At 57.1% G+C, this 63665-nt stretch overlaps 3 protein-coding genes across 3 annotated transcripts in view; 1 reads left to right on the plus strand and 2 right to left on the minus strand.

Moving 5' to 3' along the window:
• Positions 1 to 533: 533 nt before the first annotated feature.
• Positions 534 to 1817, plus strand: GADD45B (growth arrest and DNA damage inducible beta). The gene is made up of 4 exons (XM_088526829.1): positions 534 to 596; positions 683 to 784; positions 1189 to 1402; positions 1493 to 1817. The coding sequence occupies exons 1-4, from the start codon at positions 559 to 561 to the stop codon at positions 1604 to 1606; spliced, it is 468 nt and encodes a 155-aa protein (XP_088382955.1). The 5' UTR covers positions 534 to 558; the 3' UTR covers positions 1607 to 1817.
• Positions 1818 to 10125: 8308 nt separating this feature from the next.
• GNG7 (G protein subunit gamma 7) lies at positions 10126 to 46431 on the minus strand. The gene is made up of 3 exons (XM_088526826.1): positions 46353 to 46431; positions 11959 to 12077; positions 10126 to 10296 (listed from the first exon to the last, which is right to left on the minus strand). The coding sequence occupies exons 2-3, from the start codon at positions 12037 to 12039 to the stop codon at positions 10171 to 10173; spliced, it is 207 nt and encodes a 68-aa protein (XP_088382952.1). The 5' UTR covers positions 12040 to 12077; positions 46353 to 46431; the 3' UTR covers positions 10126 to 10170.
• Positions 46432 to 62002: 15571 nt separating this feature from the next.
• DIRAS1 (DIRAS family GTPase 1) overlaps positions 62003 to 63665 on the minus strand; it is a 2524-nt gene continuing 861 nt past the window's right edge. Inside the window, exon 2 of the mRNA XM_088526827.1 lies at positions 62003 to 62805. Within this exon, the coding sequence (XP_088382953.1) occupies positions 62186 to 62782 (597 nt within the window). The 5' untranslated portion in view covers positions 62783 to 62805 and the 3' untranslated portion in view covers positions 62003 to 62185. The remainder of the gene's footprint in view (positions 62806 to 63665) is intronic.

The following is a 63665-nucleotide window of genomic DNA, read 5'->3' on the forward strand; positions in this document are numbered from 1 at the left end:
AATGCAACCCCCCAAACACAGACCCACCCCCCCCTTCCCATTGCAACCCCCCATGCACAGACCCCCCCTTCCCATTGCAACCCCCCATGCACGGACTGACCCCCCCCCCCGACATTGCACACACCGATCCCCCCTCCCCGCCCCCCCGGCGCCGTTTTGGGCCCGTCCCGGGGCGGGGGGTGGTTTCTGGGCGGGGGTTTCCGCGTGTTCCCGGCTCGGGACACTCCAAAAATACCCGCGTGGCCCCCCCGCCGGAGCACCCCTCCCCACGTGGGGCCCGCGCACGGCAGCCAATCGCCGCGCCCGTCGCCTTTCCCTTTGTGGACAGCCAGCCAATGAGCGCGTAGCGGGCGCCGCGCCCCGCCCCCTGGAGGCCATAAAAGGCGGTGGCGGCGACGCGGCGATCAGAGCAGCGCGCGGCACCGGGATCGGCACCAGCACCGGGATCCCCCTCTGGATTATCGCCCGCGGACTGCGCTTATTTTTGCATTTTTTCCTCCTCTTTGCATCGGATCCTTGCCTGCCTCGGGCGCCCGCCCTGTGGATTACAACTGCACCATGACCCTGGAGGAGCTGGTGCCTTGCGACAGCAGCAAGTAAGTGCGGGGGACAGCGGCGAGGCCCGGCCCGGTGCCGCCGGTGCCGCCGCCGCCGCTCACGGGCCCCCCTCGTCCCCCCGCAGGATGCAGGCGGTGAGCGAGGCCGTGGAGCGGGTGCTGGTGGCTGCGCAGCGGCAGCACCGACTCACCGTGGGCGTCTACGAGTCGGCCAAGCTCATGAACGTGTGAGTGTCCGAGCGGGGATGCGGCGGGCACGGGGGTGCAGGGGGATCCCGCACGGCTGCGGCGCACGGGGCTGAGCCGGGATGCAGCAGCCGGTGCAGCAGAGGGGACCAGCGCAGAGCTAGGGGGCTTTGGGGGAAGAATGGCTAAGAGCAGGGCTAGTGCAAGGGCCAGCCGGGATGGCCGGAGCACAGGGGATGCCAGGGATCAATCCCAGTGCGTGGGCGAGGCGGGGGGGTCTCTCCATGTTGAAGGACCCTGCAGAGTCCCCCCGAAGTCCCTCACCCACATGCTGGGAGCAGTGACACGGGGTGATGCAACCTGCTCCCCACCCTCGCACGTGTCACGGGGCATCTGGTACCTGCATCCGCTCCGGTCCCCCTAACGCCACCGCTGCCGCCTGCAGGGACCCCGACAGCGTGGTGCTCTGCTTGCTGGCCACGGACGAGGAGGACGAGGGCGACATCGCCCTGCAGATCCACTTCACGCTCATCCAGGCCTTCTGCTGCGACAATGACATCCACATCCTGCGCGTGTCGGGGATGCAGCGGCTGGCGGCCCTGCTGGGGGAGCCGCCGGCGGGCGCCGAGCCCCGCGACCTGCACTGCCTGCTGGTCACGGTGAGTGGGACGTGGGACGGGGCCGCCACGTCCCCCGCGTCCCTCCCCCTGCATCCATCCCGTGCTCACCTCCTGCTTTTCCCCCTGCAGAACCCGCACACGGACACCTGGAAGAGCCAGGGCCTGGCCGAGGTGGCCAGTTACTGCGCCGAGAGCCGCGACCGCAACCAGTGGGTGCCGTGCGTGGCCCTGCAGCAGCGCTGAGCCCCCCGGCCGCCGCTTTCCGACCTGCCCAAAACGGCGGGGAGAGAAAAAAAATGCAAAAAACCCCCCAGCAATCCGCGCAAGAGGGAAGGAGGTGCAGCCAGATCGTCAAACGCACACAAACCACCCACCGATTTTATTTTTCTTTTTAACCGGAGAGGCGCCGGGAGCCGCTGGCCGCGAGCCGAGACGGCGGCGGGACGAGCCGGGCGGGAGAGGCAGGAGCCGGAGCCGCTCCGCATCCCATGGAATACGATGGACCCGCGGTGCAGCCCGGGGCCGGCACGGCCGCGCGCGGGGAGCACGCGTGGACAGAGACGGTTTTGTTTTATTTTGGCATCCGGGACTCGATGGGAGCGAGCGCTGCAAAGGGACAGGATTTGCAAATGAACTTTCCCCCCCCCCCCCCCACCAAGGGATTAATAAACGTTTTACACATTCAGAGACTCATAACAACAGAATCCTTCTTTGCACTCAAGCCACTCGGAGACCCTGATCTAAAGCTATTACAGAGATGATCTATTCTTGTACTGATTTGAAAGAAAAAAAATATTATTTACAATAAAATTTCTAAACTAACCAGTGGCTGCTTTAGTCTCCCACGGCCGGGTGGGAGCGGGAAGGGGCTCGAATAGCGCAAGCGGCCCCGGGACGCTGCAGCAGGGCCGGTTTCAGGGTGGGGAGGGAAGGGCCGGTACCAGGTGGCTCCGGCACCACAGATCCAGCTCTGGTACCGGTTGATGCTGTCCCCGGGGCTCTGCGGGCAGGTTGCAGCCTGGAGGGCAGCGCTCCAGAACATCCCTGTGCCTGTTGGTGCAGAATCAGGGTCTGGAGATTTCCACCCCCAAGGACCATGCACAGCCTCCCCAAAACAGATTTTTTTTTTTCCCCCAAAAAAAGAAATGCCTCTTTGGCTGCACCTTTGCTCTACTTCAATGGGCAGGGGCCTCTTGGGCTGGCTGGGGTGGCTCCAGGGGACCTGTCACCCAGGTGCCAACTCCTGGGAAAGAGGGAAACAGGCACCAGCTCCAGCTATGACCTGTTGCACCCCCGGCCCATCTCCCTGGACCCCCATCCCTGCTGCTCCCCAACAGCAGCACCGCAGGCTCCGAGGGTCCCGGCCCCCCAACAGCAGCACCCAGACCCTCCAGCAGCCCCAGGTCCCCCCTCCCCTGGCAGCGCTGCTGGGACCTGCAAAGGGGCTGCCCCAAACCCAGTGACACCAGCAGAGCCCGGGGGGAGCTATGAGCTACCCCCCCATATGGGGCCGTGCAATGAGCTTGTTGGGGCTCAGCAGGCTGCACGAGGCCCCGCTGCCACCCCCAGCCCGTGGGCTGAGCCGGGGGCTCCCGGAAACCCCCTGCGGTGGCTGCACAGGAACCCCCCGCCCCCGGGACCCTCCTTGACTCACCGGGGAGCCGCAGAGCCCAGCGCAGACCCAGCTCCTCCCTGCTGCAGCCTGGGGAAGAAGAGGCCTCCTGGAAAACCCACCCCGTCCCAGGCATCGCCTGCACCTGGGGGCTGTCCCCAAAGAGCGGTGGCACCTGTGCTCTTAAAGCGCCACCCCAATCCTTGCAACTGGGTGCTCGACTGCAGTGGCGCTGCCACCTCCCTGAGCCACCGGTCACTGGCCCCGAGTGTTTGCTGTGCACCCCCATGCACCCCCCTGCACATTTGCAGCCCCTTACCACACACCGAGGTGCGCGTGGGCAGGAGCCGGGACTCTCCTGTGGGCGATCCCACCCGGCTGGGACACGGATGTGTGTGTGATCCCAGCCCTTCTCCACACTGGGACCAGGGAGCTCCCGGCCTCGTCCCTCGGACGCTGGGGCAATGCCCGGCCTGGCACCGGATTTCCGGCAGGCGCTGCCAGGACGTGGGAAAGGGCCCGGAGCCGCCCCGGGAGCCAACGCAGCCCAGCCCCAGTGCTGCTCCCAGGGGACCAGAGTCCCAGGGGAACCGATTCCAGGGTGGTGGGTGGGGGGAGAGGGTGCGATCCCACGGGAGCCGGCAGGGTGAAGCTGCCGGGACACGCAGGGACACATCCCGGCATCGCCCGCCGCTGCGTGCCTGACCCGGGAACGGCAGGAGCCTCCGGGAGGCAGGAACGCGGGGCCGGGACCACCATGCAACAAGGTGGCCGGTCTCAGCACAGAGCCAGGGGCTGCGGGGCGTGGGACGAGGGAATGCCCGGACGCCTGGGCCCGGCAGAGGCCGGCGGTGAGTCAGGAGCCCGTGGCCTCCTCACCTGACCGGCTCCGCCGCCCTCCCCGTGCCTCAGTTTCTCCATTTGCACCATGTCGAATCATCCCCCCATGGGGACCGATGGGTCACTGGGGCCTCAGGTCCCTCCCAGCGGGATGGATGGATGGATGGATGGATGGATGGATGCGCTGCTCCGCACGCCGGCTCCCCAGCTCCCCTTATCAGCAGCGCCAGCACCTGTCCCACCCGCACCGGCCAGGGCCGATAGTGGCCACCGTGGGGCCCAGGGACGCAGCGGGGCGGGCTGAGCCTCCTCGAAACTCGTTTCACTGGTGAGTCACCGGCTCACAAGGACCTTGGCGATTCCCTCGTCCATCTGTCCGTCCGACCCGGGGCCGGGGGCATCGCGGCTGCAGCGGGGGCCGTTCCTGCCGCCCACGCGCGCGGTGGCCGCGCGGGGCCCCGTGTGACGAGCGCGTCAGGCCGGGCTGAGTCACGGCGGCGGCGGCCCCGGGGGCTCCTCGCGCGGCGGATGCACCGAGTGCGCCGGGGCTCAGCCCCCAGCGCCGCCCCGGGACCCCCCACGCGGCGGCCCTTTGTTCTCCCCGCTCCATTGTTCCCCGCCGTGGGAAGCGGCCCCGGGCCCGCGGCGGGAGGGGGGGGGCTGCACGGGGACCCCCCCGGCTCCGCGTGACTCAGCAGCGCCCGGGGACTGGGGGGGGGTCCCGGTCCAGACGCGCGGGCGGCCGAGGGGGGCGGTTCGGTCCGCGCTGACTCAGCGGCGCCGCCCGACACGGCCCGGGAGACGGGAGGATCCCGGTGCGCGGGGGGGCCCCGGTCCCGGCTCCTCCGCCCTTTGCGGCCGCCGCCTCCTGCCCCTTCCCGCCCCGGTCCCCCGGGCTCTCCCGGCTGGAGCGCGGGGCTCGGCCGCGGCTCCCGGCCGCGTCCCGGGGCTGCCGGAGGCGCGGACCCCGCGCGCGCACACGCGGGTGCAGCTGCGAGCACGCGCGTGCACGTGTCTGTGCACACGCGCGTGCACGTGTCTGTGCACACGCGCGCGTGCGCCCGCCCCTGCGCCCCGGGGAGCCCGGGGTTGCGCGTGCAAACACGGGGACACGCGGCGCCACGCGCGTGCGCGTGTCACATGTGCGTGTGTGTCCCCCGTGTGCGGGTCACCTGCGTGTGCCAGGGGAGCGGGGCCCGGCACGGCCCTCCCTGCGGGTGCTGCGGAGTTGGCACCACACGGGCCGGGCCGGGCCGGGCCGGGCCGGGCGAGCGGTGGCGCCGGTGGCTGCTCCGTCCCCCCCCAGCCTTGGTGGCGCCCCCGGGACGGGGGAGGCTGCGGTCGGGAGCGGGACGGGGCCCGCGGGGCTCCCGGCGCCGGGGGCGGAAGCCGGAAGGGGCCCCGTGGCGTCACGGCCGCGTTTCCAGCGCGTCGCGGCGTCCCCGGCCGCAGTGACGCCGGGAAGGGCCGGGATCCCCCGTGACGGCGGGCGGGACATCCACGGGGGGCGCCCGGAACGGCCCCCGTGCTGGGGTGGCCCCGAGGAGCCCCGTCCCCGCGGGGGGAGCGGGGCCGGTCCTGGGACAGCGGGGCCGCGGCTGGGGGCAGCCAGGCCCTGCACACGCGTGTGTGAAGGTCCCGCACGCGCCATGCACACGCGTGTGCGATGTTCCTGCCGACCCTGTGCACACGCGTGTGATGCTGCTGCCCACTCTGTGCGCACACGTGCGCCTGTGCCCACCCCGTGCACGTGCGTGTGATGCTGCCAACCCCATACACACGTGTGATGCTGCCCACCCTATGCACACTTGTGCGATGCTGCCCGTCCCATGCACACACGCGTGTGCAATGTTGCCTGTCCCATGCACCCATGTGTGATGCGGGCTGCCCTGTGCACATGCGTGTGTGATACTGCCCACCCCGTGCACACATGTGCAGTGCTGCCTGTCCCGTGCACAGTGTATGATGCTGCTCACCCATGTGCACACGTGTGTGCAATGCCGCTCGTCCTGTGCACACACACATGTGCGATGCTGCTCATCCGTGCACGCGTGTGTGATGCTGCCCACCTGTGCACATATGTGTGATGCTGCCCGTCCCGTGCACACACGTGTGTGTGATGCTGCCTGTCTCATGCACACATACACACACGTGTGATGCTGCCCATCCGTGCACACACGTGTGTGATGCTGCCCACCCATGCCGACACGTGTGCGATGCTGCCCATCCCATGCACACGTGTGATGCTGCCCACCCATGCACACACGTGTGTGTGATGCTGCCCATCCCATGCACACGCGTGTGTGAGATGCTGCCCACCCGTGCACATGCATGTCTGCAATGCTGCCCACCCGTGCACACACATGTGCAATGCTGCCCACCCATGCACACGTTTGTGTGATGCTGCCCATCCCATGCACACACACGTGTGCAATGCTGCCCACCCGTGCACACACGTGTATGATGCTGCCCACCCGTGCACACACATGTGCAATGCTGCCCACCCGTGCACACACGTGTGTGATGCTGCCCATCCCATGCACACACACGTGTGCAATGCTGCCCACCCGTGCACATGCGTGTATGATGCTGCCCACCCGTGCACACACATGTGCAATGCTGCCCACCCGTGCACACACGTGCGATGCTGCCCATCCCATGCACACACACGTGTGTGATGCTGCCCACCCGTGCACACACACGTGTATGATGCTGCCCACCCGTGCACACACACGTGTGTGATGCTGCCCACCCGTGCACACACATGTGCAATGCTGCCCACCCGTGCACACACGTGCGATGCTGCCCATCCCATGCACACGTTTGTGATACTGCCCACCCATGCACACACATGTGCGATGCTGCCCACCCATGCACACACACGTGTATGATGCTGCCCACCCATGCACACACACGTGTATGATGCTGCCCACCCGTGCACATGCATGTCTGCAATGCTGCCCACCCGTGCACACGCGTGCGCCGTCGCCGCCGCAGCGCCGGGCAGTTGTGGCCGCGGAGGCGGCGCCGCCGAGGGCAGGTTAATTATAGCAGCAGCGCGGCTATAAATAGCAGCGCGGCGCAGGGCGGTTATTTTTAGCGCTCCTGCAGCGCCGTCCCCGGCTCCTCGGTGGCCCCGACGCCGCCCGGGCCGGGCCCTGCGCCCGGCGCCAGCGCAATCCGGCCAGGGGGGCCGCGGGCTCCAGCGCCGGCGCTGCCGACGCTCCGGGATCCGCTCCGGGATCCGGCGCTGCCGCTGAGCAGGAGGAAGGTCCCGGCGGCTCCGGCTCGGCCCGATGTCCCCATCCCGTGTTGGGATGCAGGGGCTGCGCCGGGAGCCGCCGTCCCCTCCGGGTGCGGACGTGTCCCCAGCGCTGTCCCGCTCCCCCCGCCCGCTCGGCCAGACGCTGAGCAATCCCAAGCATTCCCGGCACGCGGAGGAAGCGGATCCAGGACCCGCGCGGGATGCGCATTCCGGCCGGCCCGGCGGCGGGAGCTGCTCCAAGCCCTTCCCAGAGCCGCGGGCTGGGACGCATCCGCCTTCCAGGAACGCGGCCGGCGCTGCCAGGCCCGGATCCGTGCAGGGCACGGGGTGGCCGGGAAGCGGCTCCCGCAGGGCCCCGATCCCGGTGCTTCCCAGGAAGTGGCTCCTGCAGGGCCCCAATCCCGGTGCTTCCCAGGAAGCGGCTCCCGCAGGGCCCCGATCCCGGTGCTTCCCAGGAAGTGGCTCCTGCAGGGCCCCAATCCCGGTGCTTCCCGGGAAGCGGCTCCCGCAGGGCCCTGTTCCCGGTGCTTCCCAGGAAGCGGCTCCCACAGGGCCCTGCTCCTGGAGCTTCCCAGGAAGCGGCTCCCGCAGGGCCCTGATCCCGGTGCTTCCCAGGAAGTGGCTCCTGCAGGGCCCCGATCCCGGTGCTTCCCGGGAAGTGGCTCCCGCAGGGTCCCGCTCCCGGCGTTTCCCGGGAATCCGGGCGCTCCCGCGGCGCGCCGCGAGCACAGGACGGCCGGCACGCGTGGCAAAATGGGAAGTGAGCCGTTTATTGCGTTGGCGAGTCACTTCTGAACAACAACTCCACGAATATCCAACACCGCGCGAGGGGCCGGGCGCTCCCGGGCCCCGGCCGCGTTTGGCAACGACACCGGTTTGGCAAATGACGCTGAGCAGAGCGGAGCGGAGGGAGGAGCGGGCGGCCGCGCTCCGGACGCGCTACGTTATCCCCACGCTGGTCCATCCGGGCGACTTTCCAAGCGCTCGCGGCAGAGGAGCCTCTTGTCCCCATCCTTGTCCCTGTCCCGGCCCGGATGCGGCGGCCGTTATCCCAGGAGCCGCCGGGGAGATGCCGGGCGGGACAGCCCGGAGCAATCCCGCTGCTCCGCTCCCTTCCCGGCCTTTCTATTCTTGGCGGCAGCTTTACCGCATGCTAAAAACACCCTGTAATGTGTTTCCGTCCCCAAAAAGGCCCTTGCGGGGCCACGAGCGCCTCCTCACCCCTCTGCCACCCGGAGCACTTGGAAAGTCTGGAAAAGTGTCTTTTTTTTTTCCTTTTTTTCTTTCATTTTGGCAAATGCACTACCAAAGTACAAGCAACTACCATAATTTGCACTTATATCGATGCTATACAAAAAACACCTACAGAATGATCACTGATGTACTCAGATGAGGCAAAGTGAAAATCAAAATCGAAACAGGCTGAGGATTTTCCCACCTAACGAGTCAGCGACGGCAGCGACCCCCGAGCCGAGCGGCGGCCGGGGCCGACGTCCCCCGTGTCCCCGTCCCTGGTGCAGGCGCCGGGGGGACGCGGCCGGGGGACGCGCGGGCTCCCCGGCTGTAGCACCATGCTCGGCTCCCTAACACAGAGGAAGAATCAGCAATTTGGAGTAGAAAAATAAGGCTGGAACCGTACGAGAGCGAGGAGGGCGGCCGGGCGCCGCGGGGAAGGGCCGGGAAGCGCCGGGATGGGGCCCGGGATGCGCCAGGATGGCACCGGAGCCGGGACGGAGCCCGCGGGGGCTCCTCGGCTTGGACCGCGGGGAAGCGGCCGCCGCTCGGGATAGTGTTAAAAACGGGGGGTCCCAACTCGGTTTAAAAAGGCAAGTGACCATTGAGCACTTAAAAAAGAGCGGCCGGGGCTTCCCGCTCCGGCCGCCGGCTCCGTGCCCACCGCCCTCCCTCCGAGCGGACGGAGCAGGGATGTCCCGGCGGCTCCGGTGTCCCCGCGGGAGCCAGAGCCGGAGCGCTGGGAAGCGCCGCTGCCGCCGGCTCCCGCCCCTTCTCCTCCTCCCAAGCAGGATTTGGACTAGGACTTGGCCAAACGCGTCTACAAGGGACACGCGGCGACGCCGGCAGCGCCGGGATCGGGGTGTCCGGAGCCGCCGTCGGAGCCGGGAGAGATCCCAGGGCTCTGCCCAAAGCGCCGGGCGCTTCCCTGAGCACCAAGTCCCCCTCCGGCTGCCCAGGGCCGGAGCTAACGGGATTCCCTCCAGCCCTCCCTGCGGAGCCCTTCCCTGGCCGCTCTCCGGGAGGGCGGGAATGTCGGGATGAGCCTCGGGATGTGGCCAGGGTTAGTGTTCTGCACTGGGAGACCCCCACGGGTTGGACCAAACGATTCCTCTCTGGATCCTGCACTCCAGAACCCCCGTCCCGTCCCACCGGAGCCACGGAGCATCCTCGGGCCGCTCCCGGAGCCGCTCCGCTCGGGAAGAACAGCGGGAACAACGTGGAGAGCTAAACCCGCCCCGAGGATCTAATCCCGGGGGACATTTCCCATGGCCTGGGCCCAGTTCCTCCTCCCGGGATTCTCCCGCAGGGATTCTCGTGGCTGCTGCATTTCCCTCCCCGGCTGCGACGCCACCTCCTCGCTCCTCCAACTCTCCATTTAGGCATTTGCAATCGTCATTTTTTTTCTTTTTTTAAGTGGCCTTTTGGTTCTTGTTACTATTTTACTACAAAATCGCTACCCACCCGGAACCTTCTCCCTTGCTCTCTCTCAAGGGCAAGGGCGATCGGCCCCAATTCTGGAAGTGACCGGGACCGTATCCGGACCGGGAACAAGTCGGACCCGCTCTGCTCCAAATCCCTTGGCCCAGGCCCGGTGTTGACAAACACAACTAAAAAACCCTCTTCCTCGACCAGCCCGACACCAACTGAGAACGTCACTGTTAAAAACACCCCCCCAACCCAGTAATTTTGTTTGTTTTTCAATCTTCCCCCCTCTGAGCCCGGCGCCTGCTCAGGCGCGGGCCCCCTCTGCAATTTTGGAGATTTCGGGTCTATCCGAACGCGGCGTTTTTACCCCTCGGCGCAGGTCTGGGTGTCGGGAGGCCCCGCGCGAGGCCGCGCGCCGGGCGAGGGCGGCTATAGGATGGTGCAGGGCTTTTTGTCCTTGAAGGGGTTCTCCGAGGCGGGCACTCCGACCAGCAGCGGGTCGTTCCTGGCATGTTGCTCGCAGTAATTCATCAGCTCCGAGGAGGCTTTGGAGACCTAAACGGGCCGGGAAAGAACAAGGTTAACGAGATGCCCTAGGTTAATGTTATCTGCCCTATGAGGAGAGGCTGAGGGAGCTGGGCCTGTTCAGCTGGAGAAGAGAAGGCTGAGAGGGGACCTGAGCAGTGTCTAGAAGTACCTCAAGGGAGGCAGTGAGGAGGATGGGGCCGGCCTCTTTTCTGTGGTGGCTACCGACAGAACTAGAGGTAATGGCCACAAACTGAAGCACCAAAAGTTCCACAGGAACTTAAGGAAAAATTTCTTGCCAGTGAGGGTGCCAGAGCCCCGGAACAGGCTGCCCAGAGAGGTTGTGGAGTCTCCTTCTCTGGAGATCTTCAAACCCGCTTGGACGCAGCCCTGTGCCACGTGCTCTAGGTGACCCTGCATGTGCAGGGGGTTGGACTAGATGATCTCTAGAGGTCCCTTCCAACCCTAAGCATTCTATGATTCTATGATTCTATGATTCTATGATTCTATGAGCCCGAGGCGCCTACATGGCACCCAAGGGAGAGGCTTCTGGAGAACATCCCCTGCGAGGAAGCGGGAGGAAAACAGAGCGCTCGGCTTTGCGCAACAGAAACATCATGGGGATGGTCGAAAATAAAAAGGGGAAATGAATATGGGAAAAAAGCGAAGATCTGACATAAGTAAAGTGATGAGCATGGGAAAAACTCTCGGCAGAGAGCAAGAGACTGAAAAAAACAGATATTCTTGTTCTCGTTTTTAAAGGCTTTGGGATGAAAAGGAAAGAACAAAAATGCTTTCTTGGAAACAATCGCCCTCTGATGTTAAAAGTGGACTTTTGAAACCATTAGAAACTATTACTTAAGGCTCTGCTTATTTTAGTTCAAAGGGCTATTCCGGGAACCGCGATGCCGAGCAAGGCGGCGAGCGGAGCGCGGGGCGGGTGGTAGGGAATGAAGCGGCAGCCCCCGCGTTCCCAGGAAACGGCTCCTTGGACACAGGGAGATGGGAAGCGCCCGGGATGCCCGGACCCTCCTGGCGCTCCGGACTGCAAAAAATGATGTGCCAAAAAAGACCTTGGGACCAAACCACCATTCGCTGCAGCTTTGGGCAAATCACTTAACCAGGGCTTCAAGAGCACGGGATTTTTGTGCCCTTTTCTTTCCTGCTGGGATTGCAGCCGGGTCGGAGCATCCCGGTTTTATCGTGCCCGCTGCCTCATGTCATTGGGGACACGGCAGAGGGGACACTAATTCCTGGGAGAGCTGGTAATGGCTCTGCCGGGGGAAGACCTGTAATTTACTCTGTTTTCCCTAAAACGGCCCCTCTGGCGGGTGCATCACTGGAGTCTGGAAACTGGTGGCCCTAAAAACAGCTACAAAACCTCAGACTGGTTTAAAAAAACCAAAGACATTCAAAGCAGCAGCTCCTCCTGCACAACAAAACCCGAGCTGAGGAAGGACTGGCACTGCAGAAGTAGCAGGGACTGAAAGAAAACCGGATAATATTCAACTGCAGAATAACAGGGGGATTTAATACTTATTTAATCCGTGTTCCTGTGCACGGAGCGCAGCCAGAGCCTGGCCCTGGTGGCCTCGGTGTCCTCATGTGTCCCACGTGCCCAGCCGGGGCCCTGGAAGCTGCTCGGGCCCCTGGATCGTGCAGGGGAGCCCCAAAATCCTTTCCCGCGCTCACCTTGATGCGCTCGATGCCGGCCTCGATGCGGAGCTGCTCCACCAGCTTGCGGGCCTGGGCGATGTTGTTAGTCGTCGACATTGTCTGCCATCGGTTCTAGGCCCCAGCACCGGAGAATCCTGCGGAACAGGAGCGCGGGGAGGTTGGAACGTCGCGCACGTGAGCACCGCGAGGGCTTCCGCGCGCTCCGCGGTGCCACCGGCTTCGCTTCCCGCTTCTGCGGGTTCCCCTTTCCCTTCATAACATCCCGGGGCCACTTCCAGGCTCTTTCTTTTAAAAGCAGATGAAGACGAAGCCCCGCTCGCCGGCGAGGGGGAGCCCAAGGCCGCGGGGCGCCGCTTCCAGCGGCTTTCCAGGATTTTCCAGTTGCTGCAACGCGACGCGTGCGGCCGGCACGGGCAGCCCCGCGGGGAGGCTGCGCCCGGGCCCAGCGGCTCCCGAACTCATTGGCCTATCCCAGGAAAAGCATCGGAACAGAGTCCGACAGCAAGGACGAGGCTGGGGAATATTGGATGCATCCTGCACGCTGCATCCTGAGGCTGGGGAATATCGGGATGCATCCTGCATCCTGTAACTTAGGAGAACACACAAGTGCCCGCTCCTGCACCGCGCTTCAGCACTAGGTAAAAGCATTTAAAGGACCACGACGAGTGTTACAAATAAGATTTCTTGTGTTCACAGAAAGCAGCTTTTTTCCGTGCCCGCACGCTCCCGCCGCGCTGCTCTGCCCTTGCAGCCCTCGGCATCCGCTCTGCACAACCCCGAAGTCAAAACAGGATCCAGTGTCCTGTGAGATCCCTCCTCTCCTGCAAAGCTTTCCTTGTTCCTAACTTCTCATGCCCCGTGGAGGCTGTGAACGCGATGCCCTCGGCTGCTGGGAAAAAAGAAATTCCAGTTCTGGAGTCAGAGGGGGAAAAAGAAATTCCAGTTCTGGAGTCGGGGGGAAAAGGAAATCCCAGCTCTGGAGGCAGAGCCATGGAGCAAGAGGGCCAGGGTCGATGGCCCTGGTGTCCCCCGGCTCTCCGAGTCCCTGGCCCTGCAGCCGCCCTTCACATTCCCACCGGGACGTCCTGCCTGCTTGGGAATATTGCGACAGAGCCGGCGGCACGAGGGCGAAACCGGCCCCCGCGCCGGGAGCGCGGGCCTGTCCCGGCACGACCGCGCTCCGCACTCGTCGCTCCCGCTGGGAACGGGCCCGGGCTCCTTCCCGCAGCCGCCCGCGCTCGCTCCCGGCCCGCAGCAGGAAACGTTACGGCAGGGAACAAAAATGCGCCGAGGCCTCCGAGCCCGAATTCCTGCCATAGCTGCCATAGCTGGCGGCCGCCGCTCCTCGCGGGCTGAGCAAACAGGCGGCCGCCGTGGCTGTAGCCGGGCCCGCGCTGGCGGCTGTTCCCGACACAACCGGCTCCGAGACGGGTGTTTGCAGATGTCACCGCGCTCGGGCTGCCGGGGAAAGGCACGCGAGGAATGCGGCTCGGGATGCCGGCCGGCCGCGGGGGAGCCTCCGCACCGCGTCCCCAAGGAGCTGCAGGAATTCCCTGGCTGGAGAAGGAGCTGCAGGTGGTGGGGACGGGAAAGGAGCGTCCCCCCGGAGCCACCCCTGGCAGAGCTGCAATCGCTGCAGCGGAGCGCATGCGCCAGGTACATGAAGTGCATGCACCCCGTGCATGAAGAGCATGCGCTGGATGCAAAAACTGCACGCACCAGGTGCATGAAGAGCATGTGCTGGATGCATGAAGTGCATGCACCAGGTGCATGAAGAGCATGCGCTGGATGCACGAAGCGCATGCACCCCGTGCATGAAGTGCATGCAGCCAGTGCACCAAGCGCATGCACCAAGTGCATGTGCCTGGGTGCATGAAGCGCATGCACCCGGTGCACGAAGGGCATGCACCAGGTGCATGAAGAGCATGCACCCAATGCACACACCAGGTGCACGAAGAGCATGCACTGGGTGCACGAAGTGCATGCACCAGGTGCATGAAGAGCATGCGCTGGATGCACAAAGTGCATGCACCAGGTGCATGAAGAGCATGCACCCAATGCACACACCAGGTGCATGAAGCGCATGCACCTGGTGCACGAAGAGCATGCACCAGGTGCATGAAGAGCATGCGCTGGATGCACGAAGTGCACGCACCAGTGCATGAAGAGCATGCACCCCGTGCACGCACCAGGTGCATGAGGAGCATACGCTGGATGCACGAAGTGCATGCACCAGTGCATGAAGACCATGCACCCAGTGCACGAAGCGCATGCACCAGTGCATGAAGAGCATGCACCCGCCTCACAAAGTGCATGCACCAGGTGCATGAAGAGCATGCGCTGGATGCACGAAGCGCATGCACCAGTGCATGAAGCACGTGCACCCTGTGCACGAAGCAAGCACACTCAGTGCACGCGCGCCGCACGCTCGCCACCACAATGGAGCACGGGCTCAGCATCCTCCTGCGCGCCGGGAGGGCCGGAGCGTGTCCCGATACGTGTCCTTGGACACCTGGCACTTCTGCCTGTCAAACCTGAGCCTGGCTCCATGCAACGCTGCTCCCACGGGCGCTCCGGACCCCGCGGCCGCCCTCCTTTTGGAGATGACCTCACGCTTTTCTGGAACAGAAAGCGGCTGTTGCGGCGCTGGCGGCTGCTCCTTGTCTGGGCAGAACAAAGCCGGCTCCATTTTCCTTTTACACTTCCTGCAGCAGCAGCTTAACAGCTCAATGAGCTATTGAAATTTTCCCCGAGTGCAGCATTTTTTTTCTTTTTTTAACGACCTCCCACTTTCTCTGGCGTGAGAGTCCCCAGGGTGGCCGCGGCGGGGACGGGCGCAGAGGCCCCTGGCCGCTTCCCAACACCCTTTTCCGCAGCGGCTGGAGCTCCAGGAGCCCGTGCGCTCCCGTAGGTCCATCCGAGACGCGGCCGGAGCGCTGAGCGTCCCCGGATAAATCTCAGCTATTCCCAGCATGTTGCAGGCGGCCAGTGCATTTTAAGATCTAGGAATCATGGAATCATTATGGAAAAGACCTCCAGGATCATCCTTCGTTTCCCCCTTGCAAGCGGATCCAGGTGGATCCCACTGGGTTTTCCCAGTGTGAGATGTCAGCATCCCGCGGTCTCTCTTTAGCTTTCGGTCCAACTAGTTTGGCATCTTTCAGCAAAGCAGGAAAGGTCTCAAAACAGGGACATTCTAGATAAAAGGGATGCCAAAGCGCATCGACAATCTGTATGAAGCTGCTGGAGAGAGCAATCAGAGCAGCGATGCTTCTATGTACAAGAAGCTCCAAATAAAAGCAAGAAGAACAGAATTTACTCTGATTTATGTGCTGATTTGGGGATTGCAAAGGTTCCTTGAGGCAGTTTCTCTGCCTGCCAACAGCAAGCTGGGCACATTCACGTTGCTCAAGCTACGTGGTGGGACCCACAGCTCTCCCTGGGCACCCGTGGCACCTTCAGGAGCAATATTGATATTTTCAGAACATGTTGATCTGCCCTTGCAGCTCCTGCAAGGAAACCACACAGCTCAGCCTACAGCAGCAGAAACACAGTGACCCCAGAGTACCAAAACCTCCTCTTTTGGAGAAAAAGTGGCAAGAAGGATGAATCTTTTCCAATTTTGCTGTTAAATTGCCTTTTTTTTTTCCCTCATGTGCAACGGGAAATTCAGAAATGAACGGGGATAAGCGTTTGGATCCAGAAATCACCCTGCATGTGGAAGCAATTCAAACACAGCTCCTGTTTGCATTCACGGCCCGAGAAGAGGCGCTGATTCCAGCGGGGAATCCCGTCCCGGCTCGAGCACCACGGAGCCCGTGCGGATCCGTGAGGCCTCGGGAACAGCCCCATATCCAACCAAGGGCATAAAGACCAGGCAGGAAGCTGGGCTGCAGCAGCACAAGGGAGAATTCAGTTATAGAGGGAGATAAAAGAAGGGGAAGTTTAGGCTGAGTATCACAAAGCTTCCTGAGAAACTTCCATAGCTCCGCAGATCTAAGCTGGGAAATGCCCAAGGCATCGGCACTCAAGGCATCCGAAACAGGCAGGGGAAGTTTGAACAACGCGGTGGAGGTTTCATACCCTTCTTTTCTAGCCTGCAAAGGGTATTTCGAGCACATGGGAACGTCGCGTTAATTTATTGGCCTTGTGTGCAAGGGTTATCGTTTTACGAGGACAGGAGATCTCAGAGCGTCGCTCCCGATAAAGCGGAGGGAGTCTCAGCTGTTTCCACATTCCCGTCCCGGCTCCGCGTCTCCTGCGCTGGGAGTCTGGGAAAGATCCCGAGTTTTCCACAAAGAAGCAAAGGCCCAAAAAGGGGGGGCCCTCCAGCTAAAGCATTCCCAGGCACCGGCCTCTCCGCCAAATCCCAAACCTGGCACCGCTGTTGGCATCGCGCGGATGCGATTCTTCTCCAAGACGCAGGCAGGGAAACAGGGAGATTGCCTGGATTTGCACATGGATAAACCGGAGCCGAGCAGACACGAGCGAGGGTGAGCGGTACCGCCGGGCAGATCCTGCAGGAAACCCCCTGGCTGCTTTGCAGGGAAGAATATTTAGGAATTTCAGATTTATTTTGCTTCTCCCCAAAATAGGACCACGTGTTTAGGAAGAAAGTCAGCCACGTGGATTTGAGGAAGATGACAAAAGAGCCTTAACACGACCAAAATAAGAAGTCCAAGCAAATGCTGCGAGGAATACACTTTATTAGTGCATTATGCTTATTATAGCTTCTATGGACAAAGGATCCTGGCCTTTTGCAGAGCCTTGGAGAATAATTATAGCAAAAAGGCCGGGTGACTGTGTTTATTGGAACCTCACAGAGCCCTGTATGAAGGGGATGGCAAGGCCAAGGAGTTTGGTTTCAAGCACGTTAAGGTTTTCATTGTGGAAAGAGCGTTTGGTGGGAATTACATCAGAACCACAAGCTACAATGTCCTCATTGTACGGCGGGCAGAGCCTGCACGCTCAGGGCTCCTCGAGAAGATAGGGAACGGGCAAATAACCCAAGAAACGCAGCCGCCAGGAGCCTTCCCAGCACCGTGTGCCCCTAGGCTGCCTTAAAAAATGTTATGGAAAAAGAAACAGGGCTTGTTGATTACCCTGACTGTGGCTATTATATACGTATGCATTCAAACGGCATTGCAAAGTGGCTAAAAATAGTTCTCCAGCCCCTGTTAAGGCAAATTGTCGGTAATTTACCCTTGTTTCATTGTTTGCGGCAGTCTGGAGCCGACCATCCCGCTCCGGGCGGGATCGGGATCGGCTGCGGAACCGGCCCGGAACCACGAGCGCTGCAGGAGGAGGCCGTGGACATGTACATATATGTGTGCACACACGTATATACATACACGTATATAAAGGTGCAAACAGCCCCTTCCTGCTCCTGTGGGCAAATCCGCAGGCCCTGCTGGGGAATTGGAGCGGCCTCAAGGCTCCTCATTGCCCTTGTGCCACCGGGACTGTCACCTGAGGCCACCGGGCGCGCGGGGACAAGCTCTGCCAACGGGGCCAGCGTCACTCTTACCGGGTGACCTCAGGGCTGTAACTCCGGGCTGATTTATTTCCACACGAACTCGCGCCTCCGTGGAGAGCAGCTCAGGGTGACGTCTCCCCCTTCAGCCCATTTTCTGCAACGTCAAAAACCCAAAATTTCTGCAAATTAAAAGCAGCCCATCCGTGGTGGTGGCAGCCGGCACCCCCAGCCCGCAGGAGGGGACAGGCAACCAAGACGACAACAGCCAAGAAGAGCATTTTAAAGTCCCAACATTATCAAAAACGGAGCGTTCTCTGGTCTGACAGTGCTGGTCCGGTGACCAACAGGGACTAAAAGGGTGGCCCTAAGGGCCGGATGACGTTTGCAAAATCCTGGCCTGTAGAAAGTTTTGTTTTTTTTTGCTTTCAGCCTGCCCTGTTTCAAAAATCAGGTGATATTTGCTGCCTCTGCTTAGGAAAACTGCTCATCTGAGGTGAAAAAAAGGTCTAAAGATACTACTAAAGTATCAGCGTCCACTACGGACCCAATTCAAACAAAACTCTACGTTTCTGTGCTGGATTCCTAGCTGTGCTATCAGCTGAGTATCTCACAGTAGCCACACCACCACCCCTTGAAAGCACATTTCTTAGCAGAATTTTTAGCAATTTCAACCTAGCAGAGCTTGAAACCTGCCTGCCCAGCAGCTGCTGTGACCTGCACGCAGAGGAGCTGCTTTTCCACGCTCACGCACAGGATCTTCAGTGAGAGCCGCTTATGACAACACTGTCCTTGACATTAAAATACAGTTTTTGCTAAGGAACAGCCATATGAAAATGGTACTTCCTTACTCAGTGGCTCTGCTCCGGGCACCCTTGGGCTGTATCTGCTTGTTTTGCTGTGAGCAGAGCAGATTTTTTGCATTTTGCAAGTGCTGCCGAGCTCCGTCGGGGCCGGGCGTCGCAGCTTGCAGGGAGGCGACTGCAAATTCGCCCTCTGGGGCAATGCTGAAGGCAGCGCCGCGAACACGACGCAGCTCCAAAACCCCGAGTGCAATTTCCAGGGATCGCATCCTGAGTCAGTGAGCAAACCCGGCGGAACAGCTCGGAAACGAGAGCTCCTAACGTCTTTCCAAGTGACGTGCAGCTGCAGTACAGAGTGTTCCCTCTCTGCTTTCCTTAAGGAGTCACCTGAACGATGCAAACTCACCAGCCAGCAGCAGCGAGCGGAGCAACGGGGACTTCACGGGGCTAAAAGGGACTAAAAGCAACAAACTCTCTAGATGTAACGGTGCCATCAGTGAAGCAAGGCAAGCGAGCCCTGAAAACACAGCGCCTAGACGGGCTGTTGCTAAAGACTTGGATATTGCAACACGGATTAAGTAACGCCCTGACTCGCCGGCCATGGGCGATGTGTCCAGACACCGGCTGAAGACTCCGAGCAGTGAGAAAAGGGCAGTTTCCACCACCCTGTTTAACCAACCCACGAATGCTCCAGCGACCTTGGCCAAGCCAACCCCATCCCACTCGTGTTAGTGTCTGTTATGAGCAAGGAGCAAGGTGGTTCAAGGCAGAATGAAGCGACGGCCACGGTCTGGTAATGACCGGGACACGGAGCTCGGCCCGCAAAGGCAGCTCGGATCCGGATACTCTGGCCCCATCTGAACGTACCCAACTTTGCTGATGCAAAACATCTGTGTCCCCCTGTGCCAAACAGCCCCGTGGGCATCAGGGGACGGCTCCCTGCCAACACGAGTGACCTTTTGGGGCAGACCCGCCACGTGAGAGCAGCTACTAATGCCTCCTATGTCCCTAAAACGGCAGCGGTCTTGTGACTTTCTCTCCCCAGCTTTTCCAGTCATCTTGTTTTCCTTACTGATGTGGCTGCACGGGACAAAATAAAAACGCCCGGAGAAAAGCACAATAGTCCAGCAAAGCAGAGGGCCCCCTCCCTGCCCCGTTAAGTCATCTGCTTGCAAGTGAAAATGAAGGGACTTGTTCCCGACGCAGAGCGCGAGCGGCTCGATGACGACTCCGCGTGGTTTCATCCATCAAAACAACGGCGCGAAGAGAAAAGGCCAGCGCCCGCACGTGACGGCGGCGCCTGCGGAGCTGTTTTCATGCGAGCCTGGGTCTTTTGGGAACGCCGATGACTGCAACATCATGTGAGGCTTTGCAACGGGGAGCGACTCCTACATCGGGGCCTGGAATCCGCGGAGCCGAGAGGCGAAGGAAGCAGAAGGTCGTTGGCTTTTGTGTCTCTTACAGGAAGTCAAGTCACGCTGGCCTGGCACCGGGCCAGGCCTCCGCAGGGCTCCCGCCTGGAAATCAAGCTGGGAGGCTAAAAAAAGGCACCCGCAAACTGGGCAAAAGGGCCCCGCGAGGCGACGCGTGCAGGGAACCGTCAACCTTCAGCCCGCTGTTTTGCACCCGCCTGGGCTAGGAGCTCCAAAACCTTCTGGTTTTTGGACCTTCTGAACCTTTTTGTTCATCTGGTGCTGGTCTCTTTTCAGTGGTGGCCACTGATAGGACTAGAGGTAATGGCCACAAACTGAAGCACCAAAAGTTCCACAGGAACTTAAGGAAAAATTTCTTAGCAGTGAGGGTGCCAGAGCACTGGAACAGGCTGCCCAGAGAGGTTGTGGAGTCTCCTTCTCTGGAGATCTTCAAACCCGCTTGGACGCAGCCCTGTGCCACGTGCTCTAGGTGACCCTGCGTGTGCAGGGGTTGGACTAGGCGACCTCGAGAGGTCCCTTCCAACCTTGAGCATTCTATGATTCTATGATTCTATTCTATCTTTAGATTAGAAAAGAAATGCAAAAGCTACTCGAACTTCTCTGAAAGCGCAGATGGCAACGGGCAGCTCGGGCAGCATCAGGTGCCCCCAGCTCTGCCGATGCTGCCCTGGCCCCAGCAGCACAGGGGGGTCCCTTGGGGTCCTGGAAGTCCCTGCGGTCTCTCCCCTGCTCCGTAACTTGCAGAGATGCTGCAGACGGAGCAGAAGCCGGTTACACGTCCCCTCTCCAGCTGCCTGGGGCTGTTTTTGACCCGTTCCCACCATTTTGGCACTAAGGGCTGAGCAGACCTTTCCGTGCCTGGTTATTCTCAATAGCAGCAGCAATGGGCACCAGCCTGGGGGGATCCATGGAGCAGATCCATGGGACGGCCACGGCAACGCGTGGAAACGTCACCCGAGGTCAGTCACGGGCTTTTCCAAGAAAAAAAGAAAAGGCCTCCAAGGGCCACAGCGCATCCTTACTGTTTTCCTCTGCGCCTGCAATATTCCCGGGAAAACAGAAGAATACACATAAATACTCAATGCCAAGTGAGCAGAAAAGTCCTGTTTAACACATAGAGGGGCTCTTCAGTGAGGAAATTGGGCAATGCTGCCCCCAGATACAGTGCTGGGAGCTGGAGAGCACCGGGCCCGGCGGCGCCAGCGCTTTTTGGGGGCCGTCACCTCCAAAACGCCTTGTTTTGGGTCACAAAAAACACTCAAAGGGGCAAAGAGGGGGTCAGGTTTGTTCATACACAAGAGGGGACACGGGAGCAGACGGCGCCGCGTTGTCTTGGCGCGCGTTGGCGCGGGCGCCTCCGGCCTGGACGCTGCTCCGGGGCCTGAACCGGAGCCGTCTGCGCGCGGCAGCCCCAAACGCCCAAACAAAGAGCCCAAAAGGGGAGGAAAACTGGAAAACCGTAACCTCCGCAGCCACGAGGGAACCCAAACTGGAACAAGCGACGGCCCCGCCACAGGAACCAACGTGATCCTCCGGCTGCCTGTTTTATGGCAGCGAGCAGTAGGGGACAGGCAACAGGAAATTCATATCCCATGATAAGCTCATTTACAGCGGGATTAGTGGAATTTTACCAGTCTGCCCGCTCATTTACACAGATAGAGCAAGAGCGGCGCTGGTATCGGAATGCGCTGCAGGGCCACGCCGCAACACGGCACGAGAAACTCCAGCCCCGGCCCACAGGCGTTTTATGGGATTTGCCTGTTAAATCCCGGCTGCTGAAGGGCTTTTAGCACCCTGGTGCGACTCAGCATTGTAAAAATGAGAATTTCTGCTCCTTATTCCGGCCCGGGCCCAGCTCAGCCTCGCAGTGAATCCCGCTCCGTGCAGGAAAACCTGGTGCTGGTGGCGCTGCGGATCCTCGGGCCTAACTGGAAAATATTAGATCGTAAAACTGGCAAAAGCCACCACTGAAATGAGTGTAATTGTGGTGGAAAAACTTCCAGTGACCTTCAGCTTTGGGAAAAGAAAACCCTTTTACTTTTAAAATGACTCAGAAGCCGAGTCCAAGGTTAGCTGTGGGCTCAGATTCCCAAGCCTGCGATTCAAGGGAATTGTGCTGGATAAAAACAGACAACCAACATCTCTATGTGATGGGAAAGAGCTGCTGCCAGCTGTGCTGATACCGAGGACCCACCGAGGAGCAGTTTTATCTATTAAAACTCTGTTTCTCGGTGGATCAAGCCTAGATAACGATCTCATCCTAGATGCACATCCTATTACAAGGCATAAAGGCATTTAAAAAACACAATCTTGCTCATTTTGTTATAGTTTTCACCTCAAAAAGCACCATATAAGGTTGGAAGCGGCGCAGTCAATCACTTAATCTGGACTCGGGTCCCACAGGGTTAGACACGAGGCTGAGCACGAGACAACAAATTCCATAAGGAAAATGTACAATACAACACAGAAAGGAAAACCCAAAGCAGACGGTCAAGCACCGGGGTTATTTTTCTGGTTTAGCCTTGTTTGCACCCCAGCCACGGGGACGGCTCAGCCCCTGCCAGGAACACGGCACCGGGTCTCTAGAGGCCCATTATGAAGCTTCTGAAAGAAAGGGGTGAAATACAACAAAAATATTTGTAAAACGTAACGGGATTTTTTTCCACCGCCGCTGCAGAATGTTTTTCAGGCGTTCGGCCAGCACCACTTCAAAGAGCAGAAGAGCATGTGGTTTTTACCCGGCTTTGTAGTTTAATATCAAACGGGCGAGCGCGGGGCTCGGCGAGGCACCCGGCAACCGTCACTTTGATGCAGGGAACGGACGTCACGGGCTGCATCACGGCCGGGGAAGCCTCCTACGGCACCTCCCTCCCACACGGCTCCGAGGAGGAGGACGAGGAGGAGGAGGAGGAGGCTCCGAACCGGCTTCTGGCCCTGGTGAAAGGACAGGGCTGAGTCATGGCCAGCTCATGTGCTCTGAGGGAGAGCGGCCCCGGGGATGCCCGTGGGATAGGGACACCGTGGGATAGGGACACTGTGGGATAGGGACACTGTGGGATAAGGGACACTGTGGGATAGGGACACTGTGGGATAGGGACACTGTGGGATAAGGGACACTGTGGGATAGGGACACCAGGGGATAGGGACACCGTGGGATAGGGGACACCGTGGGATAGGGACACCATGGGATTAGGGACACTGTGGGACAAGGGACACCATGGGATAGGGACACCGTGGGATAAGGGACACCGTGGGATAAGGGACACTGTGGGATAGGGACACCATGGGATAGGGACACCGTGGGATAGGGGACACCGTGGGATAGGGACACCATGGGATTAGGGACACTGTGGGATAAGGGACACCGTGGGATAAGGGACACTGTGGGATAAGGGACACTGCGGGATAAGGGACACCATGGGATAGGGACACCATGGGATAGGGACACCATGGGATAGGGACACTGTGGGATAGGGACACCGTGGGATAGGGACACCATGGGATAAGGGACACTGTGGGACAAGGGACACTGTGGGATAAGGGACACCATGGGATAAGGGACACTGTGGGATAGAGACACTGCGGGATAAGGGACACCATGGGATAGGGACACCATGGGATAGGGACACTGTGGGATAGGGACACTGCGGGATAGGGACACCGTGGGATAAGGGACACCGTGGGATAAGGGACACCGTGGGATAGGGACACCATGGGATAGGGACACCGTGGGATAAGGGACACAGGCAGCACGGGGGGTCCCGGGAAACGCCATCCCAGCCCATGGAGCCGCCTGCTTCCACCAGCAGCGTCTGTGCTGCAACACGGGCCTTTTATGCAAGTTTGAGGTGAATACAGGACCATTAAGTGCACGTTAGAGGTTTGTTTTGCAACTGGCTCCTGGCTGTCTGCAGAACTTAATTTAGACGCACGAAAAAGACAGGTCTTAACTCAGCCAGAAGTGCAATTTCTAGCAACCCTGGTTTGCTAAGAAAGACGACGGGCAATTCCTCAAATTCCAAAACCTGGAGTTCGGTCTCACTTCCCTGTTTAACCGATTGGAGCCTGGCACTAACCCAGCTGCACCCAGGACGCTGCTTTGCGCTTCCGACACTGCCAGCGCAGCACAACCAGTTTAATGGTCTTCTCAGTTAAGAGAAATTACTTCTTCAATCCGATTTCTGCTTTTTCGGAGCAGGTCTGACTCAATGCAACAGCCAGAGCACTGAACCTTTCCGATCATGGACTGAAAACTACTTTATTAGTGCCCAGTAGGAGGTTTATGTTGTGCAAGGGGCAAAAACAGCTCCCCTCTCTGAAGCACTGAACTGATGGTTGTAGCTAAGGAGACACTATAGGGCTTTTAATTCTAAACCTACAGGTACTTTAAAAGCCTCTTTTAAGCAGGATCCTGCTAGTGCCTATAGAACATTGCTTCACTCCTTTCAAGGACTTCAGCATCCTGGAAAGTTCCAAAAATGCTGCGATGACCGCGAGCTGCAAAGCATCAGAGAGGGCCTGGGATGACAACCGTGACCCTTGTGGCAAAACCTTTCAGTTCATCCCTTGGCTTTTTAGCAGCTACAAAGAATAAAGTTCAAAACAGGGGGAGGAAGCTTCAGGAGGAAGAGAAAGTTCATTTTACACTGCACTTACTCATTTGATAAGAACTCTGATGACAGCGAGCTTCTACCAGGCAAGAGCACCCATCAGAGGGGGACACATTTCGGTGAAAATTTCCCTATGACTCAGATAAATGTCTTACCCAAACGGTTTTCTCGACAGAGCTCAAGTTTACTGTACAATTTGCAGTATCAGAGAAGGCAGGCGGATATTTCAGCTCGAGTGGGTAAAAGGGAGGAGCCTTGGGGAGATTTAGCAGAACACGGAGCCGCGCGGGGACGAGCGGGGACCTGAGACGCGGGAGAGGCACCGGGAATCGCTCGAGGAGGAAAGGGAAAAGCACCCGCGGAAGGAGGATATTAAGACAGGTGGATTAGTCACAGGAGAGGCAAAACAGCAAGTGAACAGGCGGCACAGGGCACGTCCACACCGGGAGCTGGGAATACCGGAGCTAGAAGGGCGTTCGCTCCGCCGTGGAAGAGGCCACGGGCTCTCTGCAAGCTCCTCCGAGGCTTTGGAGCTGGCTAAACACGTGCGAGGGAAACACTGGCTTGTTTTTATTTATTAAAAGTGGAAGGAAGCTCTCCCATAAATAGAAGCTGCAGGAAGCGGCGCTGATGACATCGGCGCTGAGCGCCTCGGAAGACGGGACCGCTCCAGCTCACCCCGACGGACAGAGCGAGGCCCAGGCGCCGCCCCAGAGCGTTTGGGGAAGGAAAGCGCTTTTTCCATCACCGGAATAGGAAAAGACTTGCATTTCTGAGAAGAAACAAGAAACTCTCCTAGAAAAGCCAGTTTTTCAAGACTGCCTGGAGCCCAAGCTGCTCTGAAGTCTCACAGTGACGTCCCGCACGCGGCTCAGGGCTCCTTCTGTGGGGACAGGGTGACAGCTCGGAGAGGGCCACGAGCAGCAGCACCTGTGCAAGGGTTAACACTAGCACGGCTGGGCTTAAAACACTCTTTTTAGGTAAAACTATTTTCATAGAATGGTTAAGGTTAGAAGGGACCTCTATAGGTTACCTAGTCCAACCCCCTGCACACGCAGGGTCACCTAGAGCACGTGGCACAGGGCTGCGTCCAAGCGGGTTTGAAGATCTCCAGAGAAGGAGACTCCACAACCTCTCTGGGCAGCCTGTTCCAGGGCTCTGGCACCCTCACTGCTAAGAAATTTTTCCATAAGTTCATGTGGAGCTTTTGGTGCTTCAGTTTGTGGCCATTTCCTCTAGTTCTGTAGGTGGCCACCATTGAGAAGAGGCCGGCCCCATCCATTTTAAACAACACGAAGTGTCCAGCACTGAAACCTGCAGCCCCTGCCAGCCCTGGGTTGGTGTTTACGGCCACGACGACTGAGCGGGTCCCACAGCAGCAAGTTTGGGGCTTGCAAACAACCCCGGGCTTGTGCAAGGGACCCCCGGGCATTCCCGGTTAAACAGCAGCTCATGGCACAGGCCACAAAGCTGGCACGGGCTGGCAGGAGCTGCCGGGCCAGAGGAGGGCACAGGCCGGCATTAAACTGCCCCGAGCATCACGACACATCCCGTGATGCCGCCCACGCTGGGGAAATAAAAAGCAAACCGAGCTATTAATGAGGACGAGCTGATGCCACAGCGAGCTGGAGGATGCAAAGTGGGGCCACATCCTTGCAGAGCAACCCAAGGGCTTCCTCAAGTTTAGGACCGATGGATTTTCCTGCTCATGCGGCTTAATAAAGGGGTTTCTCTGGCTGCACCAGCTGGAGCAGCATCGCGTGGACAGACCCTTTCCTCGTGCAAAAGCTGCTACCGTGTCAGGAAACTCTTCAAAATAGAGCTGTTTAATCCCCTAAGTTTTCCAGGGGTTGTTTGGGAGTGCGGATGAAATGGAGAAGCTGAAGAGGAGCAGCAAGGCCCAGGAAGGGAACGGCAGCACGCGGATCTTTTCCGTGCTTTTTGCCCCAGCAGCTCATCCTGCCTCCCCTTTTCCAGCAGGATCATGGGGAGGTTTCCGCAGGGAACAGCTCTCCCATGCGAGGGCAGCATCCCGGGTGTTCCCGGAGGAGCCCCGCGGGCCGAGTTCTCCATCCCCTTGTTTGTCCGCGCTGCCCGTTTGTCATCGTCACGCAAAGAGCACATGAGTCACAGCGGGCCCCGCAGATGCCGCCGATAAAAACACGCTCCATTTGGGAATGTTAGCAACCCTGCACAACAAAGCTGCAAAAACCAAGCCCCGTCCACCGGCTCCCCGGCAGTTTTGCCGGGAAGCGCTGGGCACGCGGCACCGGCTTGAGCTCCACATCAACATCAGCCTCCGGCTGCTGCACGCGAATTCCCGAGGCTCTGCAGGACCTGGAGCACCGGCCTCGGGCACAGAGCCCGTCCCCGGGAGCCCCCTGCACCCCTGTCCCAGCAGGAAGAGCCAAAAAGCCACAGTCCAGGTTATTTCTGTGCAGCAGCACAAACATAGCTGCATTTTTTGCTCCTTTGCCAGAGCAGCAGGTCATTTACTCAGCAGAAGCAAAGCAATTAATGGAGCAGTCAGCAGAGATTGCTCAGCCTTTCCTTAGACGCCCGAGCTGAAGCAATCCGAAGGTCGGCACAATCCGAAGGTCGGAGCAATCCGAAGGTCGGAGCAATCCGAAGGTCGGAAGCTTGACCCAGGGGCCAACAGCTCTGCTGTAGGAAAGGTATCTGCATGTAAATAAAAGTGCTCCAGCTCCCCTAAAACACAAGTTCCTTCAAGCAGATCTGGTAGTTTTTGCAAAACCCTCCCGTGTGGGTGCTCTCCCTACCGGTTCAGCATCCGCTGTTCCCAATTTATCACACCAGCATTAAAATGGATGCTGCTCCCAGGACATGTTTTAAGCGCACACAAATTGCTGCACTCGACAGCATTCGGCACGGTTAAAAAGCTGCCGGCTTCAGTGCTGACAACCTGGGGCAGCCCCTGAGGCATCGTCCTACCGCGTTGCCAGGCGGATTTTAACGCTCCTCTCAGGCACCTCTGCAAAACCTGATCTATCTGATTACCTACAAAAAGAGAGGCAGAAGAAGCACGGTGACCCAGTTGGAACAAAACATGGAGCTCGTCTATGAGGAGGGAGCATCGGCCCCGCAGCGGTGCAGGGTTCTGGGCTCCAGTTCTGGGCTCAGTGTCCAGTTCTGGGCTCCACAGGACAAGAGGGATGTGGAGCTGCTGGAGAGAGTCCAGCGCAGGGCTACGAGGATGATCAGGGGCCTGGAACATCTGCCCTATGAGGAGAGGCTGAGGGAGCTGGGCCTGTTCAGCTGGAGAAGAGAAGGCTGAGAGGGGACCTGAGCAGTGTCTAGAAGTACCTCAAGGGAGGCCGTGAGGAGGATGGGGCGGCCTCTTTTCACTGGTGGCCACTGACAGAAATAGAGGAAACGGCCGCAAACTGAAACACCAAAAGTTCCCCAGGAACTTAAGGAAAAATTTCTTGACAGTGAGGGTGCCAGAGCACTGGAACAGGCTGCCCAGAGAGGTTGTGGAGTCTCCTTCTCTGGAGATCTTCAAACCCGCTTGGACGCAGCCCTGTGCCACGTGCTCTAGGTGACCCTGCGTGTGCAGGGGGTTGGACTAGATGACCTCGAGAGGTCCCTTCCAACCTTCAGCATTCTGTGATTCTATGATCTTCTGCCCTGTCCCAAAGGGTTGGAGCCCAATTCATCGTGACCGCGCTGCAGCTCGGGCTCGCTGGGGACAACTCCTGCGTCGCCCCGTTTGCTATGGGGAGGCCGGTTTGCGCGCGCCCTCCGGCTCGTCCCGCTCCCTACAGATGAATGCAAACAGCTTTTAATTAAAAGTACCCCAGCCAAGTGTTCCAGTTACACTCAGAAGAGGCCAAACCAGCCACGCCGTGTGCCTGAGTCACGAGCAGCTTGTACAGCACAACGCCGCCAAAAGTAAACTCCAAGTTCTCATAATTTTCCTTTCTAAATAGGGGATATTTACAATAAATAGGTCAGCTGGCTCAGGCTGGCTTGGCAGCTGGACCCTCAAGATGAGGTTGAAAGCGGCGTTACCTGGAAGCCTCCAACACTGATCGGGTTCCTGTTTGTGCAGGACGGGCTTCCTGCACGACAGCTCTGAGTCTGGAGGGGTCAATTTTGCTGCAGTGTTTGTGGATCCCCCAAATGGATGTCAGCTCTTTAGGAAGGAAAAATAAGTCCACAGCAAATCTGCAGTTAGAAGGAATGAGCCTTGCAGAGTCATAAAGACCCACGATCCTACCAGAATGTTAAAAATGGGCACTCAACAGCAAGCTAATTAGGAATCAATTATTTATGTAACAGGACATTAAACCCCGCGACTTCTTTGGTTTCAGTCTAACACAAAGATAAAGGGAGCCCTGAGCCTGCAAAACTTACAGAAATACCCCAATGTTTCTGTATACCTTACAGCAAAATAAGATTCTTTAAATATTTCATGACTGGAAAATTGAGCTCCCGAGCTAATTTATGGCCTTGCTAACAATGTGGGAAACTCACTACAAGACACGAGCAGCTGAGGGGCTGTTTGCACCTCTCCCCATCCCAACACGCCACCACTTAAGCTGCTTCCCAGCTGCTTCCCTGCCCTGGGAGCTAAAGGGCCTCTTGGCTGATGTGGAAACAGCGCTGGGCAGAGCCTGCAAATCCAAAGGGCGACTTGCGGATCCCTTTTCCATGGGCTTTCCGAATCCCCGTGTTCCTGCTCCGGAATGAGCCGCAGGCACCGTGATGGCACTGAGAGCACCCAGAAGCTGATGAGAGCGTTTGAAGGCCAAGGTCAAGCACCGCTTTGCTGAGCTGTTGGCTCCCATGCCCCTTAGCAGACCTGATGAAGGTTGGAGCCCTCGGTCTATTCCACGCGCCGCTCCGGACACCGGATCGGGACGTCCCGAGCTCAGGGCTCCACACCGGGCAGCTAAAGCAATAGAAACCATAGGATAAAGCTATTTCTTAGGGACTGCAATGGAGCTCCGGGCTCACGGAGCCGCACGGCAGCGGCGCTCGGTGTTTTCTGCCTCCTGCTGACACGCAGGAGCGAGCCCCGAAACCCAAATAAATCCATCAAGATAACGGGGAGGAAAGGGGCGAGGATTAACCGGTAACTGCACATGACCCACAAACCTCATTCGTTCTGCTGCTTGCTGGAGGAAAAGGAAGCAGCGAGACGTTGCACAGAAAGAATCAATGCTGGAAACACCATTTTTTTGTTCTCTGAAATGCAGGTTTCACACTTCCGCGCGCTGGGGAAGGAGAAGGGCAGGATACCGAGCAGAAACTGCTGGAAACGGCAGCAAGAAAGGGCAGAGATGTCGGGCCAAGGGTGGAGGACACCACTGCAGAACGGGACCATGCTCAGACCGAGGGAATTCCCGTGTGCTCCAGGCACCGGGGACAGCAGGGACGGCCACCAACGCGCGCCCTTGCAGCCCGGCGGGGACATGCGGTGACACCCGCGCGTTAGGAAGTGCCTGAGTCCCCGCTCAGTCACCGGCACACAGGAAATTCCCAAATTCGCCGCGTTTTCTTGGCGGGATCGGAGAAGGAGGGAACGTGGGGCTTTTCCAGCTCCCCAAGCGCTGCCCCCGGGCCCCTTCCAGCCCCCCAAAGGCAACGGGGCTCCCCAAAGCGCCGTGCGGAGCCTGCGTCGGGTTTAGCCGCTAATGCCCTTCCCAGCTGCACGCGCAGATGTCCCGGGCTGGAAACCGGCTCCGCAGGCGGCGCCAGATCCGACACCCGCCCGTGGGAACGGGGGCCGTTCCCCGGCACGAGCAACAGCAGAGAGGTGCAAACAGCCCCGCGGAGCCGGCAGCCACATCCAGGAAAAGAGCAAAGGGAAGAGCCGACCCGCACGGGAGGGAACACGGGAGCTCGCGGCGTCCCACCAGCAAGAGCCCTGCTCCGAGGGGCCAGAACAACAAAACCAGCCCAAACTCCTCCCGAAAAACAAACACCCCCAGCGCGTTCCCATGCGCTCCGGCTGCTGCCATCTCGAGGGTATTCGCGTTGCTTTGACAAGAAGGCTGCTCTGTTACAGCATCCAAACACGACCTGGGAACGTGCTCGACCGAGGCCTGCAAAGCAAACACGGTCCCTGGGAAAGGAGGTTTAAGGGTGATGGCTGATTGTGATGGAAGATGCCAAGGAATTCTGTTTAAACAGCAGGTTGGTTTGGGTCTTTTAAAGCAAATTTATTCTACTGAAGCAGCCATGTGACAAGGCAAAGCAATGCTGTGATATAAAATATGTTTATCCCCCAAAATCAGAGTCCCACGGTCTTATTTCTTCTAGCTATTTGAAATCCACAGACTGGATTTCACAGAAACGCACAGAAGTTGTGTTCTTACCCCGAAATTTTAGTCTGACACAAACTTAGCACTAAAAATATCAAGAGATCCTCGGAAAGGAGAAAAGCGGAGAAACAACACGGGTTACAAAAACCTGGAGTGTTTCGGAGCATCGCTCCAGACACTGCAACCTGGGCAAGGCCACCCGAGGAGACAGAAGCAGGACACTTCGCCCCAGATTTTTTATTATTATTATTTTTAAACCAGGATTCTCTTGGTTTACCAAACAAGTCATATATAGAGGCTGCCACAGTCTCGAACTTCTCCCCCTTGACAGACGCACAGCGATGGTTGCATCTGATTAAGAAAAGCCGAGGGCTTTTTGCACATGCTGCAGAACCAAATTCTTTAAGAGTTTCTCACACACTCGGGGCAGAACGAGGAGGCGCTTGAGAAGTCCAAGCAGGGAGGGCATCGGAACGGGCATCCCTGGCGGGGATCCCGGGGGAACACGGGATCGGGCCCTTCCAAAGGGCTCCCGGGAGCTTTGTGCATCGGAGCAGCCGTGACCGCACGGGGCAGCTCGAACGCGCTCAGACCTGCAGCTTCCCCTCCAACGCAGCCTTTCTGGGAAAAAAAAAGGTCATTTTGGTGGCTGCTGGGGCTCATGTTTGGTCCCTGCAGCCCTGTCAGGCACCCGCTGTCGTTGGGTAAATGAGGCCTGTGGGTTAAGTCACTCTCGCCCTTGGTTTCGCAGCGAAGCCGCAAGGACGGAGAGCCTGGGGCAAAAACACAGAGCGCGGCCGTGGAGAGCAACCGACCTCCTCGTCCTCCTCCTCCTCCTCGTCCTGCTCCCGCGAGGCCGCTGCAGACCATCCCGAAGCCCTCGGCCCCGGCAGAAAGCGGCGCTCGCTCCGGAGCAGACGGGATTCTCGGCCGGGCCGGCACGGCCGCCAGCAACAAGCCCAAAGGAACCTTCTGCGGGACGGAGAGGTGGACGGGAGCAGATCCCTGGCTCCAGGAGCTCATGTCCCGCTGCAAAAGGGGCTAAACAGGACGCTAAAGGATTTGTTTTAAGGTCCGTTCATCGCTGTCACGTAGCAGGGAGCGCCAAGACCTCAGCCGCTCCGTCCGGACAACCAGCGCAGACCCGTTAACCGGGCAGGGAGAAGCTCGGAACCGGCCGGAGCCCCGTGCGGAAGCCCCGTGCTCCGGTTTCCCGAGCGGGAGCTGCCCGGCTCCGGGCTCAGCCACCCAAGTGTGAAAACGCATTTGCCGACCAAGGACCTGGTTTTGCTAAACAGACCTTTACACCCTGCAGGGCGCAAGCAGGAAAATGCATTTTTGCCTTGCGAGCTAAGCTTGTTTTTCAAAAGGAACCGGGACGCCCCCGAGAGCTCCCGGTATTCCCCGTGCCGAAGCATTGGGAGCCTGCGGACACTGGGGACACAGCGAAGCTCACCTGAGCCCGGGCCAGCCCCACGGGCTCGGCCACGCGCTATGGGGCTCTCCCCCTTGCAGCCGTTCTGTGCTCAACACAACAGCGCAGGAGAAGGAGATTTCCTATGGAGCTGCCTGTCCTGCAGGAATGAGCAGTTAATTTGTTTTTAGCTCCTTTGCTTGCAGGGTGGACGAGAGCAAGAGCAGAGCTGCTTTGCAGAGGCAACTTGCAAGAGCAGCTGGAATGAGTCACGCTTTCTTCATAGCGAAACCAGGGAGAAGGGGCAGCGAGCAGCGCTCAGAGCCCTTCAAACATCATTTTTGCCGTTTCAGGGGCAGGCTGAAAAGCCGCGCTGCAAAGCTCTCCCCGTTTTGCCTGCAGACGGTTGTGGCAGACGCAAAAATGTGCATTTTGCAGCCGTCCAGCTCCGTGCACGCTCTGCAGCCGCCGCTCTGCGAGGGTGGGACCTTGGCAGCAGCCCCGTCCCTATTGCAGCACGGAAAGGAAAAAGGAGAGGAATTCCTGGCAGCGGGGGCCGCTCCTGCTGGCAGCGCTCGGCATTTGTAGCAATACTTTATAAGGAAATTTCTTGGATGCTGCCGCTCATCCGCCTGTTGCTACGGGTGTTTTGTCTTCTGCTGCAGATGCAGCTTTGGTGCAAGGCTGAGGTGGGCCCCAGGGCGGGAGCTCCTGCAGGGACCGCAGCGAAGCCGCTTCACAAATAACACGTTGCTTCTGCAAGAGCTGCGAGCGCACGAGCAGCAGCAGCAAAGAAAATGCAGGAGATGCAGGTGCAAGAAGCACCTAATAGAGCTGATGGGACAGACGCGCATCAGACTCGGTCCAACCTCATTCTTTTAATGGCCAAAAGCTCCTGCTCGGTTTCCAGACGCTGCAAATCAATTAAATTTCAACATCAGGCCAAGCTCGTACTCCGATGGGAGGTTTCCAAGGAAAGCCCAAGTCTTGTCTGCAGAGGGGGGTGTTTCCTCCAGCCCAGTGATTTAGAGCACTTGGCACGCGAGGACGTGTCCTCACGATGACACACAAAGTCCACACGAATAAAAACCTACCTCTGCCTCGGCTGTTTTTCCCAGACAAAAGTTGTTTCAAATGTCTGGCCTCGGGCTGATGCAGCCTGGATTGTCCCTTAACATCAAATCGGGAGGAAAAAAAAGCCACAATAAATCGAGTTGAGAGAAGCAACAGGTAGGGATGAGCAGAGCTGCATGCAGGAGAAGTGCTGAGTAATTTGGCCCTCGGCTGACACTGCACGGCGGTTCCTGCGGCCGCGCTGCAGAGCCGCACGGAAAAGCAGCTCGGGGACGCTGCCGAGCACGGAAATCCCTCACAGGAAGATTTCCCCACTCAAAATTGCCATTAAGAATCAAAAAAAGTAACTTTCCTTTCAGATTTTTAACCAAAAGAGCTGGCTGCCTAATGTGCAAACTCCAGCAGCCTTTACTCAGGCAAATGGTATTTGGGGATTGCAGGTAATTCCAGAGTCAACTGCAGCAAGGAGCAACTGCGAGCTGCCCATACCCGTTTTATTTTAGTAAGTGCAAACAGGATTTCAAATGCCACAGGGCAGCTAATAAAGATATCTGGGAGTCTAAGTGACCTGGAGACGGTTCTAGGAAGCGGAATTTGGGCAAATCCGGAGCAAAGGAGCCGGTGCGGAGGACGGGGATCGCTGTGCTGAGGGCTGAGCAATGCAGACGCGTCGGGACGGCGGCAGCTCCGCGCGCACCCTGCGCCGGGACGGCCTGACAGCACGGGGAGTTAACGCTGTTTAAGCACTTTTACACGTATCTGTACCGAGAAAGATATATATAAGCAATTCTGTTTAATTAAAGCTTGCCTATGCAACACTATTCTGCAACTCGAAAACACAAACGCGGCGAGATCCAGATAAGAGAACCAGGGCTTTCACACCGGAGGCTTAGAAAACAATCATAAAGATAATTGACAGTTGCATTAAACCCCCAGCACCGTCTCCAGGATTTGCACTTCAAGCAGAGCGAGGTTTAGAGCAGGTCAGATCGCTCCCCAGGACAGACCGGAGCCCTGTCCTGCCTGCAGGACTCCAGAGCTCCCCCATGTAGCCCCTTCCCATCTCACCAAGGGAAGTTCTGGGTTAAAACCAGAGTGAACACGTTATTATTATTATTTTCCTTTTTTTCTGCATTGATTAGATATGTTTAGGGCGCTCCAACGCCGCTTACAAAACCAGACCGAGGTGCTCGGAATAGGGCGCCCGCAGCGGGACCGGGCGCCTCGTCCCCCGCGCTGCCGATGCCACCGCGTTGTGTCACCGCAGGTGACGGGCGCTGCCCCGCGTGCCACGCGGCGGTGCCAGCAGCAAAACAAACACCAGCTTTGCCCTGTCATTGGTGACTAAGGCGGCGAGCTCACGGTAACATCAACCTAGTGCTGCCAAGAAGGGGACATCTCAGCACTGCGGGTGACCTCAGGGACTCGTGCCTTTTGGACCTCTTCTAAACCGGGGTCTCCAGAGCTCCTCGGCTGCATCTCTTGCCCCAAATCTGATTGTTATCCCAGTCGAGCAGCTGGAAAATAGGAAACGGCGCTGTGTTTACTGCTCCTGGTATGAGGAAAGCCCTTTGGATGGGGAGTTGCTGCAGGTGGAGCGCGCGGGAGGGCAGAAAGCAACGAGAACGGACGCAGCAACGCGGAGCCCCTTCCCTGATCCGGGATCTCAGAGGTGCTAGAGGCGCTTCCAGAACAGGCACAGGGGCTTCGCGGGCTGCGGCGACGGCCGGGCACGACGCCGTGTCCGAGTGGGGCCCATCCATCGCGATGGATCATCCGGAGCGGCTGGAGGTCATCGTCCTTCCCCCCTCTAAATAGCTTAAGAAAAAAAATAAGTAACAAATTGACTATGGCCCAACGCGAGTATTGTTCGAAGCACGACTAGTGTTGCAAGTTAAAATAGATGCTGTTTTCTTTTTCAGAGGTAGGTAAATAGAAACATTAGCAAAGCCGACAGCTGTCGTGTAAAGAGAGTGGCCACGGGGCCAGCCGAGGTCCTGGCAGGGTGAGAACAGGCAAAAAACGGCCACGTTTGTTGCTTCCATTAGCTAACACGAGGGCATATGTATTTACGAAGATTTCGGCAGCGCATTCAGCTAATTCCAGAAAATCACGTGCCTGCAGAGCGCATTTAAGCTTAGGAAGCTTTCCAATGTTTTCTTGAGAAGAGATGTGATCACCCCGCAGTGCTAACTGCGGTCTGAAGCCCTGCCTTGCTGGGCAGCTGCCAGACACTGACCCAACCAGCGTCTTATTAGGTCTCCAGTCATCTCCTTCCAGCTATTTATGTCAATCTGTTTGCTCCTAGGCTTGAAGAGTCTAAAGCAACCTCAGACTGAGGGCAGAAGAACAGAAATTAGCCACAGAACCATATCAAAAAGCATGTAGAGAAATACTAATTGCTCAGAAATTGGTGCTTGTATAACTACAAGACAAGAAGCTCTCTGATCTTGAACTCGTAAGGACAATGACAGCCAGTAGTCATCAGTCCTGAAAGGAGCTTTTAATTTCCCTACAAAAAGAGAAAAAGACGGACTAGAAAAAGGAGAAAAAGCCACAGATATTTCTAGCCGCTCTGGACAATCCATCCCAATGCAGGGCCACCCACTCGGGCACTGAGTCATGCCCAGGGCCCATTTCACATGAGTCCCTGAGCGGGGCCGACAGCTCAGCCCGGATTTCGCAGCCGACAGGGAAAGGCTCCTCCGGACGGGTGTTCCGTGCTTGGAAACCCTGTTTAGCCCGTGCAGTGTTTTCCTATTGAACAGAGATACCTGCATCGACAGCCTTAGGGCCAGCAGAGCTGGAGGTGACACTTGTTTTGTGCAGGACAGCTCATTCTCCAGCCTGGTTCCTCCTGGTGAACATCTGGCCAGCTGCTGGGCACGATGCCACTCAGTCAGCTCTGATGACCTATCTCCCAAATAGAATAAAAGTGAAAAAGCTCAAACTTAGCTGTCAAGGTCACTGAAAGCCACCCAAAAGCCTTCCTTTTTTTCTTTTTTGGTATGAAACAGCACCTTATTTAGACAATTTGAAAAATGCTACGGAGAAACGCACCGGCTGGGAATTTGCATAATGGGCGCCTATGTCTGGCTTACCTAAGAGGAGAAGAATCCTGCCCATCCGTCAGTCTAGACTGCGGTGTTGAAGCCATGGGAAGCAGGAATCTCCAGGCCAGGAATAACAGCGCGGAGCGGCGCGGGGTGCTGCCACCTGCCGACACGCGGGATGGGGACGGCCGAGACGCCACCGCGCGGGACATCCGGGTCGGTGTCACCTCTGCCCGGGGTTTGTGGTGCCCGTTGTGTTGTGACACGGGCACAAGGAGGGATGCGGCGGCTGCACAAGCGCAGGACAGCGGGTCCCGAGCGTCCCCCAACTCCGGATCCCCCAGAGCCGCCGGCGGCACCGTCCGAAGCTCCCGGGAACAGCCAGGTTTGGACCACGCCAGCAGCATTTAATGACATCAAGTAACTCCTGCTCGCTTGGGCTTGTCCCCTCGCCTTTGAGGGTGCCGGAGCACTGGAACAGGCTGCCCAGAGAGGTTGTGGAGTCTCCTTCTCTGGAGATCTTCAAAACCTGCTTGGACGCAGCCCTGTGCCACGTGCTCTAGGTGACCCTGCGTATGCAGCGGGTTGGACTAAGTGACCTCGAGAGGTCCCTTCCAACCTTCAGCATTCTGTGATTCTATGATTCTCCCGGCTTACACTGCCCTACCTGCCGTATTCCAGAGGAGCGACAAGGAAACGCCACAAAAACAACAGCTCTGCGAGGAGGGACCGCCGAGGTGGCCGCATGGAAAGCATTAGTGTAAAATACTGAACTACAAAGAAGGAGGTGGCCATAAAACAGCCCCGCTAACGTCGCCGCGCTGCAGCCTCTCTCCTGCTGCGAGGTTTTCAGCTATTGTGTTGCAACAGCAATAGCAGCGTGTCGGTAGAGACCATTAAAAGGCTCCTATGTATTTTGTATAAGCAGCTGCACTTAAAAGTCAGACATCTGGAGAACAGCGGGGCAGCGACGGGTACGTGGGATGAGAACGGGCCAAGCGCCACCGCGTCACGCCTGCTCCCATGGAATCGTCACCCATGTGGCACACAGCCTTGGAACCCTCAAAAGACAAAGCCAAAGTGGTGGGAAACCCAGCGGAGAACGGCTTGGAAAAGGAAGCCGTGAAAATACGCCGGGAGGTCGGAGCAGCCCCAAACGTCTTTATCTCGTGTCATTCCCTGCTCAAAGCTACGTGTCCAACGTGGCCCATCTGCTTCTTAGGCCACCAGCGGAGGTTCCATCCGGGTTTCCAGGTTACATCCCCAAATTTAAATATGGGGACACACGGGGAAAACACAGAATGGCCCAACTGGTCCGAGTCTTTAGCATAATGACACCAATTTACTCTCCAAGATGATACAAAGCTCTAGGGCAACTGAAATCAGTACAGCTGAGAGTTAACTTATTTCTTCTATAGAAAAGTCATGAGGCTTTAATCACCATGCAGCTTCATTAACTGCAGATTACTAATTGCAGATCTGTTAGTCAGCACTAACAGATAATGTCTCACTGCTGATGGTTTGTATAGCAAAGACTGGAACTGATGATTTAATAATTTCAATGGAATGAGGTGATTTGTAAGAGCTGCCCTCAGCAGAATACATGAAAAAAAGGGTAGTTTTGCCTTGTCACACACTTGCAGAAAGGAGCAGATTCTGTGTAATGTGATGCCAAAGTTCAGAGAAGACAGGAGGGAACAAATGAGGTACTTAAATTATGTGTTGAAATTGCTGCTTCTGCCCTAACCATTCTGCTTAAAGGCCATGGAAAAGACATGACATTTCCAGTTTTTAATATTCTAGTACAGAGCAAAAATCCTATTATATGAAATGAGAGCGCCAGTGTTCGCAGCATCTCCTGTTTCTGCAATACTCGCTGGCAAGTACGTACAAATGTTCCAACCAAGGCTAGATAAAAAAAGAAACTAAATTAATGCAACTGGATGATGAAGTTCAATCCTGCTCCTTCCCTCAGCAAGGAGGGCTCCCACACAAACCTCTCACGTCTTCTGACTAAGAGGGACCGGTGTCCCCTGGAATCTGTGGATCTCATTCCCTAATTAAGGATCGCTGCTCTGGAGCGCCGCTCCGCAGGGGCAGGAATCACTTGGCGGCCTCAGACCAACAAGAGTCAAACCAGGGCAGTAGGAACAGGAGTCAAATAAGGGCAGCAGGAGAGTGGAGCAGAGCCCAGCACCACCTCCTGCAGGATTTTCCAGCCCTAAAGCTGCACAATCCATGGATGCTGACTATAAATTAATGCTGACACCATCCTGGAAGTGGCGGAAGGGGACGGTTCTTGTCGCTCACCTTCCTGCTGCAATGAAGCAGTTGCAGCTTCCTTCCAGGACTGCACATTTTCTGCTCCGGGATCCCCTTCCAGCAACTTCCGCAAAGGAAACTGGAATTCAGGGCATTATTGTTAAACAGATGGTGCATTATTAGAGAAGCTATAAATCGGACTTATGTATCCACTGCATTGGCTACCTTTATTACAGCAATATTTACTGCAATAATCAGTGTGATAAAGGCACTGCAGTCACCTCAGTTGTCCATTTTTAAGGGTATCAATTTTCTCTACCAAAGAACACGATGTCCTGGGTACATTCTGAAATCAGCATTGATTCGCTTGAATTTTATGACGTTTCCAAGCACATCTTTATTCTGTTGCATACAACGGCCACATATTGGCAGTGAACACACTTTTACTTGTTTTGTAAGTAATATGCATGACCTGGAGGCCACGCTGTTTATTTTTGACACTTGATCTGAATTTGTGGCCTCTGAAACTGGAGATAACCAATGTTACAACCACTGGATCAGAGTTCGCTTAAATATTCTGCCCTAGATTTTGCTGCAATGTAGCTAGGACACTAGAGTCAACAAATGCTGAGCTTAAGCCCACCATGAGGGAGAGGAATTTGCAGCTTTGTCTTACAGGTGGGGGAAAAATTACACATATTTCTAGCAAAGAAGTCACTAGAGAGTCCTCTGCTAAGCAAGCCTTCATAGAATCATAGAATGCTTAGGATTGGAAGGGACCTCTAGAGATCATCCAGTCTAACCCCCTGCATACGCAGGGTCACCTAGAGCACGTGGCACAGGGCTGCGTCCAAGCGGGTTTGAAGATCTCCAGAGAAGGAGACTCCACAACCTCTCTGGGCAGCCTGTTCCAGTGCTCTGGCACCCTCACTGTTAAGAAATTTTTCCTTAAGTTCCTGTGGAACTTTTGGTGTTTCAGTTTGTGGCCATTTCCTCTAGTCCTATCAGTGGCCACCACTGAAAAGAGACCAGCCCCATCCTCCTCACTGCCTCCCTTGAGGTACTTCTAGACACTGCTCAGCTCCCCTCTCAGCCTTCTCTTCTCCAGCTGAACAGGCCCAGCTCCCTCAGCCTCTCCTCATAGGGCAGATGTTCCAGGCCCCTGATCATCCTTGTAGCCCTGCGCTGGCCTCTCTCCAGCAGCTCCACATCCCTCTTGTCCTGTGGAGCCCAGAACTGGACACAATACTCCAGATGTGGCCTCACCAGGGCTGAGTAGAGGGGCAGGATCCCCTCGACCTGCTCGAGACGCTCTTCTTAACGCACCTCAGGATCCCATTGGCCTTCTTGGCAATGAGGGCAACTGCTGCCTCATGGTCAAAACACAACAGCTTTCACACAACAGCTTTCCAACACCACGAGTTAAAAGTGTGGCAGGACTACAAATGAGTTGTCTTAAGAAAACATTAAGAACACTAAGAGGAAGCTTTAAGCCACAAGCAGCTATTCCGTGTCTCGATATTGCTGGATCATTTTATGGCCCTCCTTGGGATGTGTGCCTTCCTGCTTACCAGTAAAGCGTTGCTCAACCTCGCTCCGGTCAGCCCGGTTTACCGCGCTGAAGTCAAAGCTGTCGTGAGCAAGTGCTGTGGATTGATGCCAAGAAGCCATCTGAGGCGAAACCCAGCTCGGCTTGTTTTCCCCGCTCGCTGCTGAGCACAAACAAGGTTTTCTGTTTGTTTTTCTAAAGAGTAAAAACATGCCACTTACTGTCTGCTGGGTTTTAGGCCACGGTTTGCTTCACTCCTCTTGCCTCCACCTTCCCCAGATGGAGGAAATGAAAGGAACAGTCCCCTAGCCAAAACACTCATTTTTAATCAAAATTTAATCACTTTTTTCCCCCTCATATAGGGAACGAGACTCAAGTGGCAGCTTTTGGTGCAAATATCCAGGCGCGTACAGCTTTGAGACAGCGCATTTTCCCTTCCATTTGCTTAGGTTAATGTTGGGTTAGAACAAGAAGCTTTACAGTTTCACACAAATTCTAATAGTTTTAGGTCGCCTTTGGAAGCGCAGAAGGTTCCGAGAGCTTCCACGGGGTGGAAATCCAAGCTGAAAACTCTTGGATTAGAGGAGCGTTATGCACATAGGGGAGAGAGGTAAACACCAGAAGCCAGGTCCAAAACCGCGTGTGCACCTGAAGCAGGGTGCATAAAATGAGGAGGAAAAGCCACACGCCAGGAAAACCCAGGATCAATTCCTGCAAGCCCTCTTGCTTCCTCGCGCGCCCTGGTGCATTTTCCATGGAATTATCCACATGGCATCGTTAAGGCTGGAAGGGACCTCTACAGATCATCTAGTGCCCCCCTTTTGGAGCTCACCTTTTGGAGCGGGGGTCCGGAACGCAGCAGCAACGTCCAAAAGGGCCTGCGGTCCCGTGAATCTGCTCATCCCAAGGGCAGGCTCTTCCCAAATAAAGCAGTAGTTAATGCAGTAACAGGGCGAGGGAGAGCAGCGCTCTGGAGGAAGCGCAGTCATCAATAAGCAAACACAATCCCTGGCCACTTCCCTATAGGATAAAGGGCCTTTGGAAGGGAAAGGAGCGGATATTTCCTCCCCAGCACCCCGCTGCTTCTTGCTGGCTGCTCTTTGCAAAAGGGGAAATCGCCCCCTTCAACCACAGCCCACGTTAGAGCCCGGCTGCAGCCCCCACTTCAGGGCCTCCCAAGTTTTTCCAAGCTCCGTGTAGTTTTATAGCCTGAAAAAATAATGATGGCTTCTAAACTGCAAACAGATTTAGCCAGCAAATCGCTCGGCCCTGCAAGGTGCGTGCGAGGAGGTGATGAGTTTGCCCGGGCTCCTGCCCGCTGCCCTCCGGTCGGCAAAGGGAGCCCCAAACCAGGGATGTTCCCGTGGGCACCATTCCTGCACAGAGGTTCGAGCTGGAAGTGGAGACGGGAACAGTCTGCAAGGGGAAAAACAACAACTTTCCTTCCCGTTGAGCAGGGGAGCTCGAGCCAGCTTTGGCTTTCCGCGGAAACGAGCCTTTTGTTTGCCGGGTTTTCGGAACCGGCTCGAGGGGCCGGTCTGTCCTTGCTGGGAGGGAAAACTCGGCATGTCGCCCTGCACTGCAAAGGGGAAGGGACCGGCTACGCGCTGGGCACCGAGCGCCCACCCCGGAACACCTGCCTTTGGGTGCACGGACACGTTCAAAACGGACCCAAAACTCGGGAATTTGGGCCACTTCCTGCGCGCCCGATGCACATCCTGAAACTCCCTTCCAGGGTTGGTGCATAGCAGCCCTTGCCGGCAACGAAGCCGGAGCGGAGGACCCCAAATTCCCGGTTTAAGGGTCGGAGCGGCTCCGCCATTCCCGGTACACGCAGCTACTCGTCCCGAAGGAGGTGTCGGGCCCGCGGATTTGGGAAAAACCCTCGGTGACGTTTGGCCCTGCGTGACCGGGTGTGCTCGGGGGGCAGGGACAACGCGGAGGGCCCCTCATCTCGGAACTAGCTGGAAGCGACAGCGTTGGCAGCGTCAAACATCCCCCGAGGACGGAGCTCCCTCGGAGCCGTGGGACCACGAGGAAGACGGATCGGCCGCTCCGGCCCAGGAATGGGGCGGGAAGCCAAAGGGCCCTTCCATGGGCACCTTCTTCCCGCGGGCATCCCGGCAGCGGCAGATCTCGGAGCAGGCCAGAACTCCGATGGGGATTAATACGAAAGTGTAGGAAAAAAAGATTAAAGAACAGGCAAATGCTGACAATTCACAGACTCGTCTTGATTACGCCCTAGGATTTTTAAAAGGGATTTGAAAATGTTACAAAGCATAAAAATCAAAGACGCAGCGTCACACGGCAAATAAGATGGCAACCCCGCTGCCTTTATGTGTATTTTAGGGAAAAAAGAGCGGAGAGAAGCGCTCGGGATGCGACCGGCAGCGGAGGAGCCGTCCCTACCCCTTCCTGCTCTAGGCCCAGGCCGTCGCCCGCAGCCCGGGATGCGGATTCCGGGGATGCGGATCCATGGCGCTCATTCACCCCGTTATGTAACGCAGACAGTCATGGAAAACGCAGCTGTCAAACGGCAGGAGGCTCCTTTGGAGATGCCTGACGGATCCCTCACCGGGAATCCCGGGAGCTGTTACGTGCTGCTCCATAGGCCGACATTAAAGCATCCCGAGGCGGCCCTGCTGAGCCGGCTCCGCACGGGACCGTGACTCATGGAATGGGATAACCAGGAGCCACCGCCAGCGCCCCCAAACTCAGCCAAAGGGAGGAAAAACCACAGCAGCAAAGGGGCAGGCCCTTGGAATCACACACTTAACGGGATAACCAGCTTTGGGCTGAGTTCTGCTGCTTTCCTCTAATAGCAGGCAAAAGCTGTTGCTCCAGACGCAGACTTTATCACGGCTCTAAAAATGCACATCTATAAACAGTAAACCGTTATCAAACACATGGACAAACAGCACCAAACGCCCATGGCAAAGGATCATTTGTCAAGTTTAAGTTTTTCCCATTAATTCCTCCAAGGAACGGGCAGGTTCGTTTTTCCCTGACCGCAGAAATCCTGCCGTTTTCCAGCGCGCGGCCCAGGATTTTTGCTAAGGAACAGCCGCCGCAGCCAGGGCACATTTGCTCTTGGAAGCGTGTTGCAAACTGCCAAGTTGCTGGGAAGTCTGTCCTGGCAGCTGGCTCTGGAAGCTCCCGCAAGCCCTAAAAAGGGCAGGTTTGGAGGAGAGCCTTCCCGGAGCGCTCCGCACACCTCCGGGATCAACCTTCCCGGCCTCCAAACCCTGGAGCAGAACCAACCAACCCGCCTGTCACTTCCAGGTCCCTCCAAAGGCCCATTCCGAGCGGCACCTGCTTTGGGGAATTGCCTCCCGACCGTGCGTTCCCGCCCGGGCTTTGTTTTTCCTCCGAGGAAAAAGAGGGAAAAGGTTAAAATAAACCTCGTGGGCAGCAGCATTCCATTCGCGAGAGTTCATTCTTAAAAAGACAAACTAATTCCTCGGGAAATATTTGGGGTTACAACTCTGCTTAGCAGGATCTTGTCAAACACTTCCAAGCTTGCAGAGAGCCAGTAACACACTCAAGAGCAGTCCATGGAAATAACAGGACTTATTTCAGGAGAGAGCTATTTCTGAAGGCTTTACTTACAGGGTGCCAATTTCCTAAAACTGTTTGGAAAATCAAATTTCAAAATGTACAAACACTAATGGAACAAGAATGTGCTGTAGCAACAGTCCCCTTTTGCTAGGGGATACACTAGGGATGTTTCTGAACTTTCCAATTCACTTTTGTCTCCCTCCAAAAAATCACCTTTTCCTCCTTTCAGAGCTCTGATTGAGAACAACAAACTGAGTGACTGCAGTGAACAATATTTATTTATAGAGTTTATTACTAATAAAAACTCCTTTTTTTAGCAAATTGCTCCAGCTATTTTAAAGAAATCAAGCCAGTGACAATACACTCCTGATGAGGTTAAACCTAAGCATCGTGGTAGTAAAGATTATATATATCTCTATATCTATACCCCTACCAGGGCACTTTTATGATGGATCTGATGGCACTTGAAGAATTATAAATTCCAGGAATCCATCTGTGCTTCCCTTTGGTATTTACAGCGTAATGGATTCTCCCTTGCTGCTGCAGGGGGATATTTTTTCAGCTCCTCTTCCTGTTTCAAGCAGCTGTTAAGCTGCTGCACAGCTTAAAAACCCTCTTTTTTTGGAGGGTGTCAGTGACCTGAAAGAACTTTTATATTGCTCTATGCCTCTAGCTTATTCTGCCATTGCATGAAGTGAAAAAGAAATGAAGACAAATATCTTCATCCGGAAGGATTTAGAAGCAAGGTTAATCGTTTCCATTTAAATGTGGATGCTTCTCCTGGGATACATTTTTTATCTCAGAGCAACTTCTGAGGTGATTTCAATGTGCTTTTATATAAGTGCCCTATCTTCTAGGGGCTATCAAGCAATTTTGTCTAGTCAATTAGCAAGAAAATGAAATAAATGTGTTAATGAATCCAGGGAAAACAGGGTGCTCTCGATGTATCGGTGATTGCTAGGCCAGGGCAGGGTTATTTCTGCAAAGGTAAGTCACCAATAAAGCCCCTGTCTTCTTATAACATTAAAACACTGCTTCATAAATAGGAACAGGGAGCTGTTGTGCATGTTCTGCAGCAGCAACGAGCTGCTGGTTACTCACCGTGCAGAGCAACCAAAGTGCCCACAAACAGGTCCTGACAACACAGACCAAATCTGGCAGTGACAATTTGTGCCTCAATCTGACTTCAGGAACCTGCTAAAAAGCCCAGAGCAGACGGGGCAGGGAGATGCACCCCCTCCAAAAAAAAAACCCCGCAGATCTGAGCAACCAGATCTGCTTTTGAGGCAGAGATTGGCACAAGCGTTTCCTGTTTGGAGTCCTAACACAATACGGAAATGCAGACGTCTCCATTAGTTTTCCTTTGTTGTTGTTTTTCTCCCCAATGTCCTTATGTTTTAAATTAGCTCTCCAGTTCCCTGTGACTCACAACAAGGCCCTGCAGTACCCCCAAGCATCCCCGCTCTCGTGGAGGGGAGGCCAAGTGCAAAAAGTGGGACAAAATGACGCAAGGAAGCGCAGCCCGAGGACGTCCTTAGGAAAGGGGGAAAGGACAGACGGTCACATGGTGACACCCAGCTCCTAGTGCATTTGTTAACGAGGATGCCAGTCAATTACTCACTGCAAATTGTTTCAGGGAGTTGCAATTACTCAACTTGCCGGAGAATCCTGCCGCTCCTCGGAGCACGAGCAGGATCGCGCGGAGCCGCGCTGCGCTCGGGGATGCACTGCCCTCTCTTGGAGGTTTAACTCAGGATCCCAAACTCAAAACCAGGCTCAGGAAAGGGCACTGGAGAGCAACACGCTAAGGGCATCGCTTAAAAAATAACCTATGTGCAAGGGACAACGAGTAACTGTGCTAAAGCTCCCTGCTGCTGCGCGGCCCTGAGGAATGAAGCTGAAGAGCTGCTTCAAGGTAGGTCAATTTTAACTAATAACCTTGCAGGTACTTTTGGACAACCTCATCAAAACTTTAATCTTCTCACCTGGAATTGTAAGGCAGATAATGCACGGCCCAACTGTGCCTCTCATGGGGTATATGATAACATCTAAAAAGACTGGCGATACCCTGTTGTGTTAAAAATCATCATCGAGAATGGAATTCAGGGGGAAAAAAGTCTGAATTACAGGTGACAGCTACATGGGAAAATTGTTTTTCTGTGTGACCTTGGGGGATTTTAGACACCTAACATCCTACTGAAATCAAAAGGAATTTGAGCAACTAAATCACAGACATGGACTTTCATAGTTTACCTCTCCAGCAAGAAAACAGGAGTAGTCTCCATCTGAAAGTCTGAGTTAAAACCAAAGAGTTACCTTTGCAAAGGCCAGAGAACCTACTTTACTGCTGGGAGATATAGCCCCTCTCCTAGTATTTGAAAGCTCCAATTTTTACAGCTGAGATGTCTGAAGTTTAGGCAGAATTTATTGATCAGCCCCCTGAGAAACACAGCCTTAGAAGGCAGACGCCTAAGCAATGTCCCTGTGAGCAACGAGGGGGCAGGACACGGATTCCGAGACAGAAAGGGGAGCCCAAATATTGAAAAATTACTATTATTGAAAATAATAGTAATAGTAGCCTGCAAGCACAGAGTGTGCAGAACCGATGGCTGCGGTCACTGTAACTCTGCACAGGGCAAGGAAATAGAGGCCAGTTTTTAATCACAGAGGAGACGGCCCTTCCCGAGGATGCTGAATGAGGACAACCTTCTCGTACGCCCTGATCTTTCCTTGGGAATCACGGTCTTTCCGAGCGCAGAACGCGCAGCCGGGTGCCCGTCCCACGAGAGGCTCCTGCTTCAGGGAGCCGAGGATACGACTCCAAAAATTAACGGCGAGGCAGGACAGATGTTTTGGATGACTTTGCGGCGCGCCGTTGCACAAAACATACCTGTTTAGGGAGTGCTCAAGGTGTTGTCCTTAGCGCAAAGGCCGATGCTTTCTCTCGCTTGGAAAAATGGACAGTTGCCCTAAAAGAAAGGGAAAAAAAAGAGCTTTCAGCAATGAAAACATTACTGCAGGGAACACTTTCTGCACCGAGCTTTGAAGCGACCAGCTGGAGCATTTCCCGTGTTCCTAGCATTCTTTTGATGAGGAAACTAGTTATATGTCTCCAAAGACCCTCTTTCCATTGACGATGGGGTAGAAACAGGCACTATTTCCTCCTCATTCGAGCCAAGGTTAGACTTGGCTATTGCAGGTACGGCCATGGAGGCAGAGAGCCGGTCGGCACCCGGTGTAATTCGGATTTGGGTCTGCAGATGGCTCCATCGCCCCGAAAACCGCTCGCCAAAAGACAAAAAAGACAAAACCCCACGGGGTGCAGAAGGGGGGAGAAGCGTTTGGGGTGCTTAGTCAGCCGTCAATCACCCCCTCTTTGTCATCTGCTGCCAACAATGATGCCGCCAAGGCAAGAAAGCCATCACACACCCGCATTGTATTCCTCCAAAATGGAACGCTGCAATCCAGAAGCTACAACAAAAGAAAGCGGAGAAAAATAGCCCGCAGAACTCATGAAAGTCAAAGAAAAGGAGTGACAGCGACAAATTTAACTAAAGGGGAAGGCTCCTCTGCAGGATTTCATTTTTTGTTCCTCGCCGCAATGATCAAATTAAAAAACCCACACGCTTAAATTAAGTACAAGTTAAAGGGGAGTCAGAAATACAGTCATTCAGCACCACTATTTAGGTTAGGAAAATTGCCGCATTCGATTCCTTTGTCAAGGGAGAGAGAATAAAAATCTGCGAAAGCAAATGAGACGTTCGGATGCATCTCATAAACGAGATCAAGGAGATCTCGGATATGGATTTATGGGGAAGGACCTGGCTCTGGTCCCCGGCAAAGCAGCGGGGCCAACGGCAGGACACGGGGCTGTGCAAAGCGCCCGTGTCCCCATCGTGGGCACTGGGACACACGGCCCACCACGTGGTACCCGTGTTCTTAAGGGACTGCATATGTTGGTGCCCATGTCTTAAAGAGCAGAAAGCAGCAGGGCACAGGAGTGCCCAGGCCCGCTTGCCTAATTAAGTCTTACTAAGTCTAACTAATTAAGTCTTTGCTCAGGAACCTCCACAATGTTTAAGTGACACATTTGGAAGCCCTCTGATAAGAGCCTGGCACCACCGAAGGCCGCCATCCTTGGCCTTGACCTCAGTGTCACTGGGATTCACCCGTATATTCCCACCACGGCGTGTCTGAAGCTTCCCAGGTTACTGGGATTGCTGGTGGCACGGGGGGACTTCAGCACTTCCAGGAGGGAAATTCCATGAGGGAAACGGGGCCACCGAGGCCGCTCCGAGGCCACAGCAGGAGACGAAACCCTCTCTAGCGATCAGGAGAAGACCTGATCCACACTGGAACGTTCACCAAAGGAAAACACACCGGGAATACACAATACTACCGTGACTGCAGGTAGGAGCACGCCGTGAGCTTCTGCAAGCTTAGCTTGCTTTTAAGTTGAGATAAAAACAGGCCCCCGGTAGCGAAGGCTGGGGCTGCAACAGGCCACAGGGCAAAAGCTCCGTCGCTCCTGCTGCTCCGGCTGTTTTCATGGCAACAGGGCGAAACCAGGCGCTGGAAACTCTGCAAGGGCAAGTCGCTGCACAGCTCGTTTCTCCGGGGAACTGTTTAATGTCTAATCATTAACAGTAAAAAACACCCGAGATAAAAGTCAACGAGTGATACACTGAAGCGACGGGGCATTACAGTCGCCAGGAAGCGCGCGATGGTTGCTTGTTCCTGTTATGGCTCTCCCCTGTTTCCCCTGAAGAGGGGAACGGCTTCTCAGGAAACAGGATAAATTAGAATTAGAAAGACGCGTTTATTTGTTCTTCAGACCCAAGCAGCGAGGCCGCGTGCTCGAGCGCGCTGCGGGCGGCCTGGCCAGGCAGGCTCCCCCAAATTGGGGCATTTTAGGCTGCTATTAGGTGCTACTGAAGCACCAAAAGTTCCACAGGAACTTCAGGAAAAATTTCTTAGCAGTGAGGGTGACAGAGCCCTGGAACAGGCTGCCCAGAGAGGTTGTGGAGTCTCCTTCTCTGGAGATCTTCAAACCCGCTTGGACGCAGCTCTGTGCCACGTGCTCTAGGTGACCCTGCGTGTGCAGGGGGTTGGACTAGGTGACCTCGAGAGGTCCCTGCCAACCCTCAGCATTCTCTGATTCTATTAAAGACGAGGGGCAAGTGCCGGCCGCATGCGCCGCAACCAAGGGAAGCGCTGCAGGGCGTAAGGAAAAGGCTCTCCACAAATTCAGTCAAAAGAGAAATAAATAGAGGGCAGCAGCCAGGCCCACATCTCTGCACGCTTCCTGCAGCTGAACGTTTATTGGTCCTAACATCACTGTTTACCACTACTAACGCCCCAGGATTTTATTTATATCAAAACCCCTCAGGTTTTATGCTGTGCTTGGGAGCTTCACCAAAACAGGCTTTTAAATACATATTTAGAAAGTATTTAGAATAACGCTTTGCCCTTTTTTAGTTATCTTCTCTCAAAAGCTCCTTAAGCAGCAGTAGTTGCTTCCCAGCTAACCTGGTGTTGAGGAATCTCAACTGCCTCATTGTCGTCACGCTGGCGCTCCTAAAAATCCTCGATTGGAGAGTTGGGAAGCTCCCGAAATCTGTTGTCCTGGAGCCAGGACATGAGCGGGGCAGCGGGAACGCGAGCCGCTCCGCCGGCGGCCGTGCCGGGGACGGAGCACGTTGCGGAGCACGTTATGGAACAAGCTGTTCCCTGCGCGCCGGGGCCGGCAGGGCCTCCGAGCGCGGGACTCCCTCCGCTGGCTCCGTTTTTAAGGCAAGGAGGGTTCGGAGCGAAGCCGCGAGCGGTTCCTGTCGCACCAGGAACCGAGTCCTCGGCCCGAGGGCGCTGCTTTATTTTGCATTTGGGTGACTTCAGTAGGTCCCAACCAGGTCCCTCTGCCAAATCCAGCCCAAATCCAACCCCCTCCATCTACCTGGTGCTTAAGCAGGCTGCATCCTATCAGTCCATGCAGGAATTTGAACCTGGGATTCCAACATATGGCAGCAGCATCCACAGGAAAAACAGGAGGGAGTATGGCTTGATTTGTGCAGTGGGCAACAGCTTTGAGGGTGACATTAGTGAATCTAGGAGGAGCCGTTAGATGTGCAGAGGTAGCAAATTCAGCAAGTTCTAACAAGAAAAGCAATTGCACCCGAGAGTCTTTGGCTTCTCGGAGTCAGGAACTCGAGAAACAAACTTGTGTGCAGGGAAGAACGTGGATCCCGACGCTCCTGCGCGGTCGCGAGTCCAGGAAGACGCTGGTACCGTCCCCCAGGGCGCCAGCCCTTGTGCCCCGTCCCACCCTCGTCCCCTAACGAGTTTCCTCCACCGCAGCTAATTAGCTCGTTAAGCTTGACACAACATTTCCTGTCCCTCCACCAGTTTTCCCCACGTCCTTTCCCGGCCATCCTGCTCTAATCCAAGGCTAAGACAATTTCCCTGTGAATTTGCTCATGGCTTATCACCAGGATAAACGAAAGGCCGAGTGTTGCCTGCAGACGGATCCTATTTCACCTACAAAACAACAGCAAACACAGCGTTACCCAAACAGGCGCTCCCGGCTGTAGGAAGCGGTTGTGCGAGTACAGCCGAACGGCAGCACCTCGGGAAGCGAGGCCCGGAGCGGCGCGATCCCGCTGCTCCGATGGCTCACGGCCCTCCGCTATTTCGGGAACGCTCGTGCGCGGGTGGGATTGGATTTGTGCTCCCGTGACTGACAACAACTCACCCGGAGACGCTGCATCCCGGCCCCGCTGCTGCTTTGAGCTTTGTGCCTCTGCAGCACTGCCAAGGAGGAACAGAGCACAGGTGAGGACACTTGCACGGAGCATTTGTCACCAGAACAGCATTTTTCCCATTTTTAATTCTCACAAACACACACCTATGCTGATCAAGAACACTTTCTAGAATGCTAAAGGAATATAAGAGTTAATCACTCCTTCCAGTCTCTGGTAGGTGTCATCCCAGATCCCTAGAAAGAAAAGCTGAGGGTGGGATAATAACGCAGAGGACATTAACTGTTTAATTAGTAATGAGAAGAGGCATTTTCTGATCAGTCAGAAGCGCTGCTTTTTTAAGCCTAACGTTGACTGGTAGAAGCACTGCAATGTAGGCGAATTCCTCTCCGGTTGTTCACCTCCGGGGGAACAATCCGCAATCCCCAGCGCCTTTAACGGCCCCAAAAAGCAACGTGGGGGGCACGGGGCTCCCCAGAACGGCCGGAGCAGGGGCTGCCAGCTGGAAAAGCGCCCGGCTCTGCGCGTGGGACGCGGCTTCCATCCCAAGGAGCTGCCCAAGCGGGATGGGGTCAGGGATGCGCCCGCTTCGCATTCAAGGCGAGCGGCCACCAGCTGCAGCCACTTTATCCGATATTCCGGAGCGAGCCCTTCCTCGGCCTCCAGAACGCCAACGGCTCGTGCCCCACGGGGCTCTTGGAAGATAATTACAGCTCTAAAGGCCGGGATGCTCTTCCAAAGTCCGCGCGCTGGCAGCCGAGCGGCCCCAGCTGCGGCCACGGAGCTGCCGGGGACAGCGGCCCCGGTTAGATCTAAGCCAACAAATGTAAAACCCTCCTTTCAGCAGCGTCCTAGGCTTAAAATCCTGCCTATATTGCCATTCTGTTGACGTCTTCACAAAGTGTCCCGGCTATTTAGCACATGCAGTTACAGATCAGTCTTTAAAGAAAATTCTCTACCCTCAACTACTTGCTACAAAAGACCGTAACGCCACAGATTTGAGCACTGACAAATGCATTTGGCATAGCACCTCTGCAGTGTAAATCAGCAGAAAATGTAATTTTTTTTCTCTCTTTTCCCAGAAGGATATTCACAGCAAGCTCCTTTGGGATGCAGGGCAGGATTTATGCTGAATAGACTGCAGACTCACCAAAACAGTAAAGAAATCCGCCTTTTCCCTAGCAGCTTTTTCCGTGGCCACCCTTTCCAGGGCTTCCTTCCAGCCACAGGGAATGCCACAGCTCCAAGGAGGGTTTGAATGCATTCAAAGAAGCAGAGCACATGCACTGCAACCTGAAGGGTGGATTTGGGATGGATGAGGAGCTCTAGAAGCCAAACTGGGTGCACTGGACTGCAGGGGAAACTAGGGGATAAAACCACCGATGTGTTCACAAAACCGCGTTCCTGGATGATGCTTTGAGCATCCATTTGTTTCCCAGAGGATGAGCACGGCCCTGGGTCTCCCATGCACAGCTGATCCAAACTAACAGAGGTCAGGGAGACACCCCTGGATACACACTCATAGCCTGGAAAACAAATAATTCTGGAAGCATCCGAGGGCAAAGCAGCACAGCCACAAACTGGAAGCAAAGGCGACGACGTGATCAGATCTGCCGGTTTCTTTCCAAGTGCTGCCGTGTTCCTCCTCGGTAGGTCCTTTCCTACAGGAATATCAGCCCATGAACAACCCCCAGCTCCTGCAGGAACAGGAATCCCTTTTCCCTACCTTGAATCACTCTTCTGATCAGCATTTAATTCCATCCTACCTGCAATTATCTTTCCCTTGCTGAAGAAAACAAGGTGAAGTGTCCTTGGTTAACAGATTTAACACGCTCCTTCATTGCTATTCCAGGGACCTGGAACCTTCCATTTCCCTGGAATGAGCAGCCCACCACAAGAAACCTGCAAAATTAGACTTATTCTCTGTGCAACACGGAAAAAAAGTCAGTTTAAAAAACAGCAACTCCCAAATTTCCAGGCTTACAGACCTTCCTCTCCAAACGTCACTTCAATCCAAGTCTTATAAGAGATTAACCCGCTCAATATTACTTTATTTTAACATAATCTTCCTGCTTTCAGCTGCTCAATATTACTTTACCATACTCTTCCAATCCTTGCTTGCTTTTCAAAACCAAAACCTTCCAACATTTCATGTAAAGAATAAGACTTGCTCAACGCTTATCTAAACCACAGCTCCCAGCAGAGAGCACACCCAGTTCCAGGAAGCTGTTACACTTTTATTTACTAGTCTTAAGCACTTTACAAAAACCTCATGTTGTTCCTTATCTGATTAACACCACTTTTGTCCCAAGGGTGAGGGGTCAGGGAGCTGGGATGCTCCCGGAAAAGCGATGCCAACTCCCTTGGATCCCTGGGGATGCGTTCCCTGGAGTGACCTGCCTGGAAAAGCGATGCTGACTCCCCTGGATCCCTGCGGATGCGTTCCCTGGAGCAACCTGCCTGGAAAAGTGACACCGACTTCCTTGGATCCCTGGGGATGCGTTCCCTGGAGCGACATGCCTGGAAAAGTGACGCTGACTCCCTTGGATCCCTGCGGATGCATTCCCTGAAGCAACCTGCCTGGAAAAGCGACACCGACTTCCTTGGATCCTTGGGGATGCGTTCCCTGGAGTGACCTGCCTGGAAAAGCAACACCGACTTCCTGGGATCCCTATGGACGTGTTCCCTGGAGCGACCTGCCTGGAAAAGCGACACCAAATTCCTTGGATCCCTGCGGATACGTTCCCTGGAGCAACCTGCCTGGAAAAGCAACACCAAATTCCTTGGATCCCTGCGGACACGTTCCCTGGAGCAACCTGTCTGGAAAAGCGACACCAACTCCCTTGGATCCCTGCGGACACGTTCCCTGGAGCAACCTGCCTGGAAAAGCGACGCTGACTCCCTTGGATCCCTGCGGACACATTCCCTGGAGCAACCTGCCTGGAAAAGCGACGCTGACTCCCTTGGATCCCTGCGGACACATTCCCTGGAGCAACCTGCCTGGAAAAGCGACGCTGACTCCCTTGGATCCCTGCGGACACATTCCCTGGAGCAACCTGCTCCAATGCCCCGGTGCCACGTGCTCAATTCTGCAAGAGCCAGAAGTGGATCCACTTCTATGACCACCTTTATATGCACAACTCCAAGACTGGAAGCAGGATGCTCACATCGCTTGGTCTTAAAAATCTCTCTTTCCTTAAATAAGGATCTGTCTTTAAAAAGCGAAGCCTCTCATGCCTGAATTTTCACCCTTGTGCAAAAGTTACGCAGTAACATTAAATTCACAACATTTGTGTTTGGAAATGGTACCATAATTCATAGCGAGTAACTGAAAGGAGAAGCTGTGAAACGTCATGATTTATTGCACATAAACACCGATCTGCTGCCAGCAAAAGAGAAGTTACCCTGAAACTGGAGGAAATGAGAATAACCATGACTACAAGAGAATAAAACCACCTCGAAACTCTTTCTGCAGCACATCTGGAGCTAGGGAAGGGCTTCTTTGCCGATTACAGCAGCAAAAACCGAGCAGGAGCTGGGAAAGGGTTAAAGCACAGAAAGAATAAAAATGCACAAGGTCTAAACCGCAAAGCCGAGGAGGCAGAAATGGACAGAAAGCCTTCGGGGCTCAAAAATCCCAAACTATTCTACGTGTATAAAAATAGATTCTTTTTTTTTTTTTTTCCCTGAAGGGGCTAAGTTGCAAAAAGCCTTTGGAGAAGAGGGGCACGAGGTCCGTCCTGGCTGCCTCCCTGGTGGCACCGAGGTCCCCCCACCACCCCGCAACCAAAACCTCTGCTTTTGCCACCGCTACGGCCACATCCGAGCGGCCAGCGCCCAAAAAGCAACCCCCAGAAACCTCTTTGGCAGCTTCTCTTTGGTTTTGCTCTTTCTTTAAAGCAGGAGTTTCCTCAGCTTCTACAGCTTCTTCAGATTCCATTAACAACAAACAAGAAAACAGCTCGAACTACAAATTCCCAAGTGCTTTCGGTTCTACAGACACGATATGGGTTTGTGTAGTTAAGTTTTATCTGCTACAATCAATAGGAAAAAAAAAAAAAAAGATGTAACAAATCAGCAAAAGCACAGTCCTTACTAAATTTCCTGGTTCATGTCTTGACATAACCATATGCCCATTTACTTAATCTTTTCCTCCTTTAGGGTCATGGCTAATCCCCACTCAAGTCATTTGAGAAAATCTAAACCAAAACTACAGGAGATATCAAGCGTTTTTGAAGGAAAAAAAAGAAAGGAGCCTCAGCTGAATCTGCAGCACATTCCCAAGAAAAGCCCTGCTCCTGCGCCCTGGAAAACAAAGTCCGAGATTAACCACACTTCACCTTCGGAACCGCTCCCGTCTCACAAGGCGCACATTGAAAATTAACCTGGATTATCATGCTCAGCCTTTTGGAGCAAATCTGGTGTCACGAGTCTGGCTGTGACACTGGTCGGTGGCCTCGCGGGTGTTTCGGAGGAGCAGCAGCAGCACAAAACGCGATCGGTGCAACCGTGCGCCGCGGGGAGCGTTTGCAGCAGGTACCAGCTCGGAGGTCGGCTGCGGATGGGAAACGTGGGAAGGAGCGTTGGGAAGAAACTTCAGACCCTTCAACTTGAAACGCTGAAAGTGCAAGGAAAACAAGGGCCGTGTTGCATAAGGGGCCTTTGGGCACCAGGAAGCAGAGAAGGGCAGATAAAAGTGGATTCTTCTATGTGACAGCAGTAGACACGGACAGAGGGGACACGCGGGGACAGGACAGGGCAGCCCGGGACAAACCTCATCTGCCCAAGACCCAGGTGCTTCCTGCAGGTCTCCAGAGCAAAGTCTGGCCCCTCCGACCCTGCAAACCGCTAAAAATTCAGCCATTTATCCTCAAAAAAGCAAGAATGTGACAAATCACACACAGAAACACATGCCCCTCTTGAGCTTTCCTGGTTTTCCCTTATTACTACCACGGTCAGATCACACAGCAGGAACAAAGTTTATTTACATTTTCCTCTAGTTTTGTTCCCTTCCCATTTCAATTTCTTTGGATGTTTTGCACATCAAGCTGGGAAACCCATAAAGGAGAGCGATACCTCCCTTGGGCAACAGGCCAGGGCACTAACCACACACAAAATGCCAAAAAAACAACCCGACTCCGCAGCTTAGGAATTCCTGCTTTCACTATATCCCACTATATGCCAAGGATCCCATGGAGACGGGAAGATTCCTGCTCCGTGGCTAAGCAGATTAAACAATTTGGATGATACTTGAGCAATTAGAGAGCGCTTGCCACTTCAAAGTTCAAGCATCAGATCTTCGTATCTCGATTCCTTTGATTTCTTGGGAACATGGAGAAACCGGTACTGGCGCTGCCAGGCACCCGGAGCAGCACCCTGGAGCTACGGCCGGTCGGAAGGACTGGAGAGAAGCGGCTTTTTCAGCACGTTTTAGCTTTGGGATCTTAGTACCTCGCTCCGTAACGCAGATATGAGAATTCTGACGGGGTTTGAAGTAAGAGCGTTTTATGAGGCCCATTTTCCCCTCTCTCACTCCACCTCCTCATACGACGATCCCCAGCAATTACAAACCCTTTCTCTGCTCTTTATGCCACCATCCTTTTTGGGTCATCCTGCCCCACAGCCTTCCCATTCCCCAAGTGACAAAACTGCGGGATTATCCCCCCTCTCGTAGCCCAACGGCCAGCGCGAGCCGCACTGGGCTCTGCACAGACCCCCGTGGCCCTCCAAACCCGAGCTCATCCCCAGGGGGACCGAGACACGTCCCGGTGACAGCCCAGGCTCTGCCCTTCGCCTCCTCCTCCCAACCGCGTCACAGGAAACTTCCCGCTAGCCGCTATTCCAAGCGGCTATTCCAAGGCTTGCACAAAACAGGCCATTCCAACGGCAACCGGCCCTGGCAGGCGGCCAGCGCGGGGCTCGGCACGCTCGCTGCCGCGCTAACGGGACGGATTTGGCAGGAAGAGCCGCGATTCCTCCCACGGCGGAGCGCGACACGTCCCGTTACGCTCCTCCGGCGGTCGGAAGCGGGGCTCCGTGTTTGGTGCCGTAAAAGCCACGGGTGTTTTGGGAACGCCGGAGCGTCCCGCTCTCCAGGAGCGGGATCCAAGGGAGCAGGATCCGGGCGCTCCCCTCGCCCCCGGCGTTCGTGAATCCGCGTCGTTATTCCAGGCCGTTCCGAGCGCGCGGGAGGGCGGCGTTGGTCTCCGTTTGGCAGATAAGGAAACGGGGCAGGAAGGCAGCGGCTGGGCCAGCACCGGGGAAGCCCGAGGAGCAGAGAACAACCCCGAGCACCAAACCCTTCCTGCCCGGTTCGGGTCCGCCAAGCCGGCCTCGCTTCCCTTCCTCCACCTTTCGGGAGGAATAACGCCTTCCCGAGACAATCCCAGATGCCAAAAAGCATAAACCACGCTCAGTAATATCGCTTCAATACTACATGAGGGATTAGAGAGAGGGAAGAACGGTGCCTCCTATGCAAATCGCTCAAATCCACAACAATACTCGAGCCACACAAAAGAGCTATTTCCATTTCGTTCGCAGCTACAGATGGCAGAAGAAACCCCTGCAGACAATGGGCGCTGTTTGAATGCATCGATCCAGCTCTTTGGGGCTCGTTGTTGCCCGTCCTGCCTACAATCAGAACACATTAAACAATGCTAATGCTATAGGGTCAGAGAGCTCGCGTTCATGAGCTTTTTTGACCGTGCAGGTGATTTAGGAAAAGAGCTTAAAAGCAGCATGTGAAGGAAAGCAACCAATTACCTCCAAGACCTCAGGTTTACTTACAGACTCGGACTAAATATCAAGTTACTGCCTGCTGTGGTCTACCACAAGTCAGCGTTTCTACCGGTAATAACCACCAGGGTTGCATTTGTCCGGGTCAGTTTTACACACAGCCCACAGCTCCAAACAAACCTGAAGTTGCCAGTTTTACCAAACAAACCAACAACCCCCTTACGGACAATTCATGGCTTTAAAAGCCCCGATAACTTTTCTGCCTCACCTATAAGCAGCGGTGCAGAACGTATCCTGGAGCAGAACATGGTCCTCCCACTATCCATTTGTTTTTTAAGGTTACACCTGAGAGCAACCACCCAAAACAGAGGTAATTCCTATAACGACCCCATTTATCTGCTCCAGCTGTGCCAAGAAAACCTGTTGAGGAAGAAACCAGTTGCCATCCTCAGATGCCAGACACGCTAACGTAACCCCTGGTCCCTGTGCATCCTTCCCTTCCTTGGCCTCCTAAAAACACTTGTCCCTCGCAGCTTCTCATTCCAAACACCTCTATTTAGATGCACGGGGGGTTCACGCATCCCTCTCTGCCTGCAGCACCCGCTGCCTCCTTCCCTCTCTCCGCCTCGGTAACATGGAAGACGCTGCCCCTCCGTACGTGAACCCGCGCGCTGCAATTCCGAGGCCTCCGGCCGCTGCCCGGGGCGGCGGGCAAGGGCACCGGCCATCGGCACCGGCCATGGGCCCCGCTGCCTTTTCCCTCCTTTCCGCAACCCCCCGGCCGGTACCGGGGCGGCCCGGCCGATACCCCTGTGCCGTGAGGGGGGTCCCCCCGCCGCGGGGCACCCCGTGGGCGCAGGGAACCGCCGCAGCCCCCCGCGTCCCCCCGGGACCCCAGCGCAGCTCCAGCCCCCCGGGACCCCCCGCGCCTCCTTCCGCCGAGCGCCCCCGGAACCCCCCAGACCTTCTCCTGCCCCCCCAAGCCCCTAGTCCGCCCCAAACCCTTTCCCTCCCCACCACGAGACCTCCAGGGCCGCCCCAAACCCTCCTGCCCCCCGCAAAGCCCCCCAGAACCCCCTCCCAAACCCTCCTCCCCCTTCTCAGGACCCCCAAACTCTCCTCAAGCCCCTCAGGGCCCCCCAGTCCCTTCTCCCCCCGCCCCAACACCCGCTTCGGCCCCGACCCACCCAAGGGCCCTCGTACCGCCCCCCCCCAGCACCCTCGGGGCCTCCCGCCCCGCCAGGGCCCCCCGGTGCGCGCGGCGGGCAGGGCCGCCCCGGGGGCGCCGCCAGGCCGCGGCCTGCGCCGCGCTTCCCCCCGCGGGCCGCGCCCCCTCCCCGGCACCGGCCGGGGCAGGCGGCTCCTCCTCACCGGTCTCGGCGGGGCCGGGCCCCGCGGCGGGAAGGACGGAACGGGAACGGGACCGGACGGGCCGGGAGCGGAACCGCCGCCGCCGCCGGAGGCACCAGGCGCTGCCGCGCAACGCACCGTGCTACCGAGCGCCAGCCGGGCACGGGCAGCGCTGGCGGCCCGCGCGCCCCGCCCCAACGCCGGAGTGGCAGCTGCGGGCGGCCAATCGGCACGGGAGAAGCCGGGGGAGGGCGGGACTAGGCGCAGACACAAAGTTCGGTTGAGACGGAGGCGCGGGGGGGAGGGCGGAGGGGGTGAGCGGCGGCGGGCACAGCCAATCGGGACGCGGATAGGGGCGGGGATATGTAAATATAATGTTAATATTAATGAGGGCGCGCCCCGGGGTAGGGGGCGCTCTCCCTGGCTGCACGTGGTGACAGGGGGCGAAGACCCGGACCCGAACCCGGACGCTGCAGCCCAGGGGCCGAGATGGGGCTATGCAGGGGCCCCTCCTGCCGTGCAGCCCCCTGTCCTGCCCTCCCAGACCCTGCGAGTCCCCCCAGGGCTCCTGCAGCGCTGCCAGCCCTACCCCTTGTCCCTGTCACCCACAGCTGGGGACCCCCGGGAAGCAGGGGCGATGCTTTGGTGGTTCAGCCTCACTGGCACGGCGCTCCATTCCCGGCACAAGGAGCATGATCCGTGACACATGGAGCATGGTGTATGACACACGTCAAAAGCGTGCCTGGAACGGGAATGGGAACGCGCAGCTCCGGGGCACCAAGCCCGGGACCCGGCAGCACTTCCCTTGCTGCAGAGCAGGGAGCGAGGGGAAAACCCAGACACGGGCCGTAGCAGCCAGCAGCGGGACACGGCGCCAGCGGCTCCCAGCACGGCCGTGAATGGAGGCTTTGACTGTGCCCAGCTGCGGCCCGGGGGACAGACCCGGCTGCGTCACCAGCGTCACATGTCTGGGTGCCTTTGTGGTGCCTGGCAGAGCCTCAGCTGTGCCATGCCCAGGCAGATCCCGTCCCATCCCGTCCCATCCCGCTCTGGAGGAGCCCTGCAGGCTGCAGTGCTGCGACGCGTTCGGGAGAAAAAAAATAATAATCCCGTTAGCGGAAGAAGGCTGATTTTCCCTAATCCTGTTTGCTCCCATATGCCCTCACCCGGCGGCTATAAGCTGCTTTAGCCACAGCCGGGTCTGCGCCATCGGAGCGCAAGGGCCTGCGGGAATGAGACTTCCCGACGAGGCAGCAGGATACCAGGCAACGGGGCCGGGAAAGTCGGAGTCACAGCAAGAAGCAGTGTCACCTGCTGCGAGCACGAGCATCCCCCCAGGAACAGCATCCCGGAGCATCCCCAGGAGAATCCCTGGATAGTGCCAGGAGCATCCCCAGAGAGCCCTGCGCTGCAGCAGGATCATGGTCCCCAGGGGTGAAGATCCCTCCTCGTGGAGCAGGACCCCCGGCCTCACCCCCGCGCCCCATGACAGCAGCTTCACCCACCCGGGTGGCCCCGCGCTCCAGAGCAGCCACAACCTGCAGCCGAGGGAGGCGGTTTCCATTCGAGCTCCCCTTTCCATTGGATTAGGAGATGGAAATGACAGGAGCAAAGGGGCGAGGGGGCCAGGGGAGGTCGGAGGCCGCTGCAGGCAGAGCCGCCGATAGCGGGGAGAGCTGAAAGCTGAAAACGGAGCCGGGCCGGGAGCAGCCGAGTAGGGAGCAGGGAGCGCTCGGGCAGGGAACGGGAGCGTTTGGGCTCCGAGCGCCGCGGGCTCCCCCGGGGCAGCCGGGGCCGGTGCCGGGGCCGCTCCCGCCCGCGCCCGCCCGCGCCGCTCCCGGGAGCCGCTGGTTTCCGTGGCAACGGGCGGATGACGCACTCGCTGCTGCCACCCCCTCCCCACGGAGCGCGGGGGGGCGGCGGGCTCCCGTTCCCGGGGGCTGCGGGCCCGGCGGGGCGAGCGCGACGAGCCGCACGCGGCCGCCCGCACCGGGGCACGCGCACGTGCGCACACGCGTGTGCACATGGATGCACGCGGAGGAACATGCATGCGCACACACGCGTGTGCACACGGATGAACGTGCATGTGCACATGCTTGTGTGCACATGGGTGCACGTGGATGAACATGCACATGCGTGTGCACATGGAGGAACGTGCACACGCGTGTATGCACATGGAGGAACATACACGTGCACACGCGTGTGCATATGGATGCACGTGGAGGAACATGCATGTGCCCGCGCGTGTGTGCACACAGATGTACCTGGATGACCATGCACGTGCACACACATGCACATGGAGGGACATACACGTGCACACGCGTGTGTGCACACGGCTGCACGTGGATGAACACCCACATGCACATATGTGTGCACGTGGAGGAACATGCATGTGCACATGCGTGTGTGCACACAGATGTACCTGGATGACCATGCACGTGCACACACATGCACATGGAGGGACATACACGTGCACACACACATGTGCACACGGATGCACGCGCATGAACACACACGTGCACGTGGAGGAACATGCATGTGCACATGCGTGTGTGCGCACAGATGTACATGGATGACCATGCACGTGCACACACGCGTATGCACATGGATGAACACACACGTGCACACACGTGTGCACGTGGTTGCACATACATGCACACGTGAGGAGCTGCGTCCCCTCCCCGCCAACCCCGGGCTGCGGATCCATCCAGGGCTCCCTCCTGCCGGGCCCCAGCGGTACCGATGTGCGGGGATGGGATGGGATGGGATAGGATGGGATGGGATGGGACAGGATGGGATGGGACACGGAGCGCGGGTGCTCCGCCGCCCCGCGCGGCGCAGGACGCAGCAGCCATTTCTCATCTCTTTATTGAAGGAAGACTATGTCTAGAGTAAAGGCTACATCGCAACGTCACCTTGTCCCCTGGTCGGTCGTGTTGTAAAAAGCCGGTGATGGGGGGAGCGGGGCGCCGCGCACCCTTGGGACGAGGGGCTGCTGCGGGCGCCCCGGGGACGGGCTCAGGGGAACGGGGCGAGCGGGACTGTGCCGGGGCGGGGGGGGGACCCGGCGGGGCCGCCGCGGGACACGGCGCCCATCACCCTGGCGCCAGGGCTGGGGGCGGGCGCCGGAGCTCGCCAGGATTGTGCTGGGCAGGGCCCACGGGCCCGCGGCTTTTGTGCTTGGGCTGGCGGCTCCGGCGGCCGCGGCACCGGGCCGGGAGGGTGGGGGGGGACCCGAACTGCTGCCGGCACCGGGAACAGGATCGGGAACAGGATCGGGAATAGCGCTGGGAATGGCACCGGGAATGGGACCGTCCGGCACTCAGCCCCTCGGCTCCCAGAGGGGAACCCGCCCCCGTCCCCATGTGGCCCCCAAGGTCCCGTCCCCGTTGGCTGCGCAGGTGTCCCCGGAGAGCAGCCCGGGCGCCGGTGCTGTGCCGGGGGGTGCGTGTGTGTACGTGCACGTGTGTGCACACGCACATGTGTGTGCGTGTGCACATGTGTGTGCATGCGTGTATGCATGTGCATGCGTACACACATGTGCGTGCATGTGTGTGTGTGCATGTCAGTGTGCGTGTGTGCGTGCGCACACGTGTGTCCATGTATGTGCATGGCTGTGTCCGCCCCCCGGCCTTGCGGCACCGCACCGCGTGGGGCAGGCGCCGTCCCCCCTGCGCTGAGCCTGGGACCCCCCGTCATCTCCGCACCCCGTGTCCGCCCGCGGCTCCCGGTGCTCCCAGGGCTCCCCGTCTTGGCGGCCGCCCGGCGCAGTCACAGTGATCGCGTGGAGGGCGAGGGGACGGGCCCAGCTTCAACGCCGATGTCCGGACTTGGAGGGGGGAGAGGGGCGAGCCGGGAGCGGGGCCGGGGCCAGTCCGGGGCTCTACATGATGCTGCACTTGCCCTTGATTTTGTCTGTCCTCTTCTGCTTGCTGGAGCGCTTGCCGTCGATGGTGAGGCTCACGTTCCTCCTCTTCTCCAGGTTGAGCAGCTCCTGGAAGAGCTCCTTCACGTTGTAGTTCATCTTGGCCGAGGTCTCCATGAAGGCGCATTTCCACTCCTTGGCCATGGCCTCCCCTTCGCGCGTCTCCACCTCGCGCTGCGTCTCGTCGCACTTGTTGCCCACCAGCATGATGGGGATGCTCTCCACGCTGCCCTTGATCTGCACGATCTGCTGGTAGATGGGCCTCAGCTCCTCCAGGGACTGCTTGCTGGTGACGGAGAAGACCAGGATGAAGGCATGGCCCTTGGAGATGGACAGGCGCTGCATGGCCGGGAACTGGTGGCTGCCCGTGGTGTCGGTGATCTGCAGGGTGCACACGCTCTTGTCGCAGCTGATGACCTGGCGGTAGGTGTCCTCGATGGTGGGGATGTAGGTGTCGCGGAAGGTGCCCTTCACGAAGCGCAGCACCAGCGAGCTCTTGCCCACGCCGCCCGCGCCGAACACCACCACGCGGTAGTCGTTGCTCTGCTCCGGCATCCTGCCCCGAGACGCGGCCGCCGCTGCAAGGAGAGCCCGGAGCCGCGTCAGGGCGCGCGGCCGGGGGCTCCCGGCCCCCCTGCCCGCGTCCTGCTGCCTCCTCCTGCCCTCGAGCCGCCCGCCCGGGCGGCAGCGCTCGCTATTTTTACCAGCCGCTCGCTGCGGCCATATGGCCGGGCCGTGGCCACCGGCGCAGCAGCTGCGGCCGAGGCTGCCGGCAAAGCGCGCGGCGGGGGGCGATGCCGCCGCGCCGCTCCGTGCCGCGCTGCTCCGTGCCCTGCGTGCTGCTCCGTGCCGCGCTGCTCCTCCTGCCCGCTCCCACGGCAGGGACGTGGGCAGGGAACCGTGGCCGCGGCACCGCGGGGCTCCGCAGCGGCACGGCCGGGTCCTGCCTTCCTTGCCCAGCGGCCGCGCGGGAGCAGCAGGGGAGGCCCCTGTCCCAGGTCAGGCAGGAGCGTCACAGCCCCGGTGCCAGCGTGGCCTTTAGGGTCCTTTAGGGGACCCTGCTTAGTGTCCAAGAGCGCTGGGGTCCACGGCTCCCTGTCCCGGCCACGGCTGCCGGATCCGGCCCCTCTGCACCGCGGCCCCGGGGTCCGGCTGCTGCAGGGAGCCCTGATCCCTGCAGTGATTCCCAAGTCCCACAGGCCCGGGGCAGTGCAGGGACAATCACCCCGGCGGATCCCAACGCTCCAGAGGCATCGCCGGGAGGATGGGAGCAGAGCCAGGACCACGGCTGAGCCGGAAACGGGAACGTCAGACTGCGGCTGGGGCCTCCAGAGCTGCTCCCCACGGACACCCCCTGTCCCCTTGTGCCCAGCAGGTCCCTGAGCCGGGATGGAGCCTCCTCCAACCTGGGCCTGACCCTGCCGGGGGTCTCTGCTCC

The sequence above is a fragment of the Tinamus guttatus genome, unplaced genomic scaffold (genome assembly GCF_059628265.1).
Source record: "Tinamus guttatus ecotype Peru unplaced genomic scaffold, ASM5962826v1 Tinamus_guttatus_pri_ptg000254l, whole genome shotgun sequence".
Taxonomy (NCBI): Eukaryota; Metazoa; Chordata; class Aves; order Tinamiformes; family Tinamidae; genus Tinamus; species Tinamus guttatus.

What these genes read in the sequence shown, in the direction of transcription:
- GADD45B (XM_088526829.1), top strand. Translation starts at nt 559, where the DNA reads ATGACCCTGGAGGAGCTGGTGCCTTGCGACAGCAGCAA. An exon ending in GTGCCTTGCGACAGCAGCAA is followed by an intron (nt 597 to 682) that starts GTAAGTGCGGGG and finishes GTCCCCCCGCAG; the next exon opens with GATGCAGGCGGTGAGCGAGG. An exon ending in TCGGCCAAGCTCATGAACGT is followed by an intron (nt 785 to 1,188) that starts GTGAGTGTCCGA and finishes TGCCGCCTGCAG; the next exon opens with GGACCCCGACAGCGTGGTGC.
- GNG7 (XM_088526826.1), bottom strand. Translation starts at nt 12,039, where the DNA reads ATGTCGACGACTAACAACATCGCCCAGGCCCGCAAGCTGGTGGAGCAG. An exon ending in CCGGCATCGAGCGCATCAAG is followed by an intron (nt 10,297 to 11,958) that starts GTGAGCGCGGGA and finishes CGGCCCGTTTAG; the next exon opens with GTCTCCAAAGCCTCCTCGGA.